Consider the following 69781-nt stretch of genomic DNA (forward strand, 5'->3'; position numbering starts at 1 on the left):
GAACTGAAAGCAACTGGAAGCAGACAGGATGTTTCAGTGCCTGAGCCTCGTCCAAAGGAAGAAAATTCAACAGCTGAAATTGTCGAGTCCGAACAAGAAAAATTTAATTCAATATGTCTGTTGCACCATGTAGCTTCTTGCAAGATTTCTCTGTCCTAGAGAATTTCATTGTTTATCCCTTTCCACGCTAAATACAAGTTTGATGAATAACAGAAACAACAAGAACTACAGACCAACCCCTGAGATTATATTTCACTCAAAAGCTATGCTAGAAATTAGTCTGGACAATTCTCATAAACCATGAATCTGCAACTCCTCCTTTTTTCAGATTTGTTTTAGTGCACTTAGGACACTGTACTCCTCTTCATTTGCAATGACTAGTCCTGCTTTTGTGATTCAGAAAACATGGCACAAGCATTTTCCAGGACATTCCATGGACTTGATCATAAGACTTAATAAACAAACTACATTTAGTGATAACAGAGTGACTATTCTAGTAATACATTAAATAAAGCAGTTCTGTAATTCCGACAGATTCTAACCATTCAAAACCACACTATACATGATGCCTTTCTGTGCAACTGAGCCAAGGTTTGGCTCCTGGGGAGAGAAAGATCCTCTCAGCCCAAAGTAACCCAAGAGCCACCTATGTGTTCCTCCCACTCACATCATTCATTGCGTGCTCCCTCCTTAGATATGAGAGCCATTGCAGCTATAATCCAGCTTTTACAAAGCATTTTCACATACTGAGGGCAGACTTTTAGGCAAGATCATAACATTTACCACTCTCAATGTGGTAAATATACCAGTCTCAATGGCTTTTGTTTTTACCCCGAGAAAAATCCTTCTTTTGGGGAAAAAATATGGAAGGAAGGCACTGGGCACAGACTATCTCTGCCAGATACTCAATTACATCCCCTTGAAAGAGTATTTGAGCTTTTATTCTCAGAGCTTTCTTGGAGGCAGTGTAATTGGATTCTTATGCTGCAGACAGACGAAAGGAACAAACAACAGAGGATATGTCTGGGATACCAGGCTGCTGATGCTTGACTTAGGAGCTGGAAATGACTCCTTCAAATACACTAGACAAGCCTTTCTGCAGTAAAGCGTGACATTTAATTATTCACAGTGAACTGGAACGCTAGGGAGGAGCTGCATGGCCTTGGATCCAACTTCTGTTCTATAATGGACCATGTCCTTTCCTAGAGAGCAGCCTGGGTTAGCTGAGTGTCCCTCACCTGGCGAGGAAGGACTCCCCAGAGCATGAGGAAGAGTCAGTTCCAGGCCATTGCCTTTATGAAGTTCAATACAGTGTACCTGACAGGTTTGCCATGACTTCTCTACTGTACCTGCAATTATTTCTAATTCCATGTGCCAGAGACACAGCGGGGACCAGCTGTAGCACACACAGCAAAGCGCTTGAGGAGGGTGGAGGCATGTTGTTCTCAGCTGAAAGGACAAAGTTATATTCTAAAATTTCAGGTTATTCCCTATGACTATCGAATGGCTGTAAAGTAAAGCTGAGGGGGTCTCTATTGGCTCAGGACATGGAATTTGACACGCACTAGTCCAGAAGATTGGCTCTTGGCAAAGAAGGCTCTGCAGATACAGAGACAGGACATACAGGGGAGTGGACATGGCAACTGTCACTCATGGTCCCTCAAGAGATGGAAGTGAGCACTGCCAGGTTCAGGCAATGTTGGGGGTTTTTCACTTCCCAAAGGATTCAATACCAGGAGAAAAAGCCAGATGGGTTGTTCCAGAGCCAGCTCACGCTGGCAAAGGGAGGGAAGTTGCTCTGGAAGCCTCTGTCAAGCCTTTTTTCCTTAGTTTGAAAGAAACTCCTCTGGAAGGATGGATTGGACTAAAAACTACTTTGAAGTTTCTGAAAAACAACAAAAAATCCCTCCAGTCTGATTTTACTAGCAGCTACAAATGTTCAGACAGGAAACAAGAGCCAGAGTCCTTGAATAAGTGATGCAGAAGATAAAATATGATTTGAAAGACAGGGATGCCAAGAGCCCTGTACACACAGTTCCAAAAGCCACCCATGAACAGCAGCTTTCCTTTTCAGAGAGTGACTGGAGAATAGGTGGTTCTGCAGGTTGTATTCTGAAAATGCTTGTTTTTCACTGAAAATCTGAATGAAAGCCAGGACATAAATGTCATCACCAACAATCTGAAGTTTTAGCTATGGACAGTCCGCTCTACTCCATTCAATTAAAAAAAATCAAAAATACCTTGCTATACTTCAGAAGCAAATACATCTGTAAAATAACAAAATGTCCAATTTCAGTCTATCAACCCAGAGTTCATTTGCTGAGTTTGGAGTCTTGGTACAGAGCTGGAGGAGGCAAACACCTCCAGGGGACATGGCCCTGCGCAGGGGTCTCTCAGGGAGCACAGAGGTGGTAGATGGACAGTGAGAAGCAAAAAATGGTCTTGTCTCAGGTGTGGGGAGGTCGGCTCTGGAAGCAGCTCAGCCAAGAGATCATTCCTCAACCCCACCTGCCAGCACTTATCTACTCCACAGGGCCCTCCACATCCTTGCCAGTCAGGGCATCTCCCACTGGGATTCTTTTGCTCTCAAAGCATTCACTGAAAAAGAGGCCTTTTTCAGTGTCTCTTACTCATTCTTGGATTTTGTTTTTTCTTTTTCATTTCTTCAGATCTTCCAGGGGCTAAGTTTTGGAAACACTGATGACTATTCCAGCTTGGGTTAGTTTGCATTCCTAGTATGAAAAGCATTTCTTTCGTTCATTCCCTTCTCTCTTTTCAACTGCCTTTTATCTGACTGCTCCAGGAAAAGCAGAATTAGCCACTGTTTTGTTTTCTCTCCTTACAGCCCCATCTGCACTCACTACAATTTCTGGCTTGCAAGAGAAAAAGAAAATTTACATTTAAATGTAAATTTACATTTACACGTTTTCCTTTAGGTGCCAGATGCCACTTTCCTGGATGATCTGTGAATACCCACATCTCTTTTCAAAATCCAAAACTTCAGGGACAGAGGTACCACACTCCCCTAGGGCAAACCTCTCTGTGGCACACCAACACATTGGCACCCCTCCTGAGAGCCCTCCTGAGTCTGTGGGCTCCAAAATGCTCCTTGGCAAGCTGCAAGAGTGATGTCAGTGCTCAGAAGTGAGTTCCAAACAAAGGCTGTAATTGGAGGAAAGCCTGGCAGGATGTCTGTAGCAGGGGCACAGCTGGTTTTAAAGGGGTTTTGAACATTCCCCAGCTAAACTCTACCACCCTGTGCCTCAGCACCTCTTTGCAGAGGTGGAAACCAACTGCAGAACTCAAAGTAAAATGCACAGCTTCACTGCTGCCCTGATGGAAAGGTGATGGCCCTAACAGCTCGTTCCTCTCACAACCCATTTCTGAGCAAAGACCAACTGCAGCTCCATCAGGCGCATGAAACCAGCTGCTTTTGCGGTACGATCAGCTGAAACCTACCAAAATTGTGCTGTTATGTAAAATTACACAGCTGCTACCCTCTCTCCATAACATCCCAGCTTTTCTTCTCTTTGTCTGTTTCCCTGCTTCCCCTGGTGCTGGGGGAAGGCAGGTGGGTGGTATCAGCAGTCAGTTCAGGGAAACAGAGAGTATTGGGATGAGCAAAAATCAGAGCCCAAAAACTGCTCTTCCTTGGGTCTGGTTCTGGGTAATGTAGCAGGAGATGGTCTCAGAGCAGTTCTTCCCAGCTGAGAGCACGAGCTGGGGATGGGTGCCAGCAATCACTCCCCACACTCCATCTGTGGCACCAGATATGGCACTGTAGTCCCATAGCTTCCACCAGGCAGCTCCATCCCAAAGTGAGTGGGCTGCCATGGAGCTGCTGCTCCAGCACAGTGCAGGTGGCAGCAACTTGGTCTTGAGAGACTCCATGTGACACTTGGATTTGAAAGTGTCGTGGTTGCGGGGGAGGTGAATTTTTCCAGGGGGATGTGGGCAGTCCAATCAGTGATCAGCTTTTCTGCTGGCACCTGGATTGGTCACTCGGAGGTTTGGACACGCCTCTGAGGACACAAAGAGTTAAAAGCAGGACCCCCAAGGGGGCTCGGCCTCTTTTCAGATCCGGGTTTCAGCAGAGAGATGTGTCAGGCCTCCTTCCCCTGCCCAGCCACGAGGCTGGGTGGGGGAGGGGAAACACGTGGTCGGCTCAGGTAAGCCAGAGCCCCAGGGGGAGAAGAGAGGGGACAGGACTGGAACTGAGCTGCCCCGTCCAGGATGGAGGGGTGGAAAACTGTGGAAGTGCCTTCTGTGTGTGCTCACCCCCCTCCACCCCCAAACTCCGGGAGAAGGTGCCCAGCCACTTGGGAGTTGTGGAGCCTGGGAGTGCCTGAGCCTGCACCCTGCCGAGAAAAAACTGTTAACCCTTGCTTGGCAGAAAGAAACTTTTCTTAGACATTGATTCTCATGCCTGGTGGTTTCAGAGAGAGGGAAGCGGCCTGAGACCGAGATGATAAAGCACGATTGGAAGGAACCCGATAGAAGAATGAGAGGAGTAGCCTTCTGAGCTGGACTTCTCTTGCATAATGTCAGCCATGGACTGAACTTAAGTCTCTTTTGAACATAAACTGCATTTTGGGTGGATGCAGCTGCCCTTGCTTTTGCTACAGTGACTGGCACTTGAGTGGAGCGAGCAGAGAAAAGAGGGGGAGGGTGAGGTGGTGCCCTCTGCCCTCAGGGCAGACCTGCTCCTGGAACCCCGGCCCCTGGTAAAAAGGGGGAGAGCTCGGCATGCAGCATCTTTAAAAAGCCCTGTATGTAGTTTTGGCCTATGAGACAGCGGTGAGAGCGCTGGACATAGGAAAAAGAGAGTGTCACCCTGGCAGACTTCTCCGGGCAGTGCCACGGGTGACATGAGAACACATAAAGAGTAGACTTGTGTGTTCTGGAGAACAGTCTGTGGTGCGAGAGAGACTCCTCTCTCCCTTGCTGAACTGAAGATTGGTTTGGTTTTTTTTGAGTGGTGATTGTTTGATCTAAAACCCAAAGGTTTGGTCTGTGAAGAGTAATGTGTGGGGGATGGAAACTGGGAGAAGAGAAAAAATGTCTTGCGAAGTTTTTATTTCTGTCTCTGTGTGTGTTTAAGAGTTTTTCTGTCGCTGTTCTTCTGTAATGGAATAAAGTTTTGGTGTTTTTTTGTTTTCAAGATTTAAGCCTGCTCTGCTCTGTTCCTGATCACATCCCACAGGAGTTGTTAGAGAAAAAACATATATTCATGGGTGCATTAACATCTGGCCAGTGCCAACCCATGACAGAAAGAAAGCTGGAAAGAAAAGCTGAATGTGTTTCCAGGAAGAGATGTTTGTTTGAGCTGGTCATAAAGAGATATTAGGAAAACCACAAAATCCTTTGGAAGTATCTTTTTTCCTTTTCTGTCTCAGGCTTCTGGTCTCAGTGTGTCTGCTGCTGTACAGGTCTGATGGTGGCACCAGGATACAGGGCTGTGGCACTATCCCCTGCAGGTGCAGCCCCCTGCATAGGAGCACTGCACATTCTTCAAAGTACCACCAATAATTTGATGAGGTGACTTGGCAAAGGTATGGGAGATTCCAAGGGCTGTTTATAAAAATTATTGTGTAGAAGTATTTTTAAGACAGAAGAGTGAGCAGCCAAGTCAAACCCTGCTCTCTGCCCACCACTTGCCCAGGGCAGCCAGGGGAGTTTGGGACACCAAAGCCTGAACTCCTCACTCACCACCTGGGCATCTGGGAGCTGTGGCCATGAGGATACTTCCAAGGAATGGGGTTCAGTGACCCCTCCTGCAGCCCAGCCTGAATACATGGCCAGCACTGGTCCTCCCTGCTGCTGCCCCCAGCACTGCTCTCCTGACCCTCAGGTCACTGACAGCACAAGGCACTTCTGCAGTCCCAACACCATCACCCCACCAGTCTCAAATTTTTCCCCAGTAAATTGCTTTCTCCTTTAAAACCTTTCCTGAAACTTTTTAAACTCCAAGTTACTGGTATTTTAAAGTTCTTGTCCATACTGTAAATTGCCAGTGATCAGCAGACTAGAAATTATTTGGTCTTGTTTTCTCCCCAGCACACAACATTCCACATTCCAAAAACACAAACACATTCCAAAAGAGTTACTTGGCAGTGAAACTGTAATGAAACAGCCTTTGTTCTTCTTTATATCTCTGCAACATGAGCAACAAGAGTGAGTGGGGGGGGGGGGGGGGGGAAAGAAAAGGGAAAAAAAAAGGAAAAAAAAAGGTTAACCTCACCCAGCTAAAATAAGCAAGAGACAAGAACACCTCAAGAATATCTTCATGTGTACCCTGTTAAGCAGAAGGAGCACAGCTAAGCCAGACCCATTGGCGAGTGCTGAACAATTCACTGTCTTGAATGTAATAATAAAGGAAAAAAAAATGTTCTGAAAGACGGATAAAGTCATTCCAAAGAACTGAATCACTGAGAATAATGGGAGTTCCTTAGTGCAGGGAAAGAAAAAAGTTCCTTGTGCTAGGGAAAGAAAAAAGTGCCTGAGTCAAACTACCCTAGAGGCTTTGCTTGATGAAGCAGCTTGATGAGATCTCACCTGCCTCCAGAACACATTTTTTAAGGCAATGTCATTAATTTCTTTAACACTGGTGAATCTCAAGGAGGAACAATGGCATCAGGACTTCAGCCATCATCAAAACTATTTTCCTTCAAAGACTACCATTGTATCTGGGCTCTCAGCTTGGAAGAAATTCCTGAAAGGAGGTCACTGAAAAAGAGAAAGAAAGAAAGTTTGAGACTCTATTGCCTCTTTTCTAACAGTCAGAATTTGAAAAGAAATACAAAAGTCTATGACAGATTTTCTGTGTGGGAGGTTTTCAACACAGACTACAAATTCCTACTTTTTTTTTTTATTATTTTCTGCTGCCATTTACTTAAATTAAGGACCTTCTCCTTAGGCTGGACAGACTTGGGCATTAATCAAACACAGGCAGTTTCTGTGGGGGCTTTCATCTCCGCTGGTCATCAATAGATCATGGCTGCAATTGCATCTGTCCTGAAATCAGCTGTGGGAGAAGAGGGGGAAGATGTAATTCGGGAGCCAAATAATCTAATTTAGAAATGTTTCTCTCCAATCACTTCTTAGTGATTTTGCTTGGGTGATTACACATCACTCTGGAATGGCTACACTGCGCAACAAGGGAGAAATACACAAGAAAAAAAAATGAAACAAGGGAGAAAAAAAACCCTGACATCCCAGCAGTTCCAAAGGTGCTGAGTACTGACCCAAAACACAGAGAAATGTGCCTAATTTTATAAAAGTAGCTTAGAAGTTTACACGGCTATTCCTGTCTTTAGCTCTAATCCTGATCCCTTCGAAATGAATGGTATTCTTTTTGTTTGTGTTTTCTTAAAATTTTATGGAACTTAGCCCCATGAAAGTTCAAAAATAATAAGCTGTTTGGGAACAGGCTGTCTCCTTTCTAACCTCTAAAACTGGCCAAAACAGTTTTATGCGCCTGTGTACCTGATTTGCACATAGATCTCACCTCCAGAAGGTATTATGAAATTTTAATTATAGTCCATCTGAAACAAAGTGGCCCTGGATTACATCCAAAATTCTCCCATGCTGAACAGAGGATTTTGTGCCTGGCAGTTTTACAAACCTCTTCTGCTGCCAGCTTAAGAGGATAATACTCAAAAACCTTGAGAGCCCTGAGTAGAAGTGGCTATTAGTTGCAAAGGTTCAATTATCAACAACAACACCTGAATCGCTGAACCTCAGACCCAGCACAGCATGTCTCCATAACCAAATATCGTCTCTTTCTGAATCATTGGAACATTTGCATGAGTCAACCTGAAGCAAAACAACCAGCCCTGCACACAAAGGAAGCCTTTCTGTCCCCTGATCCATAGTTCTGCTTTGACCCATGCTGGGCAGGGACTTCTGGAGCCAGTGCTGAGCAGCTGGAGCTGCTGGAGGGCAAAGCAGTTGTAAGCATAAGCAGCCAGCCAAATTTGAAAGAACACTGATAACGTCCCGATGTATGTGAAACAAAAATCAAATAAACTACTTCTGCATAAGCATTTGGTTTAGGAATTTTGTTTGTTGTAGTATCTTTTTGCCACAGAAAAGCAGGTAAAAGCAGCCCTGAATTTCTGCCCATCACCTTACTCCATCTGTTATTAATCAGCATCTTGGACAATGTGACTTTCTTCCTGTTTTCTGTGCAGCCAAAGTCCCAGGGCTTACACACAGGACATGGAAGGTGTGCTGTCTGTGCTAAATGCTCTGACAGCAATGAAAACATCTCGCGTTGGTGAGGAGCATCAGCACAAATAGATGTCTTGAGGGTGCATTGGCAAGGTCTGGGGGTGGTGATACAGGCCTGGAATCCACAGCACTGGGCTAGGGCAACTGGCCACAAATCCCAGATAAACCTCCTCCTCCCAGAGAAGGTTGATGCTGCCAGGGCAGCAGGCACACATACAAAATGCAATTCACATTTCTGACTGCTCCTTGAGGACCCTCCTTCCTTGCAAAGCCCTGCAGACTTTCCCTTAATCAATTCTCATATTCTCTCTCTGTGCTATGCTCCACAGACTCGGCTGATCACATTTGCCACAGCCAGTATCACTGTGACACACACCCAGGAGCCAGCGAGGGACTCACTCAGCAGGAACAGAACAAATTACTTCTGTCTTCACAGAGGTTTGGCACCGAAATGTCAAATGAAACAGGTAGACAACCTGTTGAAAATATTCTTTTTTATAACACAAAATAAATCAGAACCTCAGAGAAGCCCAGCTGAGCTATGTCATGTGTGGGATTGTGTCCTGCACAATTTGTTGTGCTAGGTTTGTTGCCCTTCCAGTCCACACTGTGACATTTATTTGCCATCACCTTGAGATAAGACATCCAGGGATTCACTGACTCTCCTCCATTTGGTTTAGTAATTTATGTATCTTTAGCCTACAGAAAGCTGGGTCATGACTGTCAGCTGGCAGGCCAGGGGCAGATCAGAAAGGTGTAGAACATGTTCAGAATGTGCTTTATGACTTATTGCCTTATTCCATCAAAAACATCATCTGCTCTCTGATTCCAGACTCTTGGTTACAGGACGTACCTGTACATATCCAGGTACAAACAAGCACAAGATCCAGATGTGGCATTGCCATGGCAACACACTTGTAAAACGAATTTGCTATTTTTTCTGAGATTTGCCATTTAGAGAGAAGCAGCAGTAAAGCTGGATGTTGCAGATGACTCAAAGAACTGTTCAATGGAGCGTGTAGAGCAGCACCAGGAGACCCTGGGAGAGGGGGTCAGTGGGACAAACCCTGGTGGGTAGGCAGGGATGGAACCTGTAAAGCAGCCGCTGTCACGAAGCACTACTGAGGCAGTGGGGTAATAGAAGAGCAGAAAAATGAAGCACCACAAAGTAGCCTAAGGAAAAGGATTCACAGGAAAACCCTAACAGAGCATGACTGCATAGCTAAAGAGCTGTCAGAGGTCACAGATCAAGTGCAGGAGCCATGTGGCTCAGCAGACAAGAATTTGATGATATTGGTTAAATATGGGCAAAGTCTGAGGAGCTATTTGGTTTGATCAGGCAATATTTGGGCAGACTGGAATGAGAAGAATTTTAAATCTTGGTTCTGTTTCACTTGACTATTCGAAATCCCCCAAATCAGGATATAGTTTGTGTTTCAGCAATACTGATATGCCCCTGGGTAAGAATGAAATTGCTGTCTGAAACATGGGGTGAAATACTAACACCTATTGCTATTTAAATTCTTAGAAAATTAAGGAGCAGCAGCAGCAATTTATTCCCAAAGCCATGTATAACCTTCTCAGTTGCCAGCTGCTTCCTTACAGACCCTGAGGTCACAGCATGTAGGCATCAACCATTATGCTAAGTGATACCCCTGGGCATTTCAAGTGCTTTGTTCCTGTGGCTCATCTTGATGATTTCCAGACCCTTTCCCACTTCTTCACTTGTAACCAGTCTTCAGGCTCTCAACATGACTGAAGATGATGACTTACCCTGATAGTGATTTATCTGAGTTTCTCAAAGCATTAAAAGCTGTGGCCTAGTCTCCCATCCTGTATCAGTGCAGACAGTAATTTGATGCTCTGCTGGATGATCAGCCTTTTGGGAATTTGCTAGCTAATGAAACACTGCTATCAGTTTTATCAAATCTTCATAGAACTTCATCCAAGGGAAATCACATAACTCAGCCACAGAACCAGCAATCAATTTCCCAGAAGGGTCTTCATAAAGCAACTGTGAAACCTGGTATTTTTAGACCTCAAATTTGCAGTTCTGCCATAAGTCTGCAGGTTCTGCTCACTGAGGATCAGTACAGGACCCATGAGGATCCATTTCTGAGCTGTGCATCTGGAATATTAACAAAGGCATAAAAGCCATGACAACACCCAGGGGTGGTTCCTCACCCACTGGGTTTATCAGATTGGCAATTAGCAGTGCCAAGGGATCCTGGCCAGTTCTTCTAGGCTAACTCACAAAACACCTCCCAAGCTAAAAATCCCTAAAGGCTCTAGAGAAAACCATGAGTCACAGCCCATTCCGACACAAGACTTGCAGCCAGACCTTCAGAGGGAGAAAGGATGAGCAGGGAGGTGGAGGGAGGAACTCACAAGGAAAGAGCAGCTTGGACTTGGGTGGCAGCTTCACTTAGGGACAATCTTTGGCCCTTCCCAGGCAGCGGCCAATGACTGGAGAAAGGGACAAACTCAAACTTCAATTACTGTAGGCTCTAGTCCCAGCCTAAAAAGGTTGGTATGTTTTAACAGTTTCAGTCATACCTTGTGAAAATCAAATTAATCATTCTGGTCACATCAAAACAGCTTTGTGAACTGAAAGGATAATTTCCATTTTCCATTGTAAAGACTTTTCAAAAGAAAGGGGGTAGTTTTAATATAAATCTCCCTCAGATATTCAGAAAGTAGAGCTGGAATGCCTGTTCCAGCTTTATTGAAGCAAAATCTTTCAGCCCGGAAATGTGCATTGACCTTTTTTTGTGAAACAAGAGATTACAACTTAAAGGCATGACATGCCTTCAGCAGTGGGAAATGGTTTTAACTGCTCCGTTTTGCACAGAGCTACATGTTTAAGAGTGTGGCCAGACCTTGTGCAGGACAGCACTGGCTCCAGGGCTGGCAGTGGGCAACAGGGCCCCTCCTGCACAGCTTTACAACCCATGAGGTCCCTCCCTTGTGGTTGTACAGCACTTAGAGTAAGGTGTTGTACACTGGGCTGGTACAGAACAATCTCCAACATCTGGGCCACTGAGCAGACAAATCAAACAGCAGCTCTTCCCAAGAAAAATTGTTTCATTTGCATTGAGAAAATGAAGCGGAAAGGAAGTTTTCTGGGGTCACATGCCAGCTGTAACCTACTGAGCTGTATATTCACAAAGTATTGATCAAAGGCGGTTGAAGATTGTTTCAGCTCAATGCAGCACTAACAAGCTCTTCCGGCCCTGCTGGAGCACTGCAGTGCTCACCAGCTGACCAGCCGCCTCCTCACACCCATGCTGCTCTCACTCCTTGGGTTTTTTTTGATGTTCAACAAACTGAGAGGCTTTAAATTTGACTCATCACAATCCTTATGCTCAGCCTTGTACAAGAGACTGTTTTGGTAAGTCTATCCAAAACTGGCTGTCCATCCCTCGCCCCACTGACTCCAAAGCCCAATGACCTGTAAATTATCAAAAGGACTGGGAGAACATCAAACTTGGAGGGACTGATGCTACAAAAGTGCCCACACCAGTGGCCTCTCCCACATGTTATGTTTTGCTTAAGACCTTCCTGCATTTGGCAGTGACATGGGAAATAGAACCATCTCACTGCCCACCCCATTCCATCACACAGTCACTGCACAGCCTCTAGCACCAGGAGCCCACGGGCAGGCAGGAACACACTGTGCTTGCTACCATCCTCAGTTTTGCTTTTAATTGTTTGCTTCCCACAAAGCAGGCCAGCCTGATCCAAAGAGGATGGCTACTCTTCACTTGCCTCTAAAACTGAAAGCTTTCCTTGGAAGAAAAAAACCTTAAACATGAAAGATAAGAATCCAGTAGGAAGGGCCTACAGGCAGGATTTTCTGTCAGCTCCTTACAGTGACAGACTGCAGAGCTTCCCGTATCAACATACACAAAGTAAGACGTAATTTCTTTGTTATACCTGATGACATTGAATAAGAGAGTATTTCTCTCTCCTGTGCCTACCAGACATGCACAGCATGCATTGAACTGTCTCTGACACAGCAAGTTCTTTGCCCACACCTTTTCCCAACAGCCTGAACTCCTTTACTTTACTGTTCCTTTAGGGATAGGTGACTGTTTCATCTCATCCATCCTTCCCACAGTTAAAGAATGCAGAATGAAGCCTGTCTCTCAAAAACACCAAACGACGTTAGGTTTATAAAGCACCTGGTGAGCAACAGATATACTTTCCCCAAAATAAGAGCAAATTAACAAACAAATTGATTCCCAAGACAGGCTGTCTTTGATTTTTAGCACCATAAATGCTAATTTCAGCAACAGCTGTTTGATCAATCACATATCCAGTCCTGCTCTTCTCACATCCCAGAACAGTCTGTGACTGAATGCATTGATTGTTTCCAAGATGAGTGCTGCAGCAGGTCTGGTACCTCGAGTATGCACACTGCCTTATTCATACATCCCATATCCCAGATTCAATATATGACTAAGCCAGATGCATCTTTCTCCTCTGCTCAGATCCATCCTCTGATTTTACCTTGCAGATTCCCTTGTTTTGGCAGCTGTGCCTGAATTCCTCCCCCCAGACAGTCTATGAGCAGATCACTCCAGACTTGCTATCACTCCTACAATTTGCTATGCCAACAAAATTGCAAACAGGCTGCACAGCAAGTCTGGATCACCAAGCAGTAAATTCAGAATTAGAGGCACACGACAGCTGAGAGCCCAGGAAACCCTTTTGTTGACAACTACCAGTGTCTGTTGCTTTATGGAGTGCCACAGGTTAATTCCACGCTAACTTTTGTGTTCCGAGAAAAAGGTACAAGACAACACTTTATATTTCCACGTGCACAGCCAAAAGGCTTTGGACTCACCTGTCTCCCATGCGCAGTCAGAGTGGGAGTCAGCAGGAGGCTGAGGCACACAGCCATGGCTTCCTGCCCATCACTAAGCAGGGTAACAGGGACCCCATCCCAGCCCTGCTGCAAACAGCCAGCTGCTGCAATGTAACAAGCAACTCTGCTTTGCAGTCACCTGAGATAGCCTGGAAGGCTTTAAAGAGGTGTGTGATCATCTGGGTCAACTTTTGAAAATGTCATTGCAGCTAATGGGGGTCTAGGAAGAACAACATTAGAACTGCAGACAGAAAGCACTACCTACAGGTAGTGACTACGACAGGCACTATTACCTGCCTCTTACATTTATCCCAAACAAAAGCTGCAACATCCATTCTTCCATGGCAGTAAACCTGTTCTGAACTCGTACTGGCAGTGTAGGTTAAGGTGAGGTGGGTTTACGGTGGAGGTTTATTGCACTAGCACAGTTGGTTAGAGCATGGTGCTAATAATGCCAGGGTTGAGGGTTCAACCCCTGTATGGGCCATGCACCTAAGAACCAGGCTCTAAGACCCTTGGTTCCTTCCAACTCAGAATATTTTGTGATTCTGTGATCTCTCCTCCTGCTTACATGCACACTCGCTGAGAATACTAACTCTTGCTTAGAAGCAGTTGTGAACTTGCTGATAAACTGTGCTTTGTCAGTTTGCTGCAACAGAAGGTTCTAGAAAAATGATCTGTTTCTGTTTTGTCCAAAGCTTTCCCTTGAATTTTCTCAGTTTAAAGAGGAAATGGTGTTCACAGGACACAACTTTTGCACTGTAGGCTTCTCCAGAACATGCCCCCTGTGTTCCTCACAACCCCTGCTGAAGAGACCATACTACTAATGCTCCACTTGGCCCAAAAAAACATTACATTGGTGGAATTTTGGCAGCCTGCTGTTTATGGAATATTTGAAATCCAGCTCCTAGCCCTCTGCTGCCCTGCTCGGGGCCAGCACCCAAAGCCCAGTATGGGACCAGGCAGCAGAGCTGCAGGAAGGGCAATTTCCCTGTTCTGCTGCCCCGAAGCAAGGGAATATATTTAAACTCACTCTTGTGTCTCAGTGCAGGGCCAAAACATTTTTAATCTATTTTTTAATAAGTCAAGGGAGAAAAATAAAACAAAGACTTCTTTCTTCCTTCTTATTTCTCATGCCATAACTTCTAAAATTCCCTGCAACTGCTGGGTTTGGAAACCTCTGGTTTGCACTAGCAACTGAACCAGGCTTGAATCTGAGCAAAGATCATCCATATTCAGGAGTGTTCAACAGCCCTCCTGCCCCTCACCAGGCTTAATGAAGTGTAATGAAAGAAAAATAATGAGCTTTGTCCTCACTGCCAAAGGAAAAGGCAGGTGGAAATACGCAGGGGTTTGATATGAATTGAACATGATTAAGTATTGATAACCACTGTTCTAAAGAAAATGGTGCTGTTATACCTAAGGAGCCTGTGGCAGTCCCTTGTAATTAGAGCCACTTAGCTGCTTTAATTGCCTCTGAAAGCCACCCAGAGCAGATTGCTTTTATGCTCTTTCCATTTGAAAACCAGGCACAGAAATACGGAAGCACTAACCTGCATCCATTTGGGAAATGGGGATTCAGGAGGGGGAGCTGGACACATTTCATAGGGAAGGGCTTGGTACTTGACCCACAGGGCGATGGGACTGTGGGATGGGCGGGTATACACAGGATGTTATGGTGATATGTGTGGGCACAGCTGATGCTGGAAGATCGGTAGCCCACTGGTGAGCTACAGAACTCCAGTCCCACCACCCACTCCCAGTTTAGCCCCCAGCAAAGAGCACAAGGATGTGTCACAGCAAGGCTGACAGTGAGGCACAGCTTGTCATGGTCCTTGATGGGGTTGTCACAGTGGTATGCAGTGCCCTGAATTACTGTCTGCCCACTTACTCATCAAAAACAGTAACCCAGGTCCAAATTAACACGCTTTTTTCTGTATTCTTCATTGATTCACAAAACTGAAAATATTATCTTCCTCTCCTTCAAATGAATTACATTAACGGTTCACAGTTTCTTGGGAGACAGCTCCCAACTCGGTTCTGGCAATGGAGCAAGACTGGAATCTGGCCTAAGCTATTCTGCTAGGAAAGACCAAGGAACTGTTCTGGAGAGAAGAAAATGTCCCCTCTCTTCCTTGGGGAAGGAGAGTATTCCAAAAGGATCTTTCTAAATTATTACTTGTCTTCAGTCAGTTCAAAGGGTCCTTGGATCTCTCCTGGATTTTCTTTACAGAGGGCTGAGGAGAATATATGAAGAGGTCAGGACTCCAGCTTTCGCTCCTCAGCTTCTAGAAGTACAGTGCACAATTGAAATTATCCCCCAAAATTTTTGCTGTGGACAAGGATCCAACCCCTCCTCCAAGCACACAGCTCAAAATGTTTGTACATGGCTTTCAGAGACCGGAGTTCTTTTGAGACATGAGTTTGAATCCATCATCCAGGATGGATCTCCGATTGCGTCGTAACTTCCTTTGCCTCTCGAGACGGATGACTGCTCCCAGGAGGACACCAGCGGCCAGGAGCAGCAGGACTCCTACAACAGCCAGAGAGATGACGGTGGCCTCTATCTGCCCTTGAGTCACCTTAGATCCAAAAAGCATCACCTTCTGGGACTCATCTTCATCCTCAGGCAGCAACCCTGAGAGACAAACAGAAAGGTATTTTCAATGAGAAACAGAAATACTAGAACTGAAAGGTTGCAAAAAATGCAACAGAGGAGCATTAAGATAAATCTGATATAAAGTTGTGGAACCATCATCTCTGGAAATGTCCAAAAGATGTGTAGATATGGAGTTTAGAGACATGTTTCAGTGGCAGACATGACAGTGCTGAGTTAATGGTTGGACTTAATGATCTTAGAGGTCTTTTCCAACCTTAATGATTCAATGACTCAAAGGAGGCCCCAGTGCCATCCATCTGTTGGACCCTCATCCCTGAGCCCACACAGAGATTTGAGATGGATGGTTCCTTCTCTAACCTGCTCCACCCCAGAACCTGACAGTGTCTCACAGGTGTCCAGCCCAGTCAGCCACTGCTGTCCCCAGCCCAGAGATGAGAACATCCAGGTGTCCAGGGTGGGGCTGCTGCGAGCTGCCCCAGTCCACGCTCCCTGTGCTCATGGCTTCTGTCCTACACACCACTGAGTGCACTCACTCAGCCAGGCCCATGGAGAGTCACCAAGATCCTGAGCTTGCTTGTGCCTCCATATATAGGCAGCAGCCACCTCCTGAGAAAAGGGGCTGTCTGCTTAGGCAACAACTGTTGGCCAAGCTTCTGCCTGGTGAGCACACACAAGCTGATATCTACACGTGGTATAAAACCAAATTATTTAATATTGTCACTACTGCTCTCATATATTTCCTACTCCTCTTCTGGTTTGTCCATTTTGAGTGAGGAAAATTTTGGGGAGAAAATGACTGAATAACAGTGGGGAAAGACTGCTGAGTTTTAGGTAGGTAGCTGCATTTGTAGCTGGCCTGAACTGGCTCGCTAATCAGCTCAGCTGAATTTCCTCACAGCAGCTGAAAATGGAGTTATGAAGAAAGATGAAAAATCAGGGAAATAAACCACCAGTGTACACTACTCAAACTTCTACCACAGAAAATTTCAAAGGAAATTATCTACTACTCCCCTTCTTCCTGTGCTGCTCAGCCAAATGTCTTCTCACATCTGCTCTTTACAATGCCCAAAAAACTCCAGGCATGTGCTTGGGCCCTTTTCTCGAGGGAACATCAAAGCAGGAGGCAGATGTGCTTGTTTGCATGCTGACTCCATCCCTTTAGCTTGTAGAGATGATTGTGAAACTTCCCTAAATCACAGGGTCACTGACAGTTCAAAGAGGGAGGACAACCCATCCTAGGCACCCTCCTCCAAATCTCTGCCAGTACCTAAGCTCAAATTCTGAATCTGAATCCATACAGTGCAGGCACGACAAGGTGTGAGGTCACTAACCTTTTCCACCTAACACAGGCAAACTAGCCTAATCAGCCCAACTTCCTTATTTCTATCACCAGAGGACAGACTCTTGTTATCTACTGAAACAAGACCTTGCACTGAAGCACTGCCAGGCTGGCAGAGTAGAAGCTGTGGGTGCTCTGTGTGTTCCTCCCTTCCCTTACACAGATCCAAACCTTTGCTGCTTAGGAATCTGCCCTCTCCCCTTCCCACAAACAGGGTTTGACAGTGCTGTACACACCATACCTGGGGTGGCAGTCAAGTCTTCCAGCTCTGGCTCTGAAAGAAAACAAAAGGAGGGTGAGAAGGTGTTGGGCTGAGCAGGCAAAGCCCAGAACAAGGCATATCTGGCAAGGATCAGATCCAGAGGCAGCACAGTTTTCCAAGACTAGCAGGCTGTCCTTTGTCCTGTCCATGTTTTCCCTCTCTACATGAGAAAAGAGAATTTTTGTATCACCTGCTTCAGAGGCAGCCCCAGTTTCAGTGCACAACCCTTTCCAGCCTTCAAAAGGAAAAGGCTGAGGGAGAAACAGAGAAGACCCTGACACTGGGCAGGCACTGTTTTGGTAATACATCTAAAACCACATCATCATGTGGGCTCCATTGCAGCCAAACCCAGTACTGAGAGTCACTCATCTCTGAGCATCTTCCGGTTCCCAGTAATAGCAATTATTGGCTGAGAGCTGAACACAGCCATTCAGACACAGACTAAAAATCAAACTCAGAATAAGAACATAGGTAATGTAAACTCCAGAAATCAATTTGTTTATTAACTCCAGCTCCAGGTATTACCATATTTGAAAGGAACATCATAATTTAATAACACTTAAGTAACTATCTGCTCCATTAACTGGCTTTTTGTAGTATGTAAGAGAGTTGAGATACAAACACTCAGAATTTCACAGCAGTAGCAGGAACTGGTTCTACAGTGACAGTTACCTACCTCCTCTAGGCAGGACGGTGAAGAGGATCTCCATCCCAGCATGGATATGGTCAGACACGTGACAGTGAAGCAGCCACGTCCCAGGGTTCCCAACCACCATCTCCACCATTTCAAAGGTCCCAGGGAACAGATCCACAACATCTGCTCTGTAGCTTTTGCCATTCTGTCAGAAAAGGAGGTCATTACCTGCAGTGCTCAGTGCATCTTCTCAGGAACAAAATTCTGACAGTGTTGCTGGGGATCACTTCAGCTTTTATTGCTCAAAAAACCCCAAAGCTTTCAAAAGGCAGCTCCAGGGCTGCAGCTTGGAAAGCAAATGATTTGGTAGTGCCTAATCCTAACAAGGATTAAGCTGGATATGTTAGCACAACACAGAGGCTCAGGAAATCAGACAGGGATGTGTAAAACCACATCCTTTTCCTAGCTGGGTGAAGCTTCTGCAGAGTCATTAAAAAACATTCAAATACAAAGTCAAGTAAAAGTGCTGATATCAGTGGTCAGTATCTGCTTTACCATCAGCAGATACTCTTACCTTGTATATGAAGGTCTCAGCATGAAAATGGACTGTGTGGACATCAACCTCGTGACCCATTCCCAGCAAGTACCAGTTCACCCTCTCTCCCTGGTACATGGTAAGCCCAGGCAGGGTGGCATAGAGCCTGCCATTGATTGCTGTGCAGGGAATAACACAGAGGGGAAAAGGCTGTTAGAGAAATTGAATGAGGGCTGCACCTCCTCAGAGGAAAGCAGCAAATTAAAGAAAGCTCATACAGCACCCAGTGTATCATCAGTTAGTGTCACCAACAGGACACACCCCCCATCTCAGCTACTTATCCACTCTGCTCACAGCCAGGACAAGTGACTTGCACTCAAGGCCCCAAATAAATATCAGAAACTGTCTTTGCTGAAAACCTGCAGTCAGCCAGCAGAAGTGGTTGCTTCTAGAAGTCAAAATGCATAAAAATGGCATTTTCAGCCCAATGATGGAAAAATAGGCATATACCTACATACGCATAAATGTCTGAGCAATTTCCTTGATGAACATTGAAAATGCTTAAATCCTGACAGTGGGCAGCCCTGTGGTGCTGTGCCTCAGGCTGGCCACACACATCACATCCCAAACACTTGTAAGACCCCTGCATGGCAGGACTTTACCTCTCAAGCAGCATAACTAGAAGGAATCCTGCTGTGACTGCACATACAGGAAAAGGATCAAAACAATGAGTGAGCTGACTGCTATGGCACACACACAGAGACTTCCATGGCAGGATCTGAGGGCAGAGCACCAGGTTTTTACTCCCAGGTCTGCCCTGGGCATGCTGTGGAGCCTAAAACAAGTATCCAGCTTCAGCATACTGGTTCTGCTAGCTCTAATACTGGGTTAACAATTACACCTTCATGGACATGTATTTAGAGAGTCTTTATCTCACCCACACAAAACCAGTAATAATGACAGTACACAAAATGTTCAGTATTCTTATCCCCACAACTGTCAAGGGACCTTTTTTGCTGAGGATATCTTAGCTATAACATGGAGAGAAACTAACATAAATAACATGCTAATTTAAACTAATGTCTTCATCCTTCTATGGCAGAAGTACCCTAAAACAGCTAGAACAACTGAGCCACATCTTGCAGCCACATAGCTCAAAAAACTAATTTTATGTTCTAACATGCTCTGATGGTCCCCAAGACAAACGGAATTAAAACTGTCTGACAAGTTAATTTCATGCTTGATTTTATTTCCTTTTCTGAGTCACTCAGACACAGAGATTAACCTCTTTGGCCAGGATGTTGCTATTCCTCCTTACAGGGACAGCAACAATGGTCAGCCTTCTCTGCAGATCAAAGATTTGGGCTGTAGGTGTGCTGTATTATTGAGAAAAGACAGTTTAATTCTGACCCTAACTGTCCCACTGATAATGGAAAAGGATGAGGACATTCACCACAAGTCAGGCTCCCTACTTAGAGAGGCTGCAGAATCAACACCAACATTACCGTGCATTTTGTTGCTTTCCACAAATTTCTCATCCAGCAGGTCGATCTCATTGTGATTTCCCTTACTGAACCGTTCCACATTCTCCTCCAAGTACCAGGACTGATTTTCATCAAAAACCAGGAAGAGCAGAGCGAATTCCCTCTTTACATCCTTCCTGGTCCCACTGGACCGCAGGGCCCCTCTCCGGCAGACCTTCAGGGGCCCAATCAGCCCACTATACATATCCTAATCAGAAGGAAGGAGAGCTCTGAGACAAGGACCTTCTCACCCTCTTCTATGCACAGTTCTTTGCCTTTCAGGAATCATTTTCAATTCCTGCATCACCCCACTTAAAACAACCAGTGTTGCTGTACAAATATTCTTGTTGGAGAGCATCAGCCCCTGAAGCACAGGAACAGGAACTGTACGTGCTCTTATAAATGCAAATCCAAAAGTCATAAACATGGATGGTATCAAAGTCTTTTCCACTCGGTGACTGCAAAAACATCTGCAACTTGAGATAAAAAGGCCATTATTTCTGGGTTGATTGCCATGGTTTATTGCAGGATCCTCCAGGCTGTTGCCCTGTGAAATCAGTGCTGTGACATTTCTAGTAATGGTCAAACCTGCCTGCTTTATTTGTGAGGTTTATTTTGGACAATTTCTGCCTATTGCAGATTAGCCCTATGGCTCTCACCAGCAGAAACCATGACCAACTGGGAGATGTTCTAATAGCCTACAAATAACTGGAAGAAGATTGGTAGCAAGGAGGGACGGTGGAATTGTTTCATGAAGGTTTGCTAGGAAAAAATAAGGACAGACATCAGGAAAAATTCAGATGATTTCCTCTCCAAGGAGAACACTGGATATGTTACCAGGTGATTCTTCCACCTCTTGGCTGGGCCAATCTCTAAATTGTACCCAGCTCACATTGTTTTCTAAACAGGGTAAAAATTTGGTCTAATTAGGCTTTTCTGATTATAACTTTTATTTTACCTTTACTGGGTCCACTGCAGAATAGTAGATCCAAGGAACACAGGCTGAGTCATTTGGCCCTGGACCAGATCTCTCAGGAACTTCCCACCGGTATGTCACAATGTCACCTGAGGGACAGAACAGCACCATACAACAGGTGACACACCCACTCACTAAGCAGCAGCAGCAAAACCAAATGGAAAAAGAAAATCCTATCTCCAAAGCCCAAATTCAATTCTGTATTTGCCAGATATGGCATCTGCCTTCCCCAAACACAAAGCAGGGTGGAAGCTCCCCTCTCAGAGCAAGACAGAAACATCATATGATGTAAACACTGTCTGGTACCAGCACAATGCAAGTTTATCTGCTCCTTTTAAGACTGAACCTGGCCACACAAATGACTATGGAATGAATCATTCAGATGGAGCTTAAGATAATCTTTCTTCTCTTTGAAGTGAATTTATGATGCTGATTCAAATTGGGCTTTAAAATCACCCTTTTTCATATTAGCAGCCCATTTCACAAAGACAGGATCTGTCTGACAGCTTTGACAGTCTGGACGAGCTGGAGGGTGTAAGAGAAGGGAGTACAGGTGAATACCTCACCCCTGATAAGTAACAGCAGTGTTAATTAACCAATACAGCCTTGCCCCTGATGAGTAACAGCTATATCCAATAAGGATGAGTGAGATAAAAGAGGGGGTTAGCTGGTAAGGAGAGGATCATCATGAAGGAGGAACTTGGAGGAGCATGAAGGAGACAATCATGAAGCAAGATCCTGGGGAGAGAGAATCATGGCTGTGAGGTCAGTCTGGGTCTGCAGTTAGAGCCTGTTGTTGGGACCTGCAGTCACAGTCTAGCTAGGTAACGCCTGCTTTCAGAGTCTGCAAACTAACACCTGCAGTCATAGTTTAGCAGGAAATAACCAGTAGTCAGAGGCTGCAAGGGAAACCTACAGCAGGAGCTTGCTGCAGCCAGTCAGTGAATAGTTGGAGCTGAGTAAGCCATGAAGAGGAATAAACCAGGACTCCTTTTATGCTGTGTGTAACAAGAAGTCTGTGCCTCAGCTCATTTTTACCCTCTAATAAGAGGGCTGCTGCAACAGGAGGGGACCAAAAGTTAAATACACTGGCATCTGGATCATGAGACAAAGTGGCCATTTCAGTCAGATCCCAGCAAGCAATTGTGCTTTTCTCCTATTTCATACTATTTTCATACTATTGTGCTCATGCATCCCAAAGAAGCTCCCCTACCCCAGGACCAGCTGAGCTGTCCCCTGCCACCACCTTCTCCTTCCCACAGGGAGACCACACTTAGTGTGGGGGGGATAAAGCTGCACACAGAAGAATGTCCCACACATGTGCCAGATGGCTGCCATCCCCAAATGGTATCACTAAAATTGTGCTAGACCTGAACAAACAATTACTGTCCAGTTCCAGCACTCTACTGTAACAAAACCAGGACATCTGAGGCTGCTTGAGGAAACCAGTCTGACTCAGGGATGAAATCAGCTGCGTGAACCCACAAAGGAATGCAGCTGGAAACAGGGACCTACCAGGGTTTGCCACTTGGGGATGCCCAGGCTGCTGCTCCAGGACTCCATGTGCATGGATAGAGTAGGGTCGCGAGGCATTGTTCTTGAACACGATGTTGAGAATATCGCCCACTTCCGCCCACAGAAAAGGGCCTTGAGACAGGAAGAGTGTACTCTGAGACCAGCAAAACCCATCAGCACGTCTCCTGGGATATTCCCACCCCTCTCTCAACATCTTCTCCCCAGAAATACTACTTTACAATATTTATGATGTTCCCCTTCCTCTTCTCTACCTCCCAAAAAGAGAACTGGATATCAGTCCCAATCCAAGTCTCAGGAAACTGGACTGATTTGCACAGTGAGGACAATGAAGGTGGTCACACATCTTAACTGGGCCCAGCACAGCTAAGGCTTGATTTCTGAACACTGCTATGCTAAATGTCACACACTGATCACCCCTTGCTATTGGTTTCAAGAAATGTGGCAATATTCAACCGAGCCTGACAGTATTACAAATCAGAGCTACAGCCTATTTCGAGTGGCAGAAACTGCCTCAGCCAAGCTGCCCTGAACAGCCTTGGGTTCATAACACAGAGCTGTCTCCACAGACCTCCACTAGTCAGTGGAAAATGCTCCTCCACTTCCCAAAGCTCCATGCTTTTGCCCCAGAAGCATTTCTCACAGCTACAGATTTTCCCCTCTACTTCTCAGACCCCTCTGAAGTCAGTAGATGTTTCTATCCCATACTCAAGAGACATGTAGCTGTGAAACATGCTTTGCCTAAGCCATGAGAGAACACTGGTGCAAAGGCCAGTGGAAAAGCCCAGGCTTTCCTACAAGCTGTGCACAGGACTCTTCTAACTGCTGTCTCCAAGGTGGTAGATATGAGTCGGAGACAATCCCAGTTTCTCTGCACTTACATACACAGTAGACACCTAAATATCCAGTGAGCCTTCAGATTACACCTGTGAGTCAGTGCAGCTTTAGAGCCCCAGTCCCATTGCTGTGAGAGGAAGGTGAACCCTCTGCACACATCCTTACCCAATATCCCTAGGTGCTCATCACCACTTGTCCTGGCCTTGGGAGTTTGGAAAGTGCCATCAGTGTACTCTCTGTAAACTGCTTTCTTGTACCTGGAGCCCAGCAGTCCGTTCTCGTTGCTCAGAAACACGTCAGCATAGCTGAGAAATGCAGAATGAGTGCTGAAATAACCAAAACCTCATTGGGAACAAGCAACTAACTTGTGCTAGGGGGTTCATAAGCTGAAGGGCCTTCCCAAAGCCAGCCTGGGCTGCAAAGGAGAGCATAATGACATGGAGAGCTGCGCTCCCATCAGCAACACCACCAGCACATGCACCAGGTCACAGAGTGGCCAAGACACCCAACAGGCTCCACCAGGCTCTGCTGGGACACAGCCACAGGCCTCCCCAGAAGGTGGGCTCTACCTCTCTGCAGAGTGGTTGTGCCGTTCCCTCTCCCAGGTGCGGTCGGGTGCGTAGTCCCACACCAGCTCCTCCGCCGCGATGTAGAACATCCGCACTCCCGTGTAGCGACGGGCAGAGGCAGTGCCCGTCCTTCCACACTTGGAAACGTTGTACTGTTGCCTCATCCCAGACTGGTAGTGATTGCTCGTCTGGCAGTAGATCTCAAAAGTCCCTGAGGGAGGCAGGATGAACAAGGGAATCAGCTTCCCTGACCAGTGACAGTATGTGCTCAGTGTATCTCTGTGGTGCTTAGGAAACTTGGTTGCCACAGGCCAAGGTTAAAAGGAGTTATTGGAGAAAACAAGCATGAATGGCACAACGAAGTCTTACACATAAATCATCTCAAAGGAAGCTTTTTTACACAATAAGCACCTGTAACACAGCTCACCCTGTAAGAGTTCATACCACACTAGAGAATCTGCCACAGGAGCAAATACCACAATGGGAGACTCTTCCATCTGCCCAGTCAGCTGTACAGGCACTCACCACTGTTATCAGGCTGCATGAAAGCAGTGGCAAATGTGTGGGGGAACAGATTGGCCGAATCTCTCCGCATCCCATTCATCTGCATGGTGTTTCCCTGAAACACAGCTCCGTGTACATCCGCTTCGCTGCCCAAGCCCAGGAGGTGCCAGGACACTTTGTCTCCTTCACACACGTCGAGCCCAGGCAAGTTACCAAACATAAGTCCATTGATGGCTGGAAAGGAGAAAGCAATTAATTCTCTGCAGGCAGGTGTCAGCCAGGAGATTTTGAGCATACTGTCCTTATAGGACAGGCCTGCCAGTCAGAAGAAGGGCTGTTTGTAATTCACCCCTGAATACACTGAGAGGAGACTTCTCCAGACAGCTGTGCTGCTTGTCCACATCTCACCTGGTGCCACCAACCTGGCTTGATTTCAGACCAACACCACACAGCCCTTCCAGCCCCCAGCTCAGCCTTTAGATGAACATCAGCCTATGCTTTGCAGGTTCATCCCTGCTGTCACAGAGCAGCATCAAACCGTACCGTGCATCCTGTTGGATTCCTCAAAGCCATCATCCTTTTTCACAGATGTCTCTTCCATCCTCAAGTAGTACTTTATGTTGGCATTTAAATACCAGCTGAGGTTCTCATCAAACACGTTGAAGAGAAGATAAAATTCTTTGTCGATCCCTTTCTATAATTACAATGATGGCTGTTAACTTTTAAAACACGACAACTAACTATCCTTAGTGTTAAAGCTGTTTCGCTTAGCTCTTTAATTCCCCTTTATTTTAAACATGGCTCATTGAGGGACAGGACTCTGACTCTTTACTCATGTTGAACATTCCTCTTTTATTTCACAACAGGCACCACTATTTTCTATGGTATTTCGCATGCATAAAATGAACAAAACTCAGCCAAGGCCATGAAGTCAGTGCCCCCTTCCTCCCCCCATGCCTAGGGTGTCTGTCCAAACCAGACCCAAGACCAGAGCTCAGACACAAGGCAGGCTGATGACCACACCACATCCCTCTTGCCTCCTATCACAGGCCTGGATTGGGGATTTCTTAATTACCCTAAATCCTTGAGAGTGTTAGTTCTGCTAAGAAATGCCTGGTGTTTCCCCACTAAAAGAACACTGTGATGATGTCCAGATCTCCTCACTGGTGTCACTGTCCCCAGCAGCACATAGGCAGCCAGCCCGTTGAGAAGGTGAGCAATTCTCAGGCTGCAGCACACAGGTACAGCTGGGTGGCCATGCACCTTCCACAATTAAGCATTCATTAAAGGTTTGCTTGAGATTGTGGAGCCAGAATGACCACCCCAGGTGACTTTTCCCTGTCTTACATTTACAAAGGTCTATCTCTTGCTTACACCCTTCCAATACCTGCCCATGCTTATCATTATTACAGCTCCTTCACCTCAAAGGCTGTATGTATTCCCATTCCTCTTTCCTCAGCTGGTAGTACCTTGATTTCTTCCCTGGGTAGTACCTTGATTTCTTCTGCACGCCTAATTTAGTCACATGGCGCCCCCACTGAATGTGAGCTCCCCCAGGAAGGCTCTGGGGGGAGCAGTCCCCAGATCTGTCACTGCTTCCTGAGCCATGCTGCAGGATGGCAGTGACAGTCTGATTTGCCACCTGCTGTCTCTTACAATAAAGCTCTCCTCCTCTGTCTGGTACCTTCGCAGGAATATTAACTTAGTGTCTTCCCTAGATTTACTGCCAGGAACAGACTACTCCTAAGTGAAATTCCAAGAGGAAGTTCTGGCTGCCCTTCAGGTTTGACCTCTCTATCAAAAGCATAAGACTGTCATGGACTTTCACATGCTTTTATGTAGCCAGCTTTGTTTGAAAATTAATTTCGCTGGCAAAATAAATGAGGCTCACGCAAACCTCAAAGCACCGTATCACCCAAGCAGAAAACCTGTAATAAAAAAATGCCTTTTCAGTGTTTCTGGGACTGGAAGGACTATTCTATATGCCTCTCTGAAAGCAGCCTGCTACACAAGCCTCAGGACAAGAGTTACCTATAAGGTAACTGTTCCAAGGTACAGTTGTTCAGCCAAGTTTGTCTGTGAGTTAAAAGCAGAGCTCAGGAACTGTTTGGAGGGCAGCTCTTGAGAGCCCAGAACAGTACTGGACTTTCCCAGGCAAGACCTGGGCACAAGCTGTACCAGCATTAACTTGGCCATGAACAAGGCTGTGATTTGACTCTCCTGGACTTAACACTACTGCAACATTTGTTTTTAATAGGCTCCCTAATGTTTTGCTGATGCTTCCTTTCTCTATGTGAAGGCAAAAACCCGGTAGGAAGGGGACAGGAAAACCCCTTTACCTGCTTGTTGTTGTCATCCAAAGTGCCCGACTTACAGATGAGCAGAGGCCCCACTAAGCCTGAGCTGGAGTCTTTGATGGGATTGGCAGCCGAGCTGTACATCCAGGTGAGGCAGGGAGGGTCGCTGGACGTGGGCCCCACATGCCTCGGCACAGTCCAGCGGTACGTGAAGTTGTGCAGTGGCGCCACAGAAACCCCACTCTGGGACAGGCCTTTAAAACAGGGATTACGGGGTTATTTCCGAGTCCCTGCACAAACTCGGTTACACCTTCTCACCAGCTACTCTTATAGCAGGCTTTACTTCATTCGTGTCAACCAAATACCCAGCATCTCTGATAGGGGTGTACTCAAGAAAAGGGATCCACCAACCATCATGGTACCACATCCCTTCTGACGCCTTCCCATAGGACACTCCATGTGGCTGGATGCTGAAGGGCCAGGAGGCTTTGTTAAAAAATGTCACCAGGATGGTGTCTCCGACTTCAGCTTTGACCACTGGACCTAGAATATAGCAGAGAGAGCACATCAGCAACAGAGCACTTCTCCAGGCCATGAGGCAAACCAAAGCAGGGCACCTTCCTCTAAGCTGCAGGGCCAAAGATGGCCTTGCCTTGCTGCTGCTGAAGGGAGCTCAGTGGGAGCAGGGGCTGGCAAGGATTGTCTGAAAGTAGTTTGGGTCCACAGGAGAACTCAGAGAGGCAAGTAACAGAACAGCCAGAGGTACTGGAATGCCCTCAGGATAGGCCCACATCTCTCCCCACCTACGTAAGGTCCCCTCAGCCACCCAAAACGTGCCTCAGAAGCGTCAGGTGCTTCAAGCCCACCAGAGTCTGTAAGCCCACCACTCAGCCAGAGAGGAGCTATGAGCCTTTACCATGCCTGTCCCCAAGCACCCACACAGGAGAGAAAGCTCTCTGTGAGAACATGGGGTTTGCAGCATGCCTTGAAGGAACTCAGACAAAAACACATAACCAGGAGCTATGGCTGTGACCTGTTCAGCTCCAGTCACACATACTATACTGTGTTCCTCAGCCCTTACCTCTGGAATACCTTTGGAATGATCCCTGAAGTGATTCTGCCCGTTCTACCACCCTGCACCTTGGCCTGTTCCCTTTGCTCACAGATGTAACTGTTGTGAAGCACCTCTTGTGCCCCTCCCTGCCCTTCTAAATGAGTGTCTTGGGTTATGTTCCAAACCAAGACAATGAGCAGGCAGGTACAGCCACCTGACACCCCCAGCATCAGCATCCTTCTCACAGACACTGACAGAGGATTTGTGTTCCTGGATGATCCTCACCAAGTATTCCAAGGTGTTTTTCTTCTTCTGATTGCTGCTTTTCCTCGCGGAAGCTCTCATCAGTATATTCCACATACTTTGCCTTCCAGTAGACACCCCCAATTCGGTAGAGGCTACGTCCAAAATACTGCTCAGCAGGACTAAATGCAAAAAGCAAATGTCAGGTCATATCATAGAAAAATCAGCCCTGTTCCCCTGCTTGAGGCCAGTACCTCCAAATCAAGCAGTATTTCAGGCAAGGAAAGCACCTCTAGTTTGGAACAAGCACAGCTTTGACTGCAAAGCTTTTTTGCCCCTACAGATTCACCCGTGTGTTCAGAGAGCACCTGTAGCACACAGCTCTCTCCCAGGTGAACCTGCCAGGTGTGATCAGCATCACTACACAAAATGTGTGAAGGAATGAACAAATCTGCAGTGCAGTCAGTGCTAGAACTCCAACCTCTTCAGCAGCTGGGGACAGCCCCAGTCACAACTAAAATAAACAGCTGTAAAGGTATTTATTTCCTCCACTACCACCCTCACCAAATATAAGTATCAAACCTTGCAGGAGAGGCAGTGCAGTTACAAGGCCAGCTCACAGGTCTAAGGTCTGCAAGGCTTGCTGCATGGCATTGGGTAAATAATTAACCACTCTACATTTCCTCTTGTCCATCAGAATAAGGTACATCCTCTCCAACACATTACTAAGGAAGGGAAGTAATATCTCCGGAAGAAGAATCTCTCTTTCAGTTAAGCAGAGACCGAATGGGAAGTCTCTCAACTGCTCCCCCAGTCCTGACCATGGGATGGAGGGCTGCCATCCACGTCATTGAACCTGGTTTCCTAGAAATTGCTTCCTGCAGCAACACCATCCTGAAGCCCATCTGCAGGCCAGCTCTGCCACCCTGTGTCTGCTGCACTAGGGGCTTTCAGAATCATTTCTCAAACAGATCAATCTGTTCTTAGGTTAGGCTTGCTAGGTTAGCAAGCAGAAATGAAGCCCACAGACAAATGTGACGGCTCACATTGTACATCTGCTGGGACTTCTGCTGCTTGTGGGTATAGCTGTACCACACAGCACTCTCACGGTGAGATCCCAATGTACCTTTACTGCTCTTGGAGCAGCCCAGCTACAGCAGCCTCCCTTTCTAGATGGGATGATCAGCCTTCCCAGGAAACATACTCCATGTGAACAGCAGGCATGTATTTTGAAAAGAAAGAAATTCCGCATTTTCCTGAGCAGCCTTCCTGGTACAGGCCAGACTCCCAAACGCTGGCCAAGCCCAGCAGCCTCTCACTTACCTGCCAGTGTCACTGAGCTGCTTCCCACTGATCTGGTCAAGCCCTGAGGGTCCGTAGTCCCACTGCACTTCCTTGGCAGCTATGTAGTATTTCCGAACTCTCCCATCCAGGCTGGGTGCCGCAGCTTGCCGAGAACACGGCCGGACTTCATAGAGTGCCCCCATCCCAGCTGTCCAAGACACAAAGGTGGACACTCACTTAGCCCCTCTAGCCAGCCTAATGGGCAGTCCCACCTTCCCTCTGCTGTCCCAAAAGGCACATGGATGGGAGAAGGCAAGCGACTCCACATCATGGAGTTTTGTCAGTGAGCAGAACTTCCATCCTTAAATACTGGATGCTATGGAAGTGTGGACAGGGAGCGATTACAGTCTTCTGCTGTCCTCAGATCATGCAGGTGCCTCTTACAGGGACCAGAGCTGTTAAGGCACTGCCTCATCTCAGCCTTCCACTGTACCAAAAATCAGTCATCACACCATGGTACACGTCAGCCCCACCAAAGCTGCCCTGCACATTAGTAACCAGCCCACTGTGAGTTTTACAAGACAAGGCATCACCCGCTCATCTGGGAACATTCTTCATGCCCAAGGCACTGTCTCCTACCACACTGTACATCATGTATATCAGAAACAGGGGACACAGAGTCCAGGACATATTCCACCCTCTGCCTTACCTTGTATGTGATCATTGACCTGGCAGCTCAGCAGCCATCTCCCAGGGTTCCTGGGGATCATATCTGCTGTAACAAAAGTGGCTGGGAAGAGGCTGGCCACATCTGTCCGGTGGCCCCGGATTTTGAGTGTCTCTCCATGGAAGTAGGCTGTGTGAACATCAATTTCATTGCCCATCCCGAACAGGTACCATGCAACAGAATCCCCAGCACACATCTTCAGCTCAGGGAGGTTGCCAAACACATAACCATTAATAGCTGCAAAACCAAGCAAGACAAAATTAGAGAGCAGAAAGGGGCCTTCAGAGCTCCTGCCAGCAGATGACAGCACAGACACAACAGGAGGATGGACATAACCAGAACTCCTCCTCCGCTTCCGTTTTTGAGAGCCCAGCTCCACAGCTCGTTCCTAAAACAAAGGGTACAAAAGCTTACTCAAGCCAAAGATAAAAACAAAACAGTACTTCTATTTTCTGGAGTTGTTGCCCTGTCCCCGAGATACTATTTCCTATGCACATGATCTCAGAGCAGATCCTGGAACACTGACACTCCTGAGTGTCTCAGCAGACACAGTGGCCTCACAGAGATGGCACTGACCATGCATTTTGTTGCTCTCCTGAAATTCCTCATCTTCCTTGTCTACAGAGCCAGGATCTGTGCAGAATGATGCAATGTTGTCATCCAGGTACCAGCTTAGGTTCTCATCCACCACACTGAACATCAGAAAGAAATCAACATCCACATCCCTGCGTCTTTGAGAGCTGCCAGTCAGCGTTCCTGAGGTGAAAGGAGAGAGGAATGAATGGAGAAAATCACTCATGCAGAAAATCATACATCAGGCAAGAGATTAAAATAGCAGTAGCAGAGTAAGTCTTGTCACATGAGTTGGAGAAATGCTTTCCCACCACACTCACAGCTCACCACAGAGCAGCGAGCTCACCCTTTTCCAATATACCCCTGCCTGTACAGTTCTCTCTCCCGAGCAGCCCTGCCACTGCAGGCCTCGAGTACAACACCTTCAGTCTTCTCACTCCTGCTGAAACCAACCAGTCACCATGTTTTTAATACACAAACTAGATCTTGGACAGAAGTCCTGCTTTTAACATGGATTCAAGCAGCTCTCTCAGCTCAAGAAGCCTGCAAGCTCACTGGCCCAATCACTAAGGGATAATGACAGTAAAATGACCAGAATCCAGCTGGAACCCAGGTACTGTCCTCTCTAGCCAAGTTGCATTTCCCCCTGAAGCTGAGAGCTGCACACCGGAGTATCTTCACATCCCGTCCTTACTCATGTCACCACAAGACCTTTACATTGTGGAACTGCAGGCCTCAGCTGCTTTCTCTTGGTGTTTCTACCTGTTTTACATGTAAGTAAAGGCCCAATTAATCCAGATGCAATGTCCCTTGGTGCATCTATATGAGAGTGGTAGATCCAGGTCAAGCAGTTTGGGTCATCATCAGTTGGACTGTGATCTTCAGGGACAGTCCAAGTATAGGTATAATTCCTTCCTGGGAAAACAGCATCATCCTTCTTCTGATCCTGGGGGGACATATCAGGATACAGGGATCCTAGAACAATTGAGCAATCACAGCATCCATTCAAGAAAAGCCAAGATGCCCACACATGTAACCTTATACTGAACTGAGACTCACCATCCCAAAGCTGAAATATAGTTTAATCACCACTTCCTCAAAAAGGCACTGAGGCAAAGAGCCACTGTAGGGCGACTTGCCCAGTAAACAGGCTAACACAGAGTCAGCAGGATTATTTCCATTCTGCCTGGTGCTGCTTTGCCTTCAATTCTGCAGCGTGCACACAGTCAGTCTCTTTACAACCTCTAGAGTTGATCAGTGTTTTGGAGGTTCTAAAATCAAGAAACCTGGGCTCAGGTCAGGACTCCAGCCCCATGACCCTGCTAACCTAACACCTGGTCTCTTTACCAAGTACCCAAATGCAGTTGCTTTCCAGCTGGGGCTTTATGGACTGTTCACCTCCAAACATACACCTAAGTTCCCAGTGAGAAAAATCTGTCTCCATGATGGCAGTAGCTCATTTACCTTCAGAGTCCTTTTCGTAGAAAACACCATGAGGATGGATTGTATACGGTCGAGTAGCAAAATTTTTTAGGTGTACTTGAATGGTATCCCCTACTTCTGCTCGGATGACAGGCCCGAGGAACCCCAGCCAGACAGGTTTGGGGATCTCAGTGGTGTACGTGGAGTCCGTGTATTGCTTATAGACTGATTTCTTGTACGTGCTTCCCACCCTGTCTTTCCCAGACTGCAGGAATGCTGAGGCCTGGCTGTTGAATTCAAAGGGAAAGGCACTGTGAGTCATCATTATACACAACAGCTGGTCAATACTGCAGCAGAATGATGGTGACACTCCACTTTCCAGGGTACAGCTGAAAGCTGTGGCATTAGAGGACCCTGGGTTGCTCTAAGGCACCCATGCATGGCCACAACCTCAACCCCAGCTCTTCACCAACAGGCACAAAGTGCACCTTGAACTGTGCCCTGCAAGCAAGAAATGGGAAGTACAGTGCTTTCCAGACAATCCCGTGTAGGTGTCACAGGGAGAAATCTTCTCATGCCTCCTTCAGCCTTCACTGTGCTCTTCAAATCTTACTTCAATTGCCTTGTGGCATTTTCAGCTAAATCACAAAGCAAGCAGAGCGGAGTCCTTCAAAATTTGAAGTCTGAAAGACAATTTTCTGCTTAAGTCTCCAAATTCCTTCCAGAGTGGCAGGCAAGTCAGGTAGGTACATACACAGCACATAACCAGCTTCCAGAGTTAAAACCTCATACAGGTACTAAAGTTTAACTCACAAGCATATTTGCTCTTTATGGGTAATTCTTAATAGATAAGAGATGAATCACAGTTCAGGTATTAGTGGAACCAGCCTAAACGAGAGCCAAGGTCTCTCCCCTCATTTCCCCCTTTGGATTGATCACCCACAACAATAGAGCAGCCCTGGAAGGGAGGTAAACTCTAATGCGCATCTCAGAGAATGAACAGTGGAGACCCAAATATTAAGCTTTGGCCTCATCATTCAAAAAAAAAGGCAGGGCTTGGCCCTGGCTATACAATCCAGAGTTCAGCCCTGTCAAGTCATCCCTGCAGCCATGATCAGTGAAGAGTTTAAGATAATTCTCACTTCGTTTTACAGATGTGCCTCTTTTTCCCCACACAGTCCATTTCCTCCCAACAAAAAAAAAACCTCCTTGAAATAATTTGCTACCTCTATCAATCATATCAACATCTCATCCCTTTCTAATTGCCAGCAGTTTCATTTCTGTAATCATTGTACAAATAGGTCCCATTAACTAATTGTTTGCAGTGACAACAGTTTTTAAATTTCTTTTAAGTTCAGTGGCCCTGAATTTCATTTCCTTCTCTTCATGTATTATGAGAGAAACCAAACAAAGTCCACTGCATTCATTATCACTTTAAGAGTCATCTTTATTAATCCTGAATTTTGGAGTGTTCCCTGTGAACTTATTTACATCTACACAGGATCTCCAGAGAACGGAGAGCTTTCCATGATAAACTGGATGTTTCTCTGCGCCCCTTCTGTTCCTGCTGTGCTGTTTCCGAAGGAGGTGTCTGAACCTGAGCATTAGTTATTATGGAAGGGTAAAAGACTGAGAGCAGGTCAAAAAATACCAGCTATTTGCCACAGAAAATGAGGGCAAGGAGAAAAAGCACAAATGCCTTTAAAATGGTATGGAAACAAAACAAACCACACACACAAAAAAACACCGACCAAAGAAAAAGGCTTGATATTTTGAAAGCAAAACCTTGCAAACCACTGTTTGTGTAGTAACTCAAACCAATTATTGCAGTTTCCAAATTTACTTTTGCAACAAAAACAAAAGCGTTTTTCAAACAGCCCCTAAAATCCCATGCAGGAAGTCCCAGTAAGTCTAAGGCTTGAAATTCCACTGAAACAAAAACAAGCTGGCTCTGTGAAGTCATTTATATAAAGATGAAAAGTCATCATGCTTCAGGACAAACAAGCTGATCACCAGCTGGAACTAAGCAAAGTGAAACTCCAGGGTAGAGCATTGCAAAATCTGGGCAATTTTAGAACAATCTGTTCTGTATCTCCTCTATTTTCTGTTCTGTGTTTGTTTTCCATACACTTCCCTCTAGCCTGTGGGCTCTGGACTCTCCACACTAACCATCCCTTTTCCCACTGACACAGGTTTTACCACAGGAGCATAAAACAAGTTAAACATTAAGCTCATAAAGATCAGGATCTACAGGAGGGTGTCTCTTGCTTGCTGAGATGCTCCAAAATACTTGCATTAAATGACACATCAAATGACAGCTTACAGCCAGCCCCAGAGTAAGTTCTGTTAGAAGCAAACGTACCGGTTACGTGCAATACTCTGGTTAGCCAGCACATTCCTGCCCGTTGGAGCATAGTTCCAGTCCACCTCATGGATCCCCAGGTAATAGACTCGGGTTACACCCCCAGCAAATGTGGGTGACAGCATGGGGATACAGAGCAGCAACCACCAGACTGATCCCATCGCAGCCTGAAGGGAAGGCGCTTTTGGAAGCTACACCTATTTGGGAAACACAGAAAGAACAAAACGGAATATGACCATTTGGTTTGAAGGTGCTGGACATTTTGAGAAGGCATGAAGAAATCAGGTGCAAGCACTATTGGGATCATTATTCAAATACTGAAGCAGGAAATCACTCTGTAACAAAATTGACACATAAGGTGGATGGAGATTATGTCTTGGTAATGAGCCCTCAATACGAAACGTGCTGCTCTCATAATAGTTCAATTAACCCTTTTTTCACTATTGCTCACATTCCAACTCATTTTACAAGTCCATACACAAAGCTCAAGGAAACAGTCCTGAGCAGGTATCTGTATATTTTAAACTGTCACCAAGATCTTGCTATTCTAAGTCCCCCTAGGAAGTACAGTTCAGTCACTATAAAGCAATTTTAAATTTTAACTTCTTTAAAGACGGCTCTTAGGGAGCAGCTATCTCTAACCTAGGAGTATATCTCAAAGAGGTTGCTCAAGGTTTTTCCTTTCTGTTCCATTATTTTCCCCACGATTTTGATCAGTAGGTAACTTACTCATAAAACTTCCAATTGACACCAAGCTTGTTGGCAACAAGCATCAGAAATACTCTAAAGAGAGTTGGGGAAAAGTTGGGGAAAATGTCTGAAATCATCAAAATACAGTTGTGTGAATAAGGTTCAAAAAACTGCCTGTAGGAAGGAGAAGCTGATGCAATATGGAGCAGTAGAATTCCACCAAAAGATAAGGAAGGATTAAACTGCATTTTAAAATCACATGAAAATGACTTCAAAAGTTCTCACACAATGATACCCTTAACAAAGCTGGATGTAGCCAACAAACAAACCATACCTAAATGAGATGCTGAGATACAGCTCTTGAGACATGTAACAGCAACTCAGAATAGCAGAGAGAAACAGAAAGCAAGAGAATGAGAAACATGACATAGCAAGAAAACTCAAAAGAATCAGTTTTCCTTTTCACACAGAAAGGGATGGTGACACAGCACCATGTGCAAATGCTTTTCATAAAGAGACTGTCATTGTTTATTCTTACCATCTTTGTAACAGCAACATGAATGTACAAGGTTTGACTGCAGCAAAGCTGGATATTCTCTAAGCTTTCAGTCAGCACAGTGCCACGCAGAGCTACTTTGAAACCTCTTCTAATATCTGATACCAAACAGTCATGATTCAACTCCAGCACACGGCAATGGACTAAACACCTTCCAAAGCTTCACTTCTTGACTTCCAAACATGCTGTGCTATTCTCAGAAGCTAATGATAATCAAATATTGCTGTTTCCAAATAGTCATTAAATTGCACAAAGTTTGGAGACACCTTTTTTCCCTCCTTTCTCAGAAGGGAGCTGTAGGTATCTCTAAACCTGTGTTTTGGATCCATCAACACAGTATAGCTCTGCTCCAGTGGCTCCATCAGCCAGTCCTCTTCAGAAGCTCCTGGTCATACACCTGACAAAACTGGATACAGAACAGCCCCTTCAAAGTGGCTTCAGCAGTGTGGGAACAACAGCAGCACTCTGGCTCATGTGAAGCCCTAAATACCACTCAGTCACTGACTTATTCCCTGCTGCTGTTCACAGGGAGGTAAAACACCTTTTTTAACTCAGTCTGTGCCAACACGGACTTAAAGGAGGGAGTTTGGAAAGCCATACCTGTGTTGTTTCATACAGCAGACCAACAAAAGGCAGTGGTAATGCGGAAAGAAACAGCAGCACTGCCTGAAACCTGCCACCCTGCCAACACACACCCCGAGGGAAGGGCAGCGGGATGCTCCTGAGTCAGCCCAAGCTATGGCCCTCGTGTCAACTCAGGGCAAAGTTCGCGGGAGCTTCCTGCACGCAGGGTGGCCTCCTCAAGGCCCGGGAGCCACCGAGCCCAGGCAGCCGGGGCAGGCTGGTCTTTGTGTACTCTCACCCCGACGGCTTGTGAAGGCAGCACCGCACCACGGGAGAACAGCGGCTCTCCAAGCAGGGTGTGAACAATGCCCACGGAGCCAAACCCGCCGTGCCAGAGCCCCTGCTCAGCCCACCGAAACTCCGCACGGCGCCCTGCAGGGGGGTCACACACAGCCACGAGTCGTGGCATTCTAAAAGCTCTGTGCTGTGCTCTGCCATTGAAGAGTCAAGGACAAGTCTCCGGGACAGCCTTCCCAAGGCCTTACAAGCGTCCCACCCGAATTCTGCTTGGAGTTTGACCACAACATCGCATACACCTCTGGGGTAATTCTGGGGAACAGCAAAAATTATACCCGAATGGAGATGTAGCAGATGACACGAAGTCTGTGCTCACATACCCTTCACAGTAGCTAATCACCATTTAGTTACTCGACTAGTGCAAGGTGAAAGTAGCTATATTAGTTTCAGAAGTTTTTGTTTTCAATTTTTCATTGATATTATTATTTGCCTTAAAGAAAAAGAAAAGAATACCAGAACCAACCCAAGTTTTATATTACATCCATCCCTGAACCTTGTACTTTACAGCAGAATCCTCCCCCAGGACTGCCCTTTACCGGGTCCCCAACAGCACAGGAATCGCGATTGAACAGAAATCAGATTTCAGGAGGGTTGGTGCGATCCAGCTCCCATCTGATCCAGGCGGACGATGTAGGGATATGCCCCGACACCCGACTGGAGGGAAACCACACCCCGAGAGCGAGGGGAGAGCACAGAAGGAAGGCAGGAGGACGGACGGCTCATCCCTTACGTGCGGAGCGGGAGGCGGCGCGGCGGAGCTGCGGAGCGGGACGCGGGAGCGCCGGCGGGGACCAGCCCGGGAGGGACAAAGGGGCACTGCCTCCGCGGGCTGACCGAGCCCGACCCCAGCCCGGCCCCGCAGCGCCGACCGCGCCCGCTCCCGCCCACAGGGCGGGCCGGGCTGCTCCGCCCCGCACCTGCGGGAGCGCCTCGGCCCGGCCGCCCCTCAGAGGAGGCGCACTCCGGCCGCGCACGCGGAGCCCGACCCACGGCGTGCACCTGCCCGCCCCGCCCAGAGCTCGGCCCCCGGTGCGGCGAGCCCCGGGAAGGCGGGCAGGGGCGGGGGCGCAGGCCGAGGTGCGGCAGGCGGCCAGCGGACCCACCTGCTGGGCGGGACCGGCGGCGGGACGGGGCGAGCGCTCCCCGGGGACCTGCCGGGGCAGCCGCTGCGGCCCCTTTAAATGCCTGCTGTGACGTCACGCGGCCGCGCGCTCCCCCGGGAGCACAACAAGAGTCACGCTCGCGGCCGCCGGGGCGAGGGGCGGGGTCTGCCAGCTCCCGCCAATCAGCGGCTGCTCCGCGCGGCGGCCCCGCCCCCCGCTGCGTCGCGCGGCCCTGCGCGGCCCGTCCCCGCTCGCGCGGCCCGTCGCGGTCCGAGGATGCGGGAGGCGCCCGCGCTGCCCCGCGGCCCCGCCGCCCCCGCTGCGCCCGCCTCCGGGCCCGTGCCCGTGCCCGGCTTCCTCGCCAAGCTCTGGGCTTTGCTGGAGGATCCGGACAGCGACGACGTCATCTGCTGGAGCAGGGTGAGGCGGCCGCTCGGGCCCGGCCTGGGGAGGCCCGCGCGAAGGACTCGAGGGTGGGGGGACGCCGGGCCGGGGCTGCGGAGCCCCGCGGGCGGGCGGTGGCGGAGGGTCCCCGGCTGCCCGGAGCGTGCCCAGCCCGCTTCCCCGCCCCGCTTGCGGTGGTGCTGGCGGACTGGCGTGCGCGGGGCCGCGCCCGGGCTCTCCCGCGTTGCCCAGGCCCCCCCCGCGTGCGGCCCGCGGCGGCGGTGCTGGCGCAGTGGGACATCCCCGGGGGAGAGTCCCGAATTCCTGGTCAGCAGCTCCGAGTGGTGAAAGGACGCTGTCAGGAGCCATTAACTGTCCATTTTCCTTCCGGAGCGGATACAGATGTGCCCCGCGGGCACAGGGCACGGACACACTGACCAGACACCCAGACACACCCCGTGGTTATTTTTGTTCTCTGACATTTTTAAATCCGTAGGATTGTTCTACACTTTTTTCTAGCTATTTGCGCTTTACAAAGGCAACGATGAAAAGAAACACAGTATTTTTGTTCTCTTTGGAAACAACATAAAAGTGATGCAAAAAGCTCTTCCTGTTTCCAGGAAGTTTTATCTTGAGCATATGATAAATCTGGCACTACTGGTGTCACACTTACTCCTGGTCACCACTGGGTTGTGTTGTCTGAACTTTCGGTAACTCAGCAACGTTGTGTGGTTATTTTTAGTGATGACATAGCACGTACAATGGAAGAATCTTGTCAGGAGCTGGTCAGACTGATGAAGGGAGATGAAATCTCTTTAGTGGTGTGAATTCCATTGGGCTTGTGCAATGCTTATGTTTCCTAGGGACAAAGGGAGCGGGTTTTTAGAACAATTTTGCTTTGGATTAAGATTGGTGTGTCAGGGCTTTAGGAAAATCCTGTGTTCAATAGAAGTTTTCTGTGTAATTGTATCTTTGAATTCAAACTTTTTAGTCCAGTCCGAAGTACTCAGAAGTGTTCCCACAGACTGTTCGCTTGGTGAAGTCTTTTGCTGTTCTCTGCTGTCAGAACAGTCTCTGCTGGTTTATGATCTTCACTTAAGAGCAATACCTTAGAAAAGCTGTGCTTATTCACTAACTGTTATTTCTGCTTATTTTCTAGAATGGCGAGAATTTCTGCATTCTGGATGAGCAGAGGTTTGCCAAGGAGCTGCTCCCCAAGTACTTCAAACACAACAATATCTCCAGCTTCATACGGCAGCTCAACATGTGTAAGCATCAGCAGTTCCTACATACTCTGCCAGGTTCATAGCTAGTTGGCTTTGGCTTGGATTTCTTTACACAAGCAAACGGACTTGGCAACTCTTTCATCCCTGAAAAGCTGAGCCCTGGCCTTAAGTTTGCTTTACAAAAGAAAAGACTGAGGTAGAGCTTGGCTTAGTGTTTGGTTTTTGTGTTTTAGCTCCACGTCCTTTTGAGTAACAGCTGTAAGAATATATGTGCTGGTGCCTAAAGGTAGACTGAGGTTCCCTGAACCCCAGCGTTGCTCTTGCAGCAAACATGTTTGTAGTCAGGGGAGCAGAGGCTGTGTGTACACCCATACACCTGGAATGTGGAAAAAAAATTGCCTCGATTTTGGGGCTTTGATCTTGCCTGCTTTCCTGTGTTGGAACCAGGTCAGTCCCACTGATGGGCCCAGCTGGCTCCATTTCTCATTATGTTTTCTGTGCTCAACTTGTGAGCATCATTTGGCAGCGTTGCATAGCACATGTACAGCATGGCCACACAGAGGGGTGCAGTGAGGATGGCCCAGGAGCACAGTGCAGCATGCAGGGCTGCAGCAACTAACAGGAATAAGTACAGAAGCTTCTGGGACCAGTGGAGGGACAAACAGCACAGGAGATACTGCCTTAGTTAGAATTTCAGACTGACCGGGAGGAGCTTTCTGCCCTTGCCTGGTAGGTTTGCCTGATCTCTCTAGCTGATGCCTGTATAGGTTTTGTAACCTGTAGCACAGATAGCATATCTCTCTAGGCTCTGGACAGAGGGTAGATGTTTCTGTTCGTGTCATGTGCTTGTGTTTGTAAGATCCATCACTTGAGTGACAGAGGATAATCCAAAGAAACAGTGATCTCTTCCCTTGTAGCCTGGATATGAATGGAATGAAAAAAAAAAAAAAAAAGCAAATATTCCGATGTAGATGTACAATGTAGTGGCAGCCTTCTTTCCCTGCTGGATCTATCTTGGCTTTCGAATAACAGTTGGAGTGCAGTAATGGTGTTAAAACCTTGACTGAGGAGAGATGTGGATTGGCCTGTCAGCTGAATCATGCATCTACCCTGCGGAGTTTGAGCACTGATGAAACTAGAACTGGCAACATCTTACTTTGTGCAGGCAGTCTAGTATGAAGAAGGTGCTCTGCTGCAGACATTTGCATAGACAGGCAAGGAACCAACTTCTCTGCCTTGCTTTACTGTGTAGGCCATGGTGGTATATGGCAGCATTTCTTTTGATGTGTTGTAGTCAGGGATAAAAGGGAAAGTACCATTACTCTGCACCCACTGGGACATGATTCTATTCAAGATATCATAATAAATCTCATTTCTAACTAACTATTGTGAAGGTTTGTATGTGGCTGCGATGATTCGGCTGTGGCTGTCGTGCCCACAGACACACATTGGCCTCTGCCGTGCAGCTGCCTGTGCAGCCTGCCAAGGGCCAGCAGTGGATGTATTCTCTAGCTGTGAAGATCAGAGCAATGAAATAATGGAGCACCAAGAAAGGCTACCTTGGCTGTTTTTCATTGTTTCTACTCCCAGTAACTGTAGTGCAGTAGGTATTTCAGTAGCATTGGACTTTTCCTAATCTGTATCTATTCTGTGTCAGCTTTCAGCTGGAAGAAATTTGTTGATTTCCTCTCCACAGATGGTTTCAGGAAGGTGATTGCTCTGGAGAATGGTATCATTACAGCAGAGAAAAGCTCAGTGATTGAGTTCCAGCACCCTTTCTTCAAGCAAGGGAAGGCACATCTACTGGAAAACATCAAGCGCAAGGTATAGTCTAAGCACATATTTACTTCACATAGTTACGGAAAGTGGCTTATCAGGAGCACATATGGGTGTTTCAAACACAGCCAGCAAATACCATGGGAACCAAGGTAACTCCCTCATGATGCCAGGTCAGTGCTTGACTGGGCCTCCTTGAGGGGCCTGTGCTTAGACAAAACTTGCTCTGCTCTTGGTCATGAACTGGGGTAGGACCATGGTCTGCATCATCGTCAAACCACAGTCCTTCTCCACAGAGTTCATATCCCTGCTTGGAGGTTAGCATGGTCTGCAGTTCTGTCAGCATCTCCAACTCTGATAAAGGCACAAAGTGGAAGAAGCAAAAGAAAATACATTCCTGTTTGGCACCCATTAAAAATTAGCAAGGTTACCCATAACCAGTTCATTTGGATGAGTCTGTGTAAATTGTATTGCTCCTCCGAAACTGCGTTGCCTCTAAGCTACATCTTTATGAGCACTTTCTGCTTTTCTTTTGTACGTTCAGGCCTGGTCTGACCTGTTTCTGCACAGATATTTATCCTCTATTGGCACATTACAGCCCATAATATCCTGAGGAAGAGAGTATCATGATACATCACGCTGACATTTGAACAGCAGAATCTTTTCTTTAGTCTGTCGTCAGGTGTGGCTGCATTGCCCAGGGTAATAAAAGCCCAGGGTAGGCTGGGGAGCCACAGTTGTGTTTGGATTGATTCTTCGCTGAGCTGCCCCTGCTTGGAGCCGGAATCGATGGAGTGGCTCTGCCTCAGGCCTGTGCTCCCCGCACTGCTGTGGCCGGCGTGTCCCAGCGCGCACGCCTGGCAGGGCAGGTGCACGGTGATGGCAGGTGTGGCACCGTGTGTCCCAGGGGTGGTGCGCTGGGTGGAGTGTTCTAGATGGAAAGACAAAAGCTCTGCTCAGTGCCAAGGACATTCGTATGAAGCACTGAATAGCTTGGTGAAATACACTCTTTGTTGCACAGGAAACGTTAATGATTTTTTTTCAAAACAGTCATTAATTTTCTTCCTCTTTTACTTCCTGGAATGGAGCTATATTCCAGTATTGGCTATAAACTGTATTTCAAGCCTCTGTCAGGACTGCAGGTTTGAATGCAGGACTTGATTTACCTACTTCCTTTTACTTTTAGCTCTGCTGGTGTACTGATACCCTGTGTGTTTTCACAGAATACCAGAATGGTTTAAGTTGAAAGGCGCCTTAGAGCTCATCTCATTCCACCCACTGCCATGGCCAGGGGCACCTCCCAGTAGGCCAGGCTGCTCCAAGCCCCATCCAACCAGGGATGGGACAGCCAAGTTTCCCTGTGCAGCCTGTGCCAGTGCCTCTGCACCCAAGGATTGGACACTGATTAGATGGCTGGGGACTCTGAAGAGCAGTTGCTTGTACTTGGGCAGAATTTATATTGGCTCTTGTTTTTTTCGGAGGCTAACTGGCTGCATTTGTAATTTCCACCCACTTCCTGCAAATTTTAGTTGTCTCCCCACAGAGAGGTGGTGTGCTGAAGAGGAGTCAGACAGCCCTGAATTCCATTTGGGATGTACCCTGTGTATATTAGCATAAGTTATTAACTGCAGCAAACAGCAAAGCACCTAGACTGCAGACAGAGAGAACTGTCAGACCCTTCAATCCATCATTTTAACTACAGGATTGTGTCAAGAAAGTAGTTTAGTCATGTCTGAGAAGTGATTGCACAACAGCTCTGACCTGTTCCAGCACGAAGGGACGGGATGTTGTTTTATGACACCATAGGTTCGTTTCTGACCATTTGTCTCCCCTTTGGAAGACAAGATGTGTGAGCCAACCTGCACAGAAGTTACCTCACACCTCAGCAGGCCAATCCCACATTGGTGCTTTCACTTGCCCCTTGGAATCCACATGAGATGCTTTCACACCCTCCTTGACATTTAGCAGAGTAACAAGAAAACTCCCAGCAGGCTGTAGGTTGGGAGAGACACTGGCATGACTCCATGTGGCTCAATTAGGGTCAGTATTTGGCAAAATTATGCTCAAAATTATGCCTTCAAAACCTGGATGTGTCATTCAGACATGTGCATGTGATGGCTTTTAAAAATCCTGAATTGTGTTGCAACCAACAGTGCTTCTGCTGCAGAGAGAGTTGCTGAAGGAACTGGAAAATGTTTAATATAGAAGTGCAGGAAGGAGATGGTGAACTTTTTGCTCTCTAAGGGCTCTTCCACCATCATTTGAAGTAGCAGCATTCACAGATTGTGCTGTGAGAAGAGGAGCAGTTTGGACTCTTCTTTCTGCAGACAAGTCTTCATAACTTTGAAATGTCACTGAGCAGAGAGGTGGTAGAGGAAACACCAACAGGGGAATCTGCAATTCAACTGGTGTGGGATAAATTTTCAGATTGAGTAGGATGCATCTAACTAGGCGCCTTCATCTCCAAGTGACTTAATGGAAATTTGTTACTCCTTTGTTGGCAGATACACCCACACCTAGAACATATGATCATCTTGTTCTTCCACTGTCAGCTGTGGGGTTTTTTTTGGCTGATGTTCGCTCTGACACTAGAGGGCAAACTGTCACCAGCCCTGACAGAGAACCCCCAGGGAAAGCCCTTTGCAGTCAGTGGTTTTTGTGGTGAATTACAGTGACGAATCTACTGTCTCCAGGTACAAAGTGCTAATCTCATGTTTTCATTTGCATATTGTTTTTTTCATACAGTGCAGCCTGTCCTAAGGATTGTCACCTGTAGCAGTTGTGGTGTTTTGTGCCATGTAAGAATTGCCTGGTCCAATCTTACCTGGTCTTTTAATGGGGCTTGGTCCTGACTGCGCTCCCCCTGCAGCAAGGAGTATGCACTGTTTGTATAAAGTGTGTGTACCTGTTCTAGGTGTCTGCAGTGAGAACTGAGGATCTCAAGGTCTGCACAGAGGATTTGCACAAAGTCCTGTCTGAGGTGCAGGAGATGAGGGAGCAGCAGAACAACATGGACGTCAGGCTGGCTAACATGAAGAGGTAGACTCGGCTGTTTCGGGGTGCTTATGCATTGAATGTTGCTTGTATCTGATGGAGATTCGCTAAATATAGGTTTCATTTGAACTGGAAACAGGTGAAGCTATTTTTTTTTCCTAAAAATGCCCATTCCATCCCACACAACATTCTGAATCTTGTTTGGTTTTGCAATTCAATTACAGACTGGAGATTTAGACTGGGAGTTTGTTGGCTGCCTTGAGATTTCACTCTGGTTGCCAGCACCTGTAGTAGTTTTTTAGGTTAATAAGAACATTTAATTTTTAAAATACAAACAGGGTTAGATGCAGTGAGGGACAATTGGTATTTTGTTTTCTTTCTAACTGGAAGTGGAATTTGCACATCCTCATCTCTGTTCTCTCAGATCTCCTTCATATAGGCACTGGTAATTCATTCAGGTCATTGATAGGCCAGCAGATATCAACTAGAGTTCAGGAGATATCTTTCTCTCTCTGTTCTTAAAAAAACCAAGTCCCTTGAGCACCACCTTTAGATCTGTCCCAAGGCTGTCAGTGTTTGAAAACAGGCTGAGTGTAACACAAAGTCCTTATTCAACAGCTTTGAGGCTTTGAAGGAATACCTCAGGTCAAGATTATTGGTGGAGCAGCAGAGGATGAGGGTGTCCTTATTGAGTGTTTGTTGCTGCTGATGAAAAATGGAGTGAAGCTAACCTAGAGTTTAATGCTAGTGGATCAAATTAACTGAGGGTTAGTAATCCACAGAGGGAATGTTGCCATTGGTTCTGCAAGGTACTCTAAAAGTTTGAAAGCTGTAAAACTAGAGCATATAAAGTAAACTCTGTTCATCCTCTGTCTTCTGATTTATTCTGCATTGCAGAGAAAATAAGGCCCTGTGGAAAGAAGTGGCAGTTCTAAGGCAGAAGCACAGTCAACAACAGAAGCTGCTGTCTAAGGTACCATTGCAGCATCTTCAGTGCTACCATCCTTATTCCTGCCTCTGTGATACTTCATGGCATTCTTTGCTTATGTAGAATGACAAATGACACAGAGCTGAACAGGCTGTATTAATACAGCATAAAGAAAATGTTCACAGTTCCTGAGTGTCCCAGAAGTAGCACAGTAAAGAACCAAGCACTAAGGAAAAGTCATAGGAAGATGTCAGTGTGTGGAGACAGTGCATGGTAACAGGAGCCCAGAACTTGAGAGATTTCAGGCACATGGAACGGAGTCTGTGAAAGATCTTGGACCAGGATACACTTAGACCATTTGAGAAATAAACTTGGAACGCAGAAACTGTAGGAGCTTGCACGCTGGAAAAGAATTTCTCTGGTTTATTCCTCAGCTGTTTCTGGTCTGGAATCCTCGAGTGACTTGTGCTGTTATATTCCATTTCAAAAAAAAGCCAACTGTGCAAGTGGGCTAATTTTTCTATGCAGTTTGTAACTCTTGCTTTGTTCTTTAAGATACAATTGCAAATGGATTTTTAAAATACCTGTTAATTTCTGTCATGTAACTATATCATTTTATAGTAAAATCTGAACTAAGAATTTAATGCTAGGATTGCTATGCTGACCATTTGGTTTTGGTTTTCTTTTGTTTTTCCTTTTTAGATTCTTCAATTTATACTGAGTCTGATGCGAGGAAATTATATTGTTGGGGTCAAAAGAAAAAGGTAATTATTTGATAGGTCCCAGATCGGTGTCAGATGTGAATTGTAGGGATAAATCAGTTTCTGTTGTGTGACAGGTATTTTTATCACTTGTATATTAAAACTTGAGAAAGCTGATAGAAGTTCAGTCAAGCACAAAATAAGTATTTCCTCCTTATCACTAAAAAGGGTGGGAAGAGAATATTCTATACGTTTTCAGTTCCAAAGGGCACAGTTATCAGAAGTGGTAAATCTGGAAACGTGTACCGTCTTCTGACTGACAGTGCAAACGTCACTGACTTCTTCCAAAGCACAGTGTGTGTGTGTGGAGTACAGGCTGCCTGCAGTTCCGTTCCTGACACACGTTCCCAAAAGCCAGGCTTCTTAGGAGTGCGAGAATGATTGCCATTACTGCCTGTCTTTGGCACTGCTGCAGCTCTTCCCTCTGGCAATCAGGATTTACTAAAGCTGTGCTTTGTCTCAGGTCTCTCACAGATGCTGCGGGTGCTTCACCCTCCAAGTACGGTCGTCAGTATGTCCGCATCCCTGTGGAGAGTGGCCAGGCTGTAAGTCTCTCCAGGGGCAGAGGCAGTGGTTGGACAGTAATATCAGTCTTCCTTATAGCTACAAATATCCTAACCTGGTAATCAAATGCTCTCCCTTTTGTAATGGGCAGCTTTAGAGTAACACTCTGGCTGTAAAATCATACAAATCAGTGCAACTGGTCACAGATGGAATGTGAACAGGAAAGAGAAGCTGCAAGGAGAATGAGGCTTCAGTATGAAAAGAAAAGGTCTGAGTCTGTGATTTATTCATTCTGTGCTGTATCTGCAGATGGCTTTTTCCGAACATAGTGCAGATGAAGAGGATGGAAATGGTTCAGGTCTGATAATCCGAGATATCACTGACACCCTGGAAAACGCCAGCGATGGCCTCCTTGCTGTGGCACACACGAGTGGCAGAGCCAGGTATGCCCAAAGTATATGAAGTATTTCTGGCTGGGTTGTTAACTGGATAGTTCATGTTAATGTTGGCGATCTATCTAGATATTGGGAAACAGAATGTCTCTCTGAATGTCCATTTGTGACAGGCCTGTTGTAGGCTCTCCTTCTACAACGTGTAGCTTTGGTGATTGTCAGAGCTCATGTCTCTTCAGGAGTCGCTGGAGACCTGTCAGGCTGATGGGCATTGCAGGTTTAATTTGCTGAGGCTTTTCTGTCTGTTCAACAAATGAACACATACTTGACTTTTCAACTGAACAGGGACCTGAAAGCATATATGAGTTTCTAGTAATCCAAGATTTGTATAGTTTGCTAACAAATCAAGATGTATAGTTTTATCTCCAGTTGCAACTGCTCTCACTAAGCATATCCTTAGGAAGACATTCTCTGTGTGGCAGCAGATTTTACTGAAAACCCATTTAGTTGTTAATACCCAGAGTGAAATATGGATTGATTTGGAATCTCTTCTTTCCAGAGTCTGTTAGGAGTTTCCCTCCTGCTTACTATATACTATATTGCTGCTTTTTGCCTGGGAAAAAGAGGTGTTTTGCTCTATACATGGTCTCTGTATATGCTGTAGTAAGAGATTCTTCATCTGCCACTTTGCTGCTTTTTCTAAAGGCCAGTTTGTTACTTGAAAGCTTGACTGGCCTCATCTTACTAAGATTTGGGATACTAAACCTGAAATTAATAGTAATGTGATTGGTAAATTCTCCTATGTGTTGTTTCTGTTTGGGTCACATTTTAGAGAACCACAGGCAGCTCTGGATCCTGGCTTACCTCTTTGTCAAGTATCGCAGCCAAGTGAGTTAAATTGTGCAGAACCTGTCTCATCAGTTCCTATAAACGATGTCAGCAAATCCGGCGAAATAGGCACAGCTGCTGTGGAGCTCCACACTGCACAGCCAAATGCTCCAGAGGACCCCGTGTCAGTAATTGACTCCATCTTAAATGAGAACAACTCTGGAAACCAAAATGATCCTTTGCTGGACAGGTATTAACTTGTTTCTGAAAAGTGTTATGCTGTTATCACCTTGTGGGATCCTGTAAGAATTTTGGAGGGTGCGTTGTTTGGCAGAACATAGGGAATTAGCTTTTGAATTGTCATTGAAAGTGAGTTCTCTGCACCTTTGTTACCAGGGCTTGAAAAAGCCAAGTGTTGGCAGCATACATTGGAAAAGGGCAAATGTCCCTCCCACCTGTATGGTAACATGTGCCTGACTGCTGGTGCATCCGTCAGTGTGTCGCACCAGCCCACTGCTGCCACTGCCAGGTGCTGCCAAGCAGCAGGTGCAGGGCACTGATCTCGGACAGGCACTGTGGGCACTTTGTTCCTGGGACCTGGATGTGGATTGTCCCGGTAGCCATTTCACTGTTCTTTCCTTCTCTGTCCCTCATTTGTACAAAGCTGTTTCCTGTCTGCCCTGTCAGATCACACAGCCCTGGATCAGGGATGCAGCCTGTGGGTTCCCACCCCACTGTGGCTGCAGAAGAGCTGTATCAAGGACAAAGCTTTAACCCTTGCTTCTACAGCTCTTCTGCCGTGGTCAGCAGCAGGTAGGAGGGTCTCAGGTGGCGTCCCAGCACTCCTATGGTCTGAAGGCCCTGCTGGGGCCTCCTGGGCACTGCAGGATGTGGGGCAGTGCCTTGGAACTGCCTGTTCCTCAGTGCTGGGAATTCAGTACAGGAGCACCTCATGGTATGACAAGACACACAGTGTGGGCATTGTGCCTGCAGCTGTGTTCTCAGGTTCTTCACTGCCCCTCACGTCCTGCCCACTGTCCCTGGAAACATGTCCAGTTTGGCAACAAGCCAATGTTTCAAAGCAGGTAGAGTTCCTTCAGGCCCAGATTATTTCCAGCCCTTTGCTTATCCTTCATTGTCCCAGGGCAAAGCCATCAAACCTTTGTTTAAACAGATATTGGTATACAGGCTGCGATCTGAGAACATTCACCTGATACTAAAAGGAGGGAGGAGGTAGGTATGTAAGGAGGAACTGCTTTTTCACCTGGTAGCTGTAGTTGTGCTTGCTCTTCAGGTACTCTTCAAAATTCCTGTTTGTACCTGTTCCTCAAAGAGCTGGAGTGAAAAGTGATACAGGAGTGCGGTTTCATCCATTTGGCTGTTCTGTATAGTAGGCAGCCTGCCCTGGGGCAAGAGAAGGTTCTGCCTGCCACCTGTGCCTTACAGTGCTATGTAATTTTGTCTTTTTAGAGAGGAAATTCAGGATTTTCTGAACTGCATCGATGCCAGCCTCGAAGAGCTCCAAGCAATGCTGTCAGGGAAGCAGTACAACTTTGGTGCCGAAGCATTCAGTGATGTGAGTGTCTCCTCACTATTTCTCATTTCTGAGAAATACTCAAAATTCATGCTCAGGTTGTGTCATGAAGTGCTGCTAGTTTATTCTGTGTTGTAATGGGTCAGAGTTGAGAAAATCTTGAAAAGCAAATAGAATGATTTGTAGGTATTCACAGTGTACAGGGTAGCCTTTCCCAGGTCATACAGGAATCCTGTTCTACGGAACCAAAGTGGGGCAGGAAAAAGGAAACAATTTGCCTCACTTCCTCCTCTCAGCCTAATCAAATACCATCACATCCTGAATGTGTATTTGATTCAGCTGGATGATATGGATAATATGGAGTGAAATTTAGCTGTATTCCTGGAATCACTGAGAAATAGGGTAACCTTTTCTCCTCCTATAACCTCAGTTTCCTGCCACAGCTTGAAGCTCCCAGCTGAAGGCCCATGGAGGTACCACTGTCCCCATGCTTCAGTGGAAGGAGCAGCACACTGGGTTCTGCAGTCCTTTTAGGAGCTCCCTGCAGTTTTATTTCAACAGCTTCGTTAGTTGACATATGGTCTGGGGTTTTTTTCAGGCATTTAATCCGGAGCTGCCAGCCCTGGATATGAGCTTGATGGAAACGCCCCCTGGTATTGAAAATGTAAGAGTAAGGTTTACTTCTGTGGTGGGGAGGGCAAATGTGATGCTGGAGTTGAGTCTCGCTTGATGCAACTCAAGGATGGGAGCAGGGTTGGTGGCACAGGGTGACACTGCTCATTCATCTCATCCAGCTGACTGAAGGGTTTCAATTATCAGTACTGGCATGCTGGAATTTAAGAGGGATCTCAAGATAATTTCCAGTCCCATGTTCCTAGTGCAGTCATACACTTGAAATGTCTGTCTGAAGACTGAAGGAAAAGTACTAAATGGAAATTGTAATGCAATACACTGTAGTTGTTCTGAACATAGCACTATGGGATTTCCTCAGAAGATACACAGAAGTTCAGCACAAACTTACTTCTCTTGGGCCAGTTCCTAAAATTGATTCATACTATTAAAAATATACCCTTGCAAGTGTTATTTTTGTTATAGTCCTGAAATAATATTTAAACTAGGATTTCCCAATAAGAAGAACTTTGACTACAACTGATGTAAAATGCAGCTGTGTTTAAGCAGTGCCTGCAAAATTCAATTACATGATGAAATCATGTTTAAGTGTTACCCCAACAAGACCCATTATAATAAAGCTTCTGGTTTGGAAGGTAAAACAAGTGTTTGCTAGTCAGAAGCTTGTTTTGTTTAGTAAGTTAAGTTTGTCTGTATTTAACTGCGCCTCCTTCTGAGAGCTCCTGTATGCAGGCCTTCATGTGCAACGATGGGCTCATTGCTCAGTTGCTCCATCCTTCCCTCTTCCCTCCTCCTTCTACATCTAATTCTGTTAACCAGTCAGTAAAGACTTCCGTTTTGCTGTTAAACATGCTGTCTTAACTCTCTGTCTGCTTTGTTTCAGATGGCAAACTTGGCAGAGAGCACTGAAGGTCTGGGAGCAAGTGAGAGGGAAACAGCAGGAAGCAAAGGTGGGCAGGAAGTAACACTGAGCGCTGTGGCAGCTTAACACTCTTTGAAAACTGTATATTGAAATGGAATTGTTGTAGCCTATAATATCTTCTTCTTTAGTCTGGTCTTCAGCTTTTTGTGAAGACTGTGATGTTTCACGGATCTTGAAACTGTCCCTCAGTCTTAAAAGGCCCATCCTGTTCCCTGTGGTTTTTCACATAGAAAACACGGGTTCCATCCTGTATCCCTTTTCACGTGGAAATGTGACACAAGTGCCCAGTGGGGAGCAGAACTACAAATGCCCTTGTGGCAGTATCTCCTCCAAAGGCTGTGATCTCCCCAAGGGCAGAGCTGCTCAGGTTACCGTTGCAGTGCTGCCATTGCATGCTGTGAGAGTCAGGGGCTTGGAGTGGGCTTCAGGCACTGATGTTTCCAAGCACAGGGGCCTTGGCTTCACTCTGACAGCAACAAGTGTAGGGTTTGTCCCAGACCAGCCTGGGCTTTCCTGTAGAGCACCGAATTTGAAGCAATCTTTCGAGGTTTCCTTGCCTGACTAAGAGCCTTCAGTTGGTGAAACAGTTTGAACTGTGTTTTTCCCTCAGATATGCAGCTGATCCAGTACAGGGCCAACCCTCTGCTTTCCTTATTTGAGGAGCTACCTTCAGGTGAAGCTGCAGGGAAGGTGGATGATCCAAAAGACTTTCTGCTGCCTCCCCTGGAGGAGAAACCTGCTCTCCAGCCTCCATCAGCCAGTGGAACCGTTGTGCCACTTGCAGCTCCAGCAAGCCAGGCCGAGCCTCTGGACACTCTGGGAATGGGTGATCCGCCTCTCCTCCCAGAAGATGGGAATGGAGAGTATAAACTTTTCCCACTTCTGCTTCTCAGTCCTGTTGCTAACTTCATAGATGAGGCCTCTGAGATAGAAACTTCTTGAACTCATAGAACATCTGTAACCGGCTTAGTGCTATGGAATAACCACCTAAGGAATAGAGCAGCAAAAAGTGTGAGCTCGGTCCTCTCCTGCTTCCTGGGGACCCTGCTCTGCACAGACTAATGGAAGTTCTCTTGCTGCTAGCAGGGGCACATCTGGGAGAACTGATCACAAGCTCAACAACAACAAGAGCTGGTGGAGTGAAGGCACCAGACAGAGGGGAAGAACAACAACCCTATAAACATACCACAGTGTATTCCATAACTTTTTATCCACTATTCTTACTGCAAGAGGAAATCTGTTTGTATCCTGTTTGTAAAGTTTGGCTGGGTTTTTTTTTTTGTTGGCAGGTGGTGTTTGTTTTTATTAGCAGGATAGTAATGTGATGTGTAATATTTTAAACCTGGGTTTTACTGTTTGGAGGGCCTGCTTCAATAGGTGGCTTGCCTACTGTTTGGATTTAAGTTGTTTTTAAATTTTGTTTTTAATTTGAGATTTCTTTTTTGATAATTACTGGCTACAGTTGTTTGCATCTGCTTAGATTACTTTCGTACTCCTAGATTTGCTCCTAGGTATAGGGAACATTTTTCCTATGGAAAATGACATTTAACTGTGGAGTATTATTTTTTAACATGCTAGCACACATCCATTGCCCTGGATTGTAGGAGTTGTGGTAGGAAGTGCTTGCCCCCCTGTGTAGCGCTGATTTCTCATGCACATTGCATGGCAGTTACGGGGTAACCTGCCCCCAGTTCACAGGCCCTGTGTTCTTGGAGATGGTCAGTAGGACTGATTCATGTTTAGCAAACGCCAGCAACTGTCTCTAAAATGAGAAGGGGATCCCTGGGGTGCCTTGCACTGACACAGAGTGTCACATTAAGGTATCTCTGTGCTTGTAGCAGCTAGTGTTCCCTTCCCCCTGTATGGACACCAGGTTTCATGCTGCAGTTGCTGCCCGTGGAATCTTAAAGCCAGATTAATCCTGATGCATCTGAGTGTTTTGACAATGAATTACACAAGCTAGTGTCTACTTCACCAAAAAGTCCTTCCCCAAAGTTTCTTTTGGCACTGTTTCCCAAGTTCTCTGAGCAGCTGCACTGTGGAGCTGAGCCCCAGTGTCAGTGGAGCAGCAAGTTGTGTGCTAGTACCGAGCATATCACAGCTTCACCAGCCCACACAAACCTGCTCAGTGCTGAAGTGACAGCAAACTGCTGGGGCTGCAAGAGGCCTGGATGCAGGTAGAAACTTCCTTGGATAATACCACCTGATACTTCCTACCAGCACAGTTTTTAGGAATTCAGGCCACCTGCAGGCTTTGTGCTCGCTAATGTTCCTGAACTAATGAGTGCTGAGCTCTTTTATATTCAAGAATCCAAGGTAGATATTCTGAAGCCTGCTAGATAATGCATGTTACCTGTGCTGGCCCAGCTTGATTGAATTTGTGCTTCACTGTCAAATCTCTGAGTTGCAGAGGAAGGTCCTGCTCCTGAGTGTGTAACACCTTCAGTGTCATTTTATTTCTGTGCTTCTGTACCTGTTCTTACCTCGTGACCCTTCTCCTTTCCATCTTTTGAATTGCCTTTTGTCAAGTTTGTCTTCTTCAAGCCTTCACGGTCTTTCCTTTGCTGACTTGTTGAGGCCAAGGACTAAATAGTCTCAAGTTTTCATGAGCTGAAGGGAGAGGGGCAAGTGAGCATGTTGTATCTGCCTCAGGGCAGATTTGGTTTGCTAATTCCTTCCCAAAGCTCACAGTTTTGCCAAGAGTGAATCAGTGAAAACCAGGATCTTGTGGTGTGCTGTTTGACAGCACCATGCAGACAACAGAGTTCTTTGGGAGGCTGATCTGCGCCTCTGACTCCCTGCACTGGTTGGACTGTAATTTCTGTCATGGATTCATGTCGTTCCTCTGTCTCAAAGTCCTCTCCCCACAGCACAGGTCACTGTCAGATACTAGGTCTGAGTGCATCATGGGTTTTTAATACACTTTCTCTCTTAAGAAGTTAAGAAACCAAGGCTTAAAAAAATTGCAAAAAAAAAAAAAAAAGTTTGTTCATCTGTGTGTCTGGTATATGTACAGGTCCAGGAAAAGTATTTGTGCAACTTTTCTAAGAAAGATTGCAATGGAAAGGGGAAGACTGAATAACATAAAAAACCCACATGCTGAAGTAATAAAACTCAAGAATTGCAAAAAGATTACTATGTTTCTTGTACTTTCTTTGTGTGTGTTCCTGTCTGTGCCAATGTTTCCCAAACCTGTTTACTGATTTTTCCAGAATTAAGAGCTTTCATGCTCCTGCGGTGTGGTCTCATGATGCAGCTGCTGCTGGTTCAGGAGTAACTAGGGTGATGAGGAAAGCCTGGTGTCTGTTTTCAGAGCCTGGGAGAAGAACACCTGGGACTGGTTTTTCAAAAGGGTTCATGTGAAAGCTCAAAATACCTTGTGTGCTGAAAAATACACCAGATGTAATGCACATATGCACGTATTCTCCATAGACTCCAGTAGAAAAGGCCCTCAGCTCCATAAGGTATGGATGAAAATATTCACTGGAGATAACAGAAATAAATGAAACAGCCCAGATCACCTGTAACATCAGGCAGACTCCAGATCTGGCACCCCTGTGCAGACTCTGCCCAGGGTAACTGGTACCATGGCATTACAGTTTTTGTGGGATTTTCCTAGAAGTAAGGAACTGTTCATCATTTCCACTGCCAAGAAAAAGGATCTTTGTGTAGAACATGCTGCTCTTCAGGATAAGGGCATGGCAGTGCAGTTGGCGCGTGGAGCTGTGGATAGACTCCTCTGCTGTGACAAGCTGGCTGACACTGCAGCCCGGTGCACCTCCAGCGCAGTGCAGCTGCTGCCCAGCCTGTGCCCGAGGGCAGCGGCCAGGCACTGAGTCACCAGCACCTGTCTGGCAGCCTGGGTGGGGGCACTGCCCCACTGCAGCCTGAGGCATCACCAGTTTGTTACCCATGACCACAGGGGCCTCACTGCAGCTGCAGCTTCCTTCTCCAGCATCAGTGCACATGGCTGCTGCCTGGCTCCTTGGCTTTATCACTCTGCGTCTGGGGAGGAAATAGTGCTCTCCCTTATCGTTCACGTGCTGGGAATCCACAGAACACTCCCAGGCATGGCGAGTGGAGCCTGAGAAAGTGCCAAGTGCCCCTTGCATGCTTCTTTCAGATCTACTTTTGCACTATTCCAGCCCTCCCCACACCAGCTGTGGGTGCTTTGGGATCAGTTCGTATCTCCTATGTGCTTGCTAATAGAGCTTTTCCAGAATACAAGAAAAACTGATTTTGCTCTGTCTCTCCTGGGCTGTGTGATGCCACCTCATCCATCCCTGCTCAGAGTGTTTTGCTGTCTCCTAAAACAAGATCCTTGTTTTGAAAAGCAGCATCACGGTGTCACAGATGCCCAAAGCAGAAACAAGGGATTGCTGGCAGTCATCCTAGGTACAGGTGCCTGGTGCTGCATTGTATAAAGGACAAGACTTTTCCTGCTGCTGTTCCCCCAACTAACAGGGTAAATGTAAATATGTGAATAAATACCTACACATCTTTTTTAGTCACACAGTTTGAGTTTCAGCTTCCTAGTTGGTCCAGATCCCATTAGTGATACATTCCTGTTGTGTTTTCACCCCAGCCACTCGCTCACTCTCCCACCAGTGGGATTGTGGAGAGAATTTGAAAGGTAAAAGCTGGAAAACTCTTGGCTTGAGACAAAGACAGATTAATAATGGAAGCAAAAGCTAGCACACAAGCAAGGAAAAACAAAGGATTCATTCACTGCTTCCCAGGGGCAGACAGGTCTTCAGCCACTTCCAGGAGAGCAGAGCCCCTGTCACATGCCAAGGCATGGTTTGCCTTGGTCTTCCCAAGGTTTGGGAAGACAAATACCATCACTCCATATGTCCCCCCTCCTTCTTACTCCCCAGCTTTATATACTGAGCATGACGTCATGTAGCATGGTCAGTAGGGGTCACCTGTCCTGGCTGTGTCCCCTCAGCCCCCTCACCAGTGTGGCTGTACGAAAAGCAGAAAAGGCCTTGGCTCTAGGTAAACACTGATCAGCAATAACCAAAACATCTCTATACTGTCGACCTTGTGTTCAGCACAAATGCAAAACATAACCCCATTTTAGCCACTGTGAAGGCAATTAATTCTACCCCAGACAAACAATTGTATTTGACTTAGCTCAAGACAATGTAGGCTTCTACTCTACTCCAGCAAGCTCTGCTCCCTGCAGAGGAGATCTAGTGATTTTATCTTAATGTGGTCTTTTCCTTCCTTGAACCAAGAAGTACATGAACACTGCAGCCCACAGGAGCTTCTCCTGCTTTTCCCTATCCCAGTGGCTGTAGGCTGGAGTGGCATCCCATGGGAAATTTCTGATGAAGGAATACAGGACCACAAGGCAGGATCCCACTGTGCCACTGCAGACCCAAACTGTGTCTCACTATCACTACAGCAGGGCTGCGTGGGACTGGGATTTGTCTGGCTGCATTGAATTAGTCTGATTACTTGTATTTGAGGACAGGATGTTGAATTTGGGTGTAACAACAGCAAAGGCTCACTTCAGTTCAGCTGAGGGCAATGAAGAAGAAGAGATTCTTTTAATGGAGCAGAAGAAAAATAGAGAGCTGTAGAAAACAGCAAAATCCCTTGAAAGGGATATTTCAGTAGAAATTAGATACTTCTCTTAGACAGGGATAGTGCTCAGTTACTGAATTATAGAGATTAACTATAACATTTAATGAATGGAAATATATCATTACAGTTAAGAAACCAGGATTTCATGGTCTCAAAGGTTTTCTACTTTCACTTTTTCTCTCTGGGCATCTCCATGTTCACCTGTTTCCCAAGCAGTCTGAAGGCACTGGAGGGATGTATGGCCCCAATCAGGGTTTGTAATTGAAACCAATTAATCAATTAAACCAAGCAGCTAAATTGCTCTGTGAGAAAGGAGAATCCTTCTGTGAGATGCAGTGGGATTGGTAGCCCAGATGTCTGCAGCTCTTCAGAAATTTTTGGTTTGTATACCTGAACTCCTCCTCTCTTAAATGTGATAGAGTGATATTGCGTATTTCAGCTGGAAGAGGCCTACAACTATGGTCTGTCTTGCACTGGTAATGTAAAGATTTAAGAGGTTTCATGAACCTTAACTTAAAGCATAGTGGTGGGTGTCACAGAAGCTGATGAGAAAGTGAATTGTGAGGACCTAGATGGTTCAGCTCCTTATGAGTTCTCTCTCAGACCTGTGTGTGTGTAATTGCATGTTAAAGCTAATTTGTTAGCAAAAAAAACACAAGGAGGAAAAGATGAAGAAATGGTTGCCTAGGAATCAAAAGAAATAAAGCAAAAAAATATTAAAAAACAGAAGGGGGAGAAACATACTCAGCAGAAAATATGAAATAGCATAGAAGTAATTATTAAACTTTCTTCTTCGCACCCTTCCTTAGGGTTTCCGCTCTGCCCACGCCTCTGACAGTGGTCACTGAGACACTTGTTTTCTGATAAAGAGGAAGGAAAAACCACCAGCTGTTGTCCTGGATGCTCAGTGACAGAGTGAGCCCTGGCAGAGAAGTGTTCCTGATTTACCTCAGCTTGGAGAACGCGGATCAGTGGGGCTGGAGAGGGAGCAGCTGTGTCCCCAGGAAGGATGGGAATGGTGCTGCGAGCAGCCGTGCTCATGAGTTCCCTTTTCCACTGCAGCGGTGAGTCTGGGCTGGGCACGGGCCCCTGCCCTGCGGTGTCTGTGCGTGCTTGGCAGGGGCAGCTCTGTTTTGGGAGGAGTTTAGATTCAGTCTTCAGAGTGAGAGAAACGTACTGGGACAAAGGCAGTGGTCCTCGTTTTTACAGGAAAAACTTTTAGGTTTCTTTACTCAGTGGTTTAAGTTTCTCATGTTTGGCTTAGGATGAGAGAGTGGTGTGTTTCAGAAAAACAAATAGGCAGTGGAGGAGGGAAGTCTTTGCTGTTCCTCAGAAGCCCCATGGGTGATGTCAGGAGCGGGCACTGACTGAGACCAGGGAGCTGCAACTTGGACTTTAGACCAACTCCTTCTCTCAGGCCTAAGTTATCCAGTAATTCTGACTCTGTGCTCTACTCAGTGCTGGTAGTGGCAGGAAAGCAGCAGGCAGAGCAGGAGAAGCAGGCAGCACACATGGCAGGAGTCAGTGCTCCTGGCCATCAGCCACCTCCCACCCATCTGCCTTGTGCCACACCGATTTTTGGTTAACCCATCCGTGAGCAGCCCAACCTTCACACTCCCCACTGACTGCTTGTGTTTCTCATCTGGTGGGTTCTCTTTGCCAATGCTCTTGCCATGGCTTCACCACCTGGATGCTGTCTTCCCCCTGGCTGCTCTGCAGCTTAATTTTCATCCTCCTTTCTTCCTGCAGCTTTTCTGGACCTGAGTGGCCCCAGTGAGATCAGAGGTGTCTGGAAGGAGTCTATCACACTGCCTTGTGTCTATGTGCCTGTCGAGGACCTTGTGCAACAAAGCCTCACCTGGAGTGTGGTACATGACAAGGGCTCAGGCACCATCTTTCGGAGGGATGGCTCCAGCGACCAGGTTCTCCTGTCTGAGTACAGGGAGAGGCTCAGCGTCCCAAAGGATGCCCCAGGAAATGTGTCTCTCCTCATCCTGAACCTGGAGATCTCTGATAGAGGAACCTACACCTGCCAGGTCACCTGGAGAGATAGCAACAACAGCCTGATAGCAAAGGAGATCACCACCAAACTGGAGGTTGTTAAAGGTAAATCCATGACGGATCCTGTTCTGGAGGGAAAGGCTTGGCTCAGGAAGGCTTTTGGGAATTAGAGCAGGTAGGCAGTGACTGCATGTTTCCATGCAGAAGCATTTTGCAGATTAGTGTCAGCCTCCAGTGAGAAGCAGCAAATAAATCAGAAATTCTGCCTAGGACACAGCACCCTGTGGCTCAGGGAGGACCTGTGGCTCCTCGAGTACCAGCTCATCCCTGGCTCTGTCTGTAGCCAATGGATCAGTGTTTTCCCGGGGCATGCAGAAATGGGGAAGTCCCAGGGACAGTGCATTGCTGTTCTTTGACTAAATTTCTCCACCATGTGCTTGCCCTCCCTCTGCCCGGTGTGGGGGTTTACAGAGGCACAGGGGCTGCAGGACACCATGTGCGGCAAAGCTGAGCTCGTCCTGTGCAGGGAGGTGATGCAAAAACCAAGCTGCTGCCTCCTGGGGAGGCGCCAGCACCAAGAGCAGGAACTCCTGTGGCAGGGGGACTGCTGTCCCCACCGCAGCCAGGGCTCCGTGACCTGGGCCCCTCTGCTTTGTCTTGCAGTGGCAGCCACCAAGCCCATCATCAGAGCTGGAGAGCCGGGGCTGACGCTCCCGGCCGGGGCCAGCACCAGCCTGACCTGCGAGGCCCGCGGGTCCCCTCCCATCAGCTACCGCTGGTTCCGGAGCGCCCCTGCGGGCAGGGCCGAGCTCCTGAGCACTGCGGCAGAGCTGGCGTGGCCCAGCCTGCGGCCCTCGGACAGCGGCACGTACTTCTGCGAGGCGGAGAACAGGGCCGGGGCCGGGGCCGTGCAGCGCAGCGATGCCGTGCAGCTGACCGTGACAGGTGAGTGCCACGGCTGCCGGGAGAACAGCCCTCTGCAGGGCGAAGGAGCAGCATCCTACTCCCCTGCCCGCAAAGAGGGAAATGCCGAACGCCTTCAGCACTCTGGCACATCCCGCCCCGCTGGCTCCAGCCTGTGCCCTTCTTTATTTCCTGTATTCAGTTTCCTCTTCTTTGAGGAACTGCTCTTTCCTGATGCAAAAGAGGATTTCTACTTCAAACATTTGGGTGTTTATTCCTCTGTGGCTTGTCTGAAGTTCTCCCTGGCTCTCTAATGCTGCCCACTGCAGTTTCAGCAAGTTTAGACAAGGAGGCAGGGCTTTCTTTTGAGAACAAGGAACAAGTGAGTGGCAATTCAGTGGCAGAACAAACCAAACTGGCCTTTGCTCCCCACCACCAGCTGCATGTCTCAGGGACACATTGCACTTCACACACACCGGGCTCTGACACCTCCAAGCTCTGCAGGACACGCTGGACTCCACGGCCTCAGAGGCCTTTTCCAATGGGAATGACTCCGTGAGGGGTGCCTTAGTGGTGGGAAACTTGCAGCTCTCCTTGGCTGCTTGCTCCATCAGAGAGGTGTGAAGCCCCTGCTGGCAGAGCCAAGCACAGACAGCACACAGTGGCCTGTGCGAGAGGCAGAGCCTGCTGAGCTCCCAGGCATGAAGCTTTGGCTGAAGCCCTGTGGTGCTTTTCCCAGCAGTCACACATTGGAGGGAACAGCACGGGAACAGGGCTGCAGGTGCTGGCTAACGCTGCTGGCACAGCATCCCCCTCCTGTCAGCTGAGGGGGCAGCTTCCTCCTGCTCCTATCCCACCTGTGGGGAACTCTGTATCCCAGCAGCATCTCCATCATGCTCAAACCCCTGTATAAGCCTCTCTCTCCCTCCCCCTCACCTTGCAGATCTGCTCACAACAACAGCAGCCTTGCAGAGGAATGTGGGAACCATAGGGGGACACCACTCAACCACAGGTCAGGGTGAGAGCTGATGGCAAGGATGGGGTGTTGAGGCAGTGTGACACCAGTTCTTGGCAGTGGTTTTATTGCTCAGGGATAGAGTCTTGATAGTATTGAGCTTCAACCCATATGCCTTTTAACTCAGATGTTTCTGAAGGTAGATCTTCCTTCCCTCACTTTCCAATCCATTGAGGGCTAACAAGTTTTCTCTGTAGGGGAGAATGTCCATGTCTTTGGACTGCTGAAAATGCCATTTCCTCAGTTGCAGAGCATATGGGACGGGATGTTCTGGGTTTGGTTCTTTTCTAAATGTTTTTTTCGCTAGTTACCTGATCCTGGTTGGAAGCTGCTGAGGGGAGGCAGGTCTGGTGTCTCCAGTGGCAGACACCATGGATGCAAAAGCTTCCTCAGACCTGACTGAAAACAAGTACTTGACCAGGGACAGCAGTTTGGCAGCAGGGCTTGTGATTTCCCATTTGTTTTTGTGGGGTGTGGGAATTTAGGCCTGGACTAGAGCAGGTCTGCTTGTGGAAACTTTCTGTGGTTGGATTATGTTTCATTTGGATTTACGGTGCCCCAGCAATCACGTGGGGATTGTGGAAGCTGGTGTCGGTCACCACAATCTGAGGGAAGATGCTGACAGGCGTTGATTGTTCTTGCAGACAAAACTCAAACAGAGCTGGAGTCGGGAGGTACGTCAGGAATCTCCTGGACTCCATGGGGCCCCACCACTACTGCAGGTGTGTGTGCACAGACGTACAAATACACACAGGTACCTGGTGTGTGTGTATGTGCTATATACAGTATCCATCCAGTGACTACATGTACTCACTCTGTCGAATAATGTATACATAGTGACCATTTCTGCAGTTTGCCTATTGTCACTGCCTTGTAAAGGGGATGGAGGCATTCTCTTCTGATCCTACAGCTCTAATTTCAGATCTCCTGGTGCTAAAATGGGGGCTGAAAATTACCTCTCAGACTTCAACTCGTGTTTGTTTTGCAGATCTGCCCATAACAGCAACAACTTCTGAGAGTGGTATGGGATACCCAGGGAAGAATGAAACAATTCGTGGTAAGTAAAAGCAAAACCAAGCTGAGAAGAAGATTAAGGACCCAAACCAGATGCTCTGTAGTCAGGAAGTTCAGCCTCAAAATTAGTATTCTGCCTTTTTAGCTGCAAATTGCATTAACAGCTGTTCTCAAAGGACCCAGATAATTCCTGGTGACTCTTTAAAAGGCTCTGGATGTTTTTATGGAAGAATGGAAAAAAAAAAAAGTAGATATAGGGGGCACACAGAGTTGTTGCTGTGCTCCTGAATAGTCAGTCCGTTTTTATCTTGAACTGTCAAAGCTAAAACAGCAGAAAAGCCTCAATGTGTGTCTCAAGCAGATCTACATATCCTCCAGCTTTGCAGCATTATGACAGGTTTAGACACTTTCCAAAGAGAACTGAGCAGCAGCCTTGAATGGGAAGCTTCTTTTCATGGTATGCAGTGCAATTATCCTGCCCAGCTCACATCCCTAGTCACCTCAGCATGAGATGGACATTGTCTGTACAGCTCTGGTCTCTTGGTGAGGTGTACACAGTGCTGGGTCACATGATACCCACTCAGAGCTACAGGAGCAAGGGTCTATGGGGACATGGCTCTGCAGGGATACAGCCCCTGTGCTCAGGCAGGACTGGCTGTTGCTCTCCTTGGGGACATGGTTAATGTCATGTATTTGCTGCTGTTGTCACCCAGGAGGGCTCCCGGTCTGAAAGTCCTCTATTGCGTTGCTTTAGATTTCCAGAGGACTGGCGTGTCCCTGTACCTGGTCATTCTGATTGCTGTGGTGTGTGGTGCTGTGGTTTTCCTTGTCATCTCTCTCATCCTTTGCATTAGAAAGCCCAAAGACGGTGAGTAGAAGTTCTGGAAAATCTGAATGTTTTATGCATGCCCAGCATGGTTTTACCTTTGATGGGTTTGGGGACCTGGAGCAGTGCTTGCAGCCACCAGCTGCAGCTCTGGCACCTGCATCACGGAGGCAGCAGAGGATATGTCTGGATTGACACAGATGGAGGGAGATCCAAAGAGGCAGAGAAGTCCTTGCAGTCAGGAGGGTCTTCCAGGCACCAGCCATGGGGTTGGGGCAGCAGTGGCCCCGGTGCTCCTGAGCCGCACCCTCCCATGCCTGCACTGGCTCCAGGGCAGCTCAGTCCCTGCCCTGCAGCCCATCCCAAGGTGTGTGGCTTGCTCTGCCACAAAGCCTTAGGATGGTTGTTTCTCACTGCCCCTCCCAGGCATCCCAGGGTTCAGGCTCACCTGCTTGGCCCAGCTCATTGTTCCAAATCTTTAAAGTCTCTGGCAGAGGGCTCATCCTGTTCTGCTGCTGGGAAGTGCCTTTGGCACCAGTTGCTGCTCAGTCGTTTCCGTAGTTGGCACCCAGAGGGAAGAGGCCATTGTCAATTCTCCCTATTCCACATGAATTTGTTTTCTCTCTGGTCTGTAATCACAGGATCCATTCACTGAGTGCCTCTGTCTCTCCTGCACTGCCACCAGAAATTCCCCTTGACTGAATGTTCCTTGAAGCCCCCTCTTCACCAGCTATGCTCAGCTGTGCACAGAGAGCACACAGGTGTGCTTTGGGGTTAGAGATCCCACAGACTTCATTTTTTCCTTTGTTTCTCTAATTATCTTCCTATGACTCATGCTACCAATTAATAATAAAATTATCAGAGATTTCTTTTGCCATTTTTCTTATTTTGATTTTTTTTAAAGGAAGCCAGAATAGCCACTTTCAAAACTGTTCTTTATTGAACTTCTAATGAATAGGGAAGCTGTGGACTTCTGGTTTCTAACCTCATCTTTGACATTGGGTCACTTATTTTGACCCAGTTATGTAATAGCTGCATTGTCTTTGTTTTCTTAGACTGAATCCTGGGAAACTGAGTCATCACCCACCTGACATGATATCCAAGGCTGGTTTTTTTAGTTCTGTCTTCAGAGACCATTTTCATAAACCAAGTAGATAAACAAAGAAATTACATTTTTGTAGAATGTAAATGCAAATTATTGACACAAATTCTGACGTTTCTTTTCCAGCTCAAGTCTACGACGTAAAATTGTGAGTATAACCCTTTATGTGGTGAATTGATGAGTCCTGGGGGGGCTGTATCAGAGCAGAAATAAAAAGTACTGCCAATAGCTGTCATCATGAAAAGCCGCTTAAGCTGTCTGGGTGAAGAGGCTCACAGTTAGCTCAACAGCACGTTGTAGGATGGCTTGTGGATTTTCCACAGCAACACATAATGTGGGAAGAAAGATCTTTTTCATGGCAATACCAGAATTGTAGAATTGAACAAGAGCTGTTTATTGACTCCTAAGCCCAGGGAGGGCTACTGAAGACGATTGCCAAGGCTAAATTCTCTGTGTTTTTCCAAGGCTAAATTACCTGTGTTTTTTCAAATGCAACGGAAAGGAACTCCCCTTCTAGAGACCACTAGTTGTATTCTGATTTATCCTCAAAACTTCCAGGCTGAATTTGCTTCTTCTACCTATAGCCTTTGGCAGGAAGTTATAGCTATTTCTAAGCTCAGGTTTCACATCCTGATCTACTTGTAACCTGTGGAAGTTTTACTGGAAAGCCTGATAATCTGGTCCACGTATAAAAGGAGTACCACTTCTCTAGGTATAAATTGCTACTGACTTGAGTATTACAGTGGGATGTGCCAGCATCCCAGTGCTAGGTTTCCCCAGCAGTGTGTAAGGCAGCAGTTTAAGTAACAGTTGAACCCTTAGCAATGGAACAAATGCTGTGAGGATCTATCTTCATTTAAAAAAATATTAGATACCATAAGCCAGATGGTGGATGTGGGCTGCTTTCAGTTCTCAATTTACCCTTCCTCCAGTATTTTTTATAAATATTCATTTTTATAAGTATTTCTCTTCAGCAATTATCTGATTGTGCCAGTGCAAGAAGTGGTGGTAATCCTTTCACTACTTGCACACCTTTTGCTGCCTCTCCCTGGCAGCAAACTTTCTCAGGGTTGGAAGCGATGCTGCTACAATGCCCAAGGTTTTTCTGCCACCAGAAAGCACAGACAAAATTCTGTCCTTCAGAATACTGCCATAATCCAATGTCCCATGGATTAGTCCAGTTTACATGGGTCTGAGTCAAACCACAATACTGGTCCAAATCCTGATGTTTGGGAGATGCATTGTTTCCTTTGGTTGCTAGTCTTCTTGCTTTTTGATTTCAGCCATACCTCGAGAGCAGCAGCTTCTTCAAGCACATGTCACTACGAGGAACCCATCTCTTCCACTGAAAACATCTATGTGATGGAGCTCAGGGAAAACAAAACCTCTGAAGATGTAAATAAGAATGTGTCTGACTGTGTTGCAAACCCCCAGGAATCTGAGTATGAAGTAGGGGACACTTCCTGAGAACCAACAATGCTCTGCAGATACCAGTCCTGAGGAGCACCTTCACTCAGACAAAATAAATACTTCTTTTCGCTTTTGTCCCTGACAAATAGATGGGACAAGCAGTGGTTGCCCTCCCTTCACAACCCCTGCAGTGAAAACGCATACCTCTTCAGGAACTTCAGTTACAGACTGCTGTGTAGAACTTCTGATTCTGTTTTCCTTGATTCCCTCTCACCAGCTCTATCCAAGAAAGCCCTTTGAATGCTGCAGCATGCAGGTCCCAGGCTAGGAGCACAGTTCTGAACTTACTCCTTTATATGGCTAAAAGTGTTTCCAGCCTTTGTGTGGTGGGAGGAGAGCCAGCACTAAGGGCTGCTCAGCATCCCCATCCCTGTGGGTGAGCAGGGCAGGGGATTGCAGAGCAGGGGCTCGCTTTGGGGATTGATGGTTCTTCTCCTGCCCACCTGATGCTGCACTATCACCGTGGAGGCCCAACCAGGAAAACAGACTGGGGACACAGATCTGGGTGCATCAACAGCAGCAGGGCAGAAGACCCTGCCCTTAGTTTATTTTTCCATTATATATCTGTGTCAAGGTGACCATGGATTGGAGAAGGGTATCGCCACCTCTCCTGTCACATTGGTCCAGGAGGCTGTCATTCAACCTCCCCTTGTCTTGGAGAAAGTACTCATAACATTGCCAATATTTACAAAACATGGTCCTGTGTTTACAATTCACCAGCGTGAGAAACTGCACGTTTCTCCTTTAATATGAACGCTCAGCAAACCAGGAAAATTCATGGCAACATCTCACCCTTTTAAGTATATTAAAAAGAAAACAAAAAAAGAAAAATGAACAATTCTATGACAGGAAAAAAGAAAGAAAAAAAAAACCTGTATAAAGTTCACCGACCTTCATTTAGGTAACGGTGTGAGGGCTACATGTTGGTCTGATTCTGCCTTTGCTACCCAGGGTTTCACCCTGAACCCCTTGCAATAACCTGCTCAAAATATCTCGAGCATAGTCTAACATAATTCAACCAACACCCTCATATATTTAAATTTTTATAAGATACAAGGGAATATACGGTGCAAAAGGCAGGAGCATTCCAAGAAAAATCAATCACTCAATTCAAAATTCTGAACCCCAAAAGTTCTGTCCCAAAACCACAACCCCCAAACAACATGCACTTTCCCCACAGAGGTCACAATGGCTACCATACATAAAACTGAGCCATAGCAAACAATTCCTCTGAGTCCATGATTAACAGTCCGCTGGCTCTCAGCATCACACTGCTTCAGTCTGTCCTTGTCCAGCAGCTCCACAGGATCCAAAGTCTCTATGGAGGCCATATAGGAAAAGAGAGGATGCTAGTCCATGTCCATGTTAATCAGATCTCGAAGAGGCTTCTGTGATGGGTGGCACTAGGGTGGCACAGGGTGCACAAGGTTTCAGGATCAAACAGGATCAGTCCAATGCACCTGAGGCAGCTCAGCAGACTTTCAGCGGCCACCTCCATGGCAAAGATCCCAGAACCTGAGGATAGAGAACTTAGAAAACACAAATTGAGCAATTGACTTTTTCTCAAAGAATGCATGCAACATAGGATGTGGACGTAGAAACCCACTGCAAGGTCCAAGGAAAACTGACCATAGCTATGTGGCAACATCAACACTTCCTACACTTGAGATGATGGCTGTACACCAGCCAGAGAATTTTGCTCTTGTTCTAGAGCTTGGGAAACTGTTTCGTCCCCCTGACGTCTTCGTCTTTTTCTTCGCCTCCGAGTTTTCGGGCTTGGCGTGGGCTCATCATGACCCACTGCTTTACAAGTTTCTGCAGTATGGTCTGAACCCCCACATTGTGCGCAGAGAAACAAGGGAGTCACTTTCTGTGCCTCCTTTTCCTGTTCTCCACTAGGCTGAATATCTGCCTGTGTCTCATGTCCAGCATTCTGCCTCTGTTCAGCCGGCTGTGAAGCAGCCGTTGGGGTCATCACCATAGAATCACAGGTGTTTAGAACTGCACAGGTCTGGACCATCTCCAGGACAGTAGAAGTCTCTGGAATGGTTTCCAGGAGCCTCTGGCAAGCAGAATTAGCATGGCTTCTTGCTAATTGCTCCAAAATTATCATTGTCAAAGTTATATCCTTGACTCTCGTCTTTAAAAAATGCATCAGACGCGATATAAATTCATTAAAAGCTTCCTCTGGCTTCTGTGCTATGTCTAAGAAGTCTTCCTTTGGGGAGAAGGATAACTTGGTTTTTATCAATGCAGATATCCCTATGTATCTGCACGAATCTAAAACCCTGAAAGAAAGGCCAGCTTGCACATCAGGGCAAGCATATTGACTCCTCCCCATGAGTAGGTCAGCTCCGACCCCAAACAAGGGATCATCTCGAGGCAGGTGGCTATTTTCGACAGCCATTTGTCCAGCTAGGAATTTCCAATTTCTTTCAAAGGTAAAAACCTGTTGAGGTTCAAGCATCATTGTTGCAAGACCTCTTATTACATAAGGAAAGATCAGATTCTCAAATTCTGCACTGATCCATTGAATTGCCTCAGTGAAGCTTATATTATCTTCTGCCACGTCCCTTGATAAGGGAAGCGGGACTGCCCATGATGGGTCATCATGGCTATGATGCTGTGGAACCACGTCCACAGCTCCCTGAACTGGCTCGGGCAAAGCTGCATCTTCAGGCAGCAGCTCTCTTAGGTCAGCAGCCTGGTTCACCTGGGATGCCGAACTAAAAGCCTCATCCGATTTCACGACAGGGAAAGCGTGCACATCAGACAACGCTTTTGCCCCGTTATCATCTCCCACAGCCGACCCGGCCCCGTAGGGGGGGTGGGCGGGGGACAGTGACTCGCTCAGACTCCTCTCTGAGCGGGGGGGCGATTGTCGCGCTGGGCAGGGAGGCGTGGCCGATCGGCCACAGCTTTCAGCTCCTGTTCCATCAGCCGATGGGTCGGTGGCCGGGGCCAGAGCCGGCAGCAGCTCTGCGGCTCCAGCGCTCGGCCCCGTCCCCTCTGAACGGAGGGGGCATGCGGCGGGGCCGCGCGGCGGCGCGGGGGGGCTGTCCAGCGCGGGTGGCCCCGCAGCAGCGGGCAGCGTTGCGCCCAGCCCTCCCCCCGCGGCGCCGGACCGGCACCGGACGCGTGGGGCGGGGCGCGGCGCGGTCGGCGGCGGCGGCGGCTCCGCTGCGGGCACCGCACGGACCGCCGGCGGCAGCGACCCCGCGCACAGCATTTGGCGCGGCGGGGGGACGGGGCAAGGAGGGGCCGTCCCCGCCGCTCTCGCCTGCCGAATCCTGCGCGGAGCAGGTCGCGGCGGGGCGGGGCGGGCCGGGGAGGCGGCGGCAGGGGGCGGCGCCGGCAGCGCTGGGGGCGGCGTGCACGGCGGCCCCCCCGGCTCCCCGCAGGGGGCCCGAGGCGGCGCGGCTCCGCGCGGCAGCTGCAGGGCGGACCCCGCAGCGGTGGCGGGCAGTGGGGGGGTCGCCGCGGCACGGCGGCCCGGGGCGGCGCGGGCGATCCCCCGCGCTCGGCGTGGGACCCGATGCCGAGCGCTCCGCCCCCTCGGCACCCCAGCTCCCCGCCCGGCAAACCGCGCGGGGAGCGGACCGAAAAAAGCTTTCCAGTCCTTCCAAAAACCCCGCTGGGCGCGCCCAACCCCCGACATGGGGGTGGGGGTCTCCTGCATCGGCTCCAACCCTGCATCAGAGCAATCCTCGTCAGAAGCGACGGAGCTCGCAGGGGAGCCAGTGCTGCTTCCTGTCGAAAGCCCAGAATCAACTTCAAAGTCCTCTCCAGCCTCTTTTAGAAGTGGGAAGACTGTTGTCCATGCCCGTAAAAGAGTGCCTGCCTTAGAGTTTCCGTCAAGGACGGCAGAGAAAAGGCTTTTTCCCAGGGTTCTCCATGGGCCAATATAAAGTGCCTTTTCAGCAGTATAAAAAATTCCAAGTTTCTTTCCCCAGCTAAGCAGTTCTCTCACGTGTTTCCTGGTCAAGTCAGCGTCACAGGACAACAAAAAGGAGTGGAGCAGTTCCATCATCAATCGCTCCTCTGAGAACATCGTGGGTTTCTTCTTTTTGCAGCTGTAGAAGGCAGATTTTTTTTCTTTCTTCTTTTTTCTTTCCTCACTAGCTTGCAACTTGACCACGTGGGCGCCAGTTATCACCGTGGAGGCCCAACCAGGAAAACAGACTGGGGACACAGATCTGGGTGCATCAACAGCAGCAGGGCAGAAGACCCTGCCCTTAGTTTATTTTTCCATTATATATCTGTGTCAAGGTGACCATGGATTGGAGAAGGGTATCGCCACCTCTCCTGTCACATTGGTCCAGGAGGCTGTCATTCAACCTCCCCTTGTCTTGGAGAAAGTACTCATAACATTGCCAATATTTACAAAACATGGTCCTGTGTTTACAATTCACCAGCGTGAGAAACTGCACGTTTCTCCTTTAATATGAACGCTCAGCAAACCAGGAAAATTCATGGCAACACTGCACAGATTTAGTATGAGAGATCTTATAGGAACACTGAAAGGCAGATTAAAGCCAAGAGAAACTCAGGAACCTGCCACACTAGGAGAAGCAGTGCAAGAAGCAGGAATGTCCCATTCACTGTTCTCTCTTTAAATGCATGATGGATATTTGGAAGAAATTAAATACTTTTCTGGGAGTTTGGGGTAGGATTGCTTACATAGGCCTCACGTATTTTGCTGTGTGCATTTCTGCACGACTGGCTCATTTTGGAATGCCAGCAAGCACTCACAACCCCTCACTAGATACTCAAGAAGTACTTTCCTCCCAGCTTGAAGGGCCTGAAGGGTAAGTTATAAATAATTTCTAATGCCCTGAGTAAATTGATCATGCAGAGTTGTGGAAAAATCTTTTTATAACAAGCGGGGCAATCCTATGTCCCATTAAAAGCCATGCAGACAGATGTAACAGAGATGGAGTGACCCAAAGGATGAGCAAGACACTGGTGACACAGGCACAGGATTAATGGGCCCCCAGCTGTGCTGCTCACACTCAGGACAGCTCTGCATCTGCAGGTATCTGAGCATCAGTTCAAAACTCACCACAATTCAAAGGGAGTGGGAGGTGCTAATGGAAAGGTATTCCAGTCAAAGAACAGGATTGTGATACTGTAAAGCCCATAGAATGTTTCTACCTTATGTAGGCATGTTGGCCTCATCTTAGCAGAGCAAGGGTATAGCAGAGCAAGGAAAGTTACTGAGAAAGACTGTAAAGAATAATTATTGGTACAAAACCACATCTGTGCAAACAGTCTCTTAGAAAAAAGAGACAAAACAAATGAGCAAAGTGTGCC

The 69781-nt window shown here is 47.2% G+C and overlaps 3 protein-coding genes across 9 annotated transcripts; 2 read left to right on the forward strand and 1 right to left on the reverse strand.

The window, feature by feature from the left end:
* Window positions 1-12603: 12603 nt before the first annotated feature.
* On the reverse strand, window positions 12604-37792 carry HEPH (hephaestin). Of its 5 annotated transcripts, none has more exons than XM_063421414.1 (21): window positions 37667-37792; window positions 34397-34593; window positions 32077-32321; window positions 31375-31587; window positions 30616-30795; window positions 30022-30276; window positions 29352-29520; window positions 28071-28210; window positions 27143-27274; window positions 26774-26985; window positions 24978-25128; window positions 24456-24668; window positions 23931-24141; window positions 23527-23666; window positions 22507-22638; window positions 20974-21080; window positions 19998-20223; window positions 18532-18671; window positions 18000-18162; window positions 17303-17335; window positions 12604-15740 (listed from the first exon to the last, which is right to left on the reverse strand). In XM_063421414.1, exons 2-21 carry the CDS (start codon window positions 34555-34557, stop codon window positions 15496-15498), a joined length of 3468 nt encoding a protein of 1155 aa, XP_063277484.1. In that variant the 5' UTR covers window positions 34558-34593; window positions 37667-37792; the 3' UTR covers window positions 12604-15495. The 5 variants fall into 5 exon arrangements, with proteins under 5 accessions (XP_063277484.1, XP_063277485.1, XP_063277483.1 ...); XM_063421415.1 differs by lacking the exon at window positions 37667-37792 and adding an exon at window positions 37100-37231; XM_063421413.1 differs by lacking the exon at window positions 37667-37792 and adding an exon at window positions 37294-37570 and having other exon boundaries at window positions 12605-15740.
* On the forward strand, window positions 37745-51915 carry LOC134563491 (heat shock factor protein 3-like). Its single transcript, XM_063421418.1, has 13 exons — window positions 37745-38086; window positions 39210-39318; window positions 40973-41100; window positions 43967-44091; window positions 44944-45019; window positions 45677-45738; window positions 46199-46280; window positions 46549-46682; window positions 47464-47709; window positions 48930-49035; window positions 49592-49657; window positions 50507-50573; window positions 51156-51915. Exons 1-13 carry the CDS (start codon window positions 37745-37747, stop codon window positions 51485-51487), a joined length of 1875 nt encoding a protein of 624 aa, XP_063277488.1. The 3' UTR covers window positions 51488-51915.
* A 5059-nt stretch (window positions 51916-56974) lies between these two features.
* On the forward strand, window positions 56975-68367 carry LOC134564266 (V-set and immunoglobulin domain-containing protein 4-like). 3 transcript variants are annotated; one of them, XM_063423018.1, is made up of 9 exons: window positions 56975-57201; window positions 57887-58243; window positions 58802-59083; window positions 59985-60059; window positions 60701-60778; window positions 61045-61113; window positions 61825-61938; window positions 63125-63146; window positions 64282-68367. In XM_063423018.1, the coding sequence occupies exons 1-9, from the start codon at window positions 57147-57149 to the stop codon at window positions 64463-64465; spliced, it is 1236 nt and encodes a 411-aa protein (XP_063279088.1). In that variant the 5' UTR covers window positions 56975-57146; the 3' UTR covers window positions 64466-68367. The 3 variants fall into 3 exon arrangements, with proteins under 3 accessions (XP_063279088.1, XP_063279087.1, XP_063279086.1); XM_063423016.1 differs by lacking the exon at window positions 59985-60059 and having other exon boundaries at window positions 56998-57201; XM_063423017.1 differs by lacking the exons at window positions 59985-60059; window positions 60701-60778 and having other exon boundaries at window positions 56992-57201.
* The last annotated feature ends 1414 nt before the right edge of the window (window positions 68368-69781 follow it).

This window comes from Prinia subflava, chromosome Z, assembly GCF_021018805.1.
Source record: "Prinia subflava isolate CZ2003 ecotype Zambia chromosome Z, Cam_Psub_1.2, whole genome shotgun sequence".
Taxonomy (NCBI): domain Eukaryota; kingdom Metazoa; phylum Chordata; class Aves; order Passeriformes; family Cisticolidae; genus Prinia; species Prinia subflava.

Excerpts from the sequence above, each read along its gene's own strand:
- HEPH (XM_063421414.1), bottom strand. The coding sequence starts at position 34,557 with ATGGGATCAGTCTGGTGGTTGCTGCTCTGTATCCCCATGCTGTCACCC. Across the intron at positions 32,322-34,396 it reads CAGAGTATTGCACGTAACCG|CCAGGCCTCAGCATTCCTGC; the intron begins GTACGTTTGCTT and ends TGAATTCAACAG. Across the intron at positions 31,588-32,076 it reads CTACGAAAAGGACTCTGAAG|GATCCCTGTATCCTGATATG; the intron begins GTAAATGAGCTA and ends CAATTGTTCTAG.
- LOC134563491 (XM_063421418.1), top strand. The coding sequence starts at position 37,745 with ATGCCTGCTGTGACGTCACGCGGCCGCGCGCTCCCCCGGGAGCACAAC. Across the intron at positions 46,281-46,548 it reads CTGTGGAGAGTGGCCAGGCT|ATGGCTTTTTCCGAACATAG; the intron begins GTAAGTCTCTCC and ends CTGTATCTGCAG. Across the intron at positions 47,710-48,929 it reads AATGATCCTTTGCTGGACAG|AGAGGAAATTCAGGATTTTC; the intron begins GTATTAACTTGT and ends TTGTCTTTTTAG.
- LOC134564266 (XM_063423018.1), top strand. The coding sequence starts at position 57,147 with ATGGGAATGGTGCTGCGAGCAGCCGTGCTCATGAGTTCCCTTTTCCAC. Across the intron at positions 61,114-61,824 it reads GAAGAATGAAACAATTCGTG|ATTTCCAGAGGACTGGCGTG; the intron begins GTAAGTAAAAGC and ends GCGTTGCTTTAG. Across the intron at positions 63,147-64,281 it reads CAAGTCTACGACGTAAAATT|CCATACCTCGAGAGCAGCAG; the intron begins GTGAGTATAACC and ends TTTTGATTTCAG.